Genomic DNA, 70,612 nt, shown 5'->3' on the forward strand with positions numbered 1-70,612 from the left:
TCTTTTCTGAGGAATGGAACTCCGTTTGCCTCTCGAGTTGTTCATGGGGTTTCAGGCCCCTTGTCAAACTGTGTGTGAAATCTGCAGGTTTTTCCAGACGGTGCACGGGGTTGGCAGTACCCCTTCGTGTTGTGCCTTCACCCACAGGGTTGCCTTCGAAGAGGGGTCCGGTCCTCGGGTCCTTCTCAAGAACGGACCGGGGAATCGGGGGCGTTGGGCATGTGGCACCACCCACGTGGCTCGTCTCGCATTTCCTCGTGAGGCTGGCCTCATCCTGAGGTGCGCCGGGACGGCCGGGAACCCCTTCCAGACCACGCAGGGGAATCAACTCTCCTGTTGCGATCAGGAGGGGAGAAGGGGCTCAGAGGAAGCGGTGCCGGGACCCTCGGTGTTCCCCTCGAGGGAACCCGGCATGTCGGGGAACTTTTGGGGGTCGCATGAAGGCTGGCAGGATCCTTTCCGCCCTTCAGGGCGGAAGAGGGGACTTCCCTTGAGACGCCGTCGCGGGCAAGGGTCTCATCTTGCCAAGAGTTGGGAACCACGTGGTTTTTCTCGAGTTGTGGCGGGATTCTCGAGTTACAATGGGGATCTCAGCCTTCCTCTTGGGTTGGCCCTGGGAAGCCCAATCTTCCCCTCGAGTTGCAAGGGAAATCTGGGGGTTGCGCTCGAGTCACTGCAGGGCCGAAGAGACCTCACCTAGGCGTGTGTCCAGGACCTACTATTCCTCTCCAGGGAAAGCAGGCATCTCGGGGTTGCATTCCAGGCTCCCTCGGGGAGTCAGACCTCATCTCGAGGGGAAGCCAAGGACTCCGCTCTCCTCTCGAGTCGCGACAAGGATCTGTTGGAGCCCCCTGAGCGGCCTCAACGGAGTCCAGCCTGCTCTACAGTTTGGAGAGAGGACTCGTGATTGGTCTCCAGGCCATGCAGGAATATAAGGCCCTCATCTCGCGATGACCGGCGTGTCTCATGTGTTTCCTCGAGCTGCCGCGGCAGTGTGGGTTTCCTCACGAGGTACGATGAGGATCTCAGGGAGCCTCTCGTGCAGTGCCAGGTTAGTCAGGTCTCCATGCGCGTGAAGAGGGGGCGCGTGTCATGGCTCTCGAGTCATGGTAGGGGAATCGCGACTCAACACATTTTGAAGCACTCTCGAAGTCTTTCTCGAGTCATGGCAGAAAACCCAGGGTTCCCTCGACTTGTGCCTGTGACCTCAGGGAGCTTCTCATTGTGCCTCTGAGAACTCAGGGATACTGTGGAGTTGGTAGAGGCCTCTCGGGACTCCACTGGGTGTGGTGCAATGGAAGAGGGCCTCATCTCGAGTGGACGCAGGAACCTCAGGCTTCCTCTCCGTTTCTGACTCGGATCCCATGGTCCCTGCAGAGTAGGGACAAGAGAGTCACACCTAGTCTTCTGTTGAGGAATGGACCTTCGTTTGCCTTTCGAGTTGTTTACAGGGTGACAGGCCACTTGTCGAAATGTCTGTGGGACCTGCGGGTTTTTCTGGACGATGCACGCGGGTGTCAGTGCCCCTTCGTGTTGTGCCTTCATCCACAGGTTTTCCTTCAAAGAGGTGTGCTGGCATCGGGTTCTTTTCAAGAGTGGACCGTGAAATTGGGGTCTTTCGGCATGTGGCACCACCCACGAGGCTACGTCTCGAACTTCCTCATGAGACCGGCCTCATCCTGAGGTGCGCCCGGAAGGTCGGGAACCCCTTGTGGACAGAGAAGGGGAGTCGACCCTCCTGTCGCAATCAGGAGAGGAGAAGGGGTCAGATGAAGTGGTGCCGGGAACCTCGGTGTTCCCCTTGAGTGAGTCTGGTATGTCGCGGAACTTTTGGGGTCGCATCAAGGGTGCCAAGTACCGTTTCGCACTTCAGGATGGAACGTGGGACTTCTCTTGAGATGCTGTAGCGGACAAAGGGCCTCATCTTGCGATGACGAGGGAAGCACGTGGATTTTCTCCAGTTTCGGTGGGATTCTCGAGTTACGACGGGGAATTCAGGCTTCCTCTTGTGTTGGCCCAGGAAGTCTAATCTTCCATTCGAGTTGCCAGGGAGAGCTGTGGATTGGGCTCCATTCACTGAAGGGCAAACTAGACCTCATCTAGGCTTGTATCCAGGACTTAATGTTCCTCTCCATAGGCGACAGGGATTTGGGGTTGCATTCCATACTCACCCGGGGAGTCAGGCCTCATCTCGAGGGGAAGCAAAGGACTCCACTCTCTTCTCGAGCCGCGACAGGTATCTCTTGGAGCCCACTGAGTGGTCTTTGCTCTGTAGGAGAGCTCTAGTGTACATAAGCCTGTACATAAGTGAACACAGACATTCTGTGTGCATGTTGCTGCGTACCCAAAATAGGGCCACAAGGAGCCTCATGCTCTCCATGCAGCGCGGAAGCTGTGCAGCCACGCAGCAGCTGAAGAATCCAACCAATTGCTCTTTTCTTACCTCTGACAGAGCTCGCATTGCCGTAGCCCTTGGCAGTTTGGAAACACTGGACCCTAACCCCTCTCAAAGTAGGCCTGGGTTCTAGTTCGAATAGAAAGTCAATAGCGGAGCTGAGGACAGGAACGTGGCAGTCATTTATCACACGCTCCTGCAGCCTGCTACTACAGGGACACTAACGCTAGAAGCTAGGAATGTCTTTGCAAGGTGCGCAAAGGACAAGGGAGAACCTCGACCCTGACTCTAGTATTTCAGTCCCCTGAGCAGATCTGAGGTTCTCCCGCTGTAGAAGCTAACCCATTCCTTTCAAATACAGGCTTCCTAACACAGGGCCAGTTGGCTGCTTGCTCTTCCACGAAGCAGGCTTCCTTAACTTGCAAACTGCGAATTCCGCTTAACAGCCTGGAGGAAAATCGCTTCTTGGAAGATTTTTTTCAGAGGCTGTATCCTCGGAGCTGGGGCCAAGCTAGGGGACCCATACTGACAAGGGAAGGCAAAACCACATCCAATGTCTTTGCTCTGGAGGACAGCTTTGGTGAGCCTAAGTCTTTCAGGAATATTTCTGGCTCCAACAGAGTCAAATTCTGTGTGTGAAGCTGCACAGCCAAAATAGGGGAACAGAGAGCCTGATTCTCTCTGTGTAGCTTTGAAGCTGTCATTCAAACAACAGCTTGAGAATCCATACAATGCTCTCCCTGACTGCTAAGAGAATTCTCATTGCTGTCGTCCTTGACAGTTTGTAGAAATCCGCACCCTAACCCTTCTCCAAGTAGGCCTGGGTCCTAGCTCGGAACAACAGGCAACGGCGGAGCTGAGGCCAGTAAGGCACAAGTGAGGTCTCACACACTCTTGCAGCCTGATCGTCCAGGAGCAGTAAGGCCTCTTTTTCCCTGCAGGAGGCTCGCTTGCCTTGCCTCCTGTGAACTGCATTTCCCAGCCTGGGCGCAAAGCTGTTCCTGGAGATTTTTTCTCAGGGGCTGTTTCCCTGGAGCTGGGTCGGACCTCGGGGGCCCAACTCACAGGGGAAGACAAAACCACATGGACAGGTCTATGCTCTGTAGCAGAGCTCTAGTGAACCTCATCTCTCAGGAACATTCTTGGCTTCTACAGAGACACCTCTGTGCATGAAGCTACACACCCAACATAGTGGCAAAGGGAGTCTGATTCTCTCCGTGGGTGCTGATGCTTTGTGGCAAAGCACCTGCTAAGAATCCATCCGCATAGGCTTCCCTCACCTTGACAGAGGTCTCATTGCTGTAGTCCTTGGCAGTTTGGAAAGAAGCAGACGCTTACCCTTCACCAAGTAGGCCCTTGTCCTTGTTTGAATGGAAAGGCAGTAGTTGAGCTGAGGCCAGTAAGGCGCCAGTCAAGTCTGACATATTCCCGATGCCTGCTCCTTCATGGAAAATAACGTTAGAATCTGGGAATGTCTTTGCAAGGCTGGCAAAGGGCAGTCAGGAACCTCGACCCTGCCTCTGGAATTTCTATCTTCTCAGCACATCCGGAGGTCTCGGTCAGGAGAAACTAACCCATTCCTTGCAAATATAGGCTTCCAAACACAGGCCGGTTGGCTGTCTCTTCTTGCCGAAGGAAGCTTGCTTATCCCACCTCCTGCGAACTCCGCTTCCCAGCCTGGGGGATAAGAGGTTCTTGGAGATCTTTTCTCAGAGGCTGTTTCCACGGAGCAGGGGCCGATCCCGGAGACCCACATGCACAGGGGAAGGGAAAACCGCATGGATAAGTCTTTGCTCTCTAGGAGTGCTCTAGTGAACCTCAGTCTATGCGGAATGTTCTTGGCTCCAACGGGGACATCTCTGTGTGGGAAGCTGCATAGCCAACATAGAGACACAGAGACCTGATTCTCTCTGTGCAGCTTTGACGCTGTCGTTCAAACAACAAATTGAGAATCCACACAATGCTCTCCCTTACCACTGAGAGAGTTATCATTGCTGTAGCCCTTCGCAGTTTCTGGAAATCGGCACACAAACACTTCTCCAAGTAGGCCTGGGTTCAAGTTCAGATGAACATGCAATAGCGGAGCTGAGGCCAGTAAGGCACCAGTCAGGTGTCACACACTCTGGCAGCCTGCTCCTCCAGGAACAGTAAGGCCTCTATTTCCCTTCAGGAGGCTCGCTTGCCTTACTTCCTGTGAACAGCGTTTCCCAGCCTGGGCGGAAAGCAGTTCCTGGAGATCTTTTCTCAGGGGCTGTTTCCCCGGAGTTGGGGCGGACCTCGGGGACCCAACTCACAGGGGAAGGCAAAACCAAATGGACAGGTCTATGCTCTGTAGGAGATCTCTAGTGAACTGCCGGGGTCCAGCCCCAGCTGATCCAGGGTATTCGAAGCAGAGATGGCATAGGCGAGGGTCAGGGAACAACTGCTTAATTAAACGTTAATTAAGGATATAAAGAGTAATAAAATGAGGATAGCTCAGTAGGAAAATTCAGTGGAGAAAAGAGGCTGAGTAGCTTGGTTTACGCGGGGGACCAATAAAACTTCAAGACAAGAAGCTTGCACCACTTACGTAGGCCGCAGGCGTCCTTCCCTTCTCCCGAAGGAGAGGAGACACTGAGGCCTCCCCGGTCGGATCTTAGAAGCCCAGGCAAAATTAGTAAGCTTGGTGGGTTCCGCGCTCCAGATGGAGACTCAACCAGAGTGAGAGAGAGAGAGAGACATGGGGAGACCAGTATTTCGAGAAACTGATCCCAATTCTTTATTTTCCATGGTCTACTTTTATACACTGAGATGTTATGCAAAAGTCACGTGGGGTTAGCAGTCCTGACTTTTATCAAAGTCAGGTGCTTCATACAAAAGTATACAGAGGTCTTAGGGGTGTTACATCATCTTCTGGCCGGGGGGCCTGCTGACAATTTACGACCCTCTCCTTGTGACAGCTGTCAGTCAACCAGGACACTTATTTCTCCAGGGGTGATAATTCTTAAAACAGACGCCACCCAAATAAAGTTACATTCCTATAGGGTGAGGGTGTAGTGGGTTTTAGTTAAGGAAAGAATGTACTTAGCCTAAGGTCTAACGTGATTTATATCAAAGGTTAATACTTATTTCTTCTATATATTCATTAATGTGTATAAGGGCAGGGGATGTGGAGACTTAGCAGTAAACATCAGCTCAACAAATGAAAAGCCCTTCACCAATATGATTTCTAATCAGCCCATTATACTTATACTAATACTTTTCTAACTTTTCTAAGGAACCTGTTTTTAGAAGGTTTAAACCATCTCGTGCCTCTCATGGTTGGGAGGCTGTGAGCAATCACATGTGGCCGGACAAGCCTGTCAGGCAGGCTAGAGAACCTTCAGAGGAGTTTGTAGGTTAAAACACTCTTGTCACACCCAGGGGTTTTTATCAACTGGAGCTCTAGGTTAACTCCTTCTCCGAAAGAGGTGGTGGGGGACAGCCCTCCGTAAAGTCAGAGGTGTAGGTGAGAGCACAAAGTAGTAAGGTAGGCAGGCTCTGGTTATGGGGGTAGATGCTCGAGGATTTCCAGGGGGACTCCTGAGGCTCGATCCCGCCTTTGCGTATGTCGAGCCTCCTTCCTCATGACCTTTGCCATGGGCGGAGTGCCTCACTCTGGCCCCCAACAGTGAACCTCCTCTCTCAGGAACATTCTTGGCTCCTATCAAGACACCTCTGTGTGTGTAGCTACACACGCAACGTAGGGGCAAAGGGAGCCAGATTCTTTCCGTGGGGTGCTGATGCTTTGTGGCAAAGCACCTGCTTGAGAATCCATCAGCTTACGCTTCCCTCGCCTTGACTTAGGTCTCATTGCTGTAGCCCTTGGCAGTTTGGAAAGAAGAGGACCCTTACCTTTCATAAAGTGGGCCCTTGTCCTAGTTTGAAAGGAAAGGCAAGAGCTGAGCTGAGGCCAATAAGGCGCCAGTCAAGTCTGACATATTCCCGAAGCCTGCTCCTTCATGGAAAATAACGCTGTAATCTAGGAATGTCTCTGCAAGGCTGGCAAAGGGCAGTCAGGAGCCTGCACCCTGCCTCTGGAATTACCGATTTCTGAGCAGATCTGGAGGTCTCCTTTAGGAGAATCTAACTCATTCCTTCCATATTGAGACTTCCAAAAACAGGCCGGTCGGCTGCCTCTTCGTGCCCGAAGGAGGCTTGATTTTCCTGCCTCCTATGAACCCAGCTTCCCAGGCCCTGGGAAAAGCGGATCTTGAAGATCTTTTCTCAGGGGTTGTTTCCACGGAGCTGGGGCCGAGCCTGGAGCCCCAAACGCACAGGGGAAGAAAAACCACATGGACAAGTCTTTGCTCTCTAGGAGAGCTCTAGTGAACCTCACTCTGTCAGGAACGTTCTTGTTTCCTATGGAGACACCCCTGTCTGTGAAGCTGTGTACCGAACATGGAGACACAGAGTCTGATTCTCTCTGTGCAGCTTTGAAGCTGTCGTTCAAACAACAGCTTGAAAATCCATACAATGCTCTTCCTTACCCGTGACACAGTTCTCATTGCTATACCCCTTGGCAGTATTTAGAAATCCGCACCCAAACGCTTCTCCAAATAGGCCTGGGTCCTAGTTCGGAGGAACAGGCAATGGTGGAACTGAGGCCAGTAAGGCAACAGTCAGGTTTCACACACTCTGGCAGCCTGCTCCTCCAGGGACAGTAAGGCCTCTTTTTCTCTGCAGGAGATTCGCTTGCCTTACTTCCTGTGAACAGCGTTTCCCAGCCTCAGCGAAGCGGTTCCTGGAGATCTTTTCTCAGGGACAGTTTCCCTGGAGGTGTGGCGGACTTCGGGGACCCAACTCACAGGGGAAGGAAAAACCACATGGACAGGTCTATGCTCTGTAGGAGAGGTTTAGTGAACCTAATCTCTCAGGAACATTCTTGGCTCCTATAGAGACAACTCTGTGTGTGAAGCTACACTCCCAACATTGGGGAACAGGGATCTTGGTTCTCTCCGTGGGGTGCTGATGCTTTGTAGTAAAGCACCTGCTTGAGAATCCATCCTCTTAGGCTTCCCTCGCCTTGACAGAGGTCTCATTGCTGTAGCCCTTGGCAGTTTCAAAGAAGACCCTTACCCTTCATAAAGTAGGCCCTTGTCCTAGTTTGAATGGAAAGGCAATAGCTGAGCTGAGGCCAATAAGGAGCCAGTCCCCTCTGACACATTCCCGAAGCCTGCTCCTTCATGGAATATAACTCTAGAATGTTGGAATGTCTTTGCAAGGCTGGCAAAGGGCAGTCAGGAACCAGCACCCTGCCTCTGGAATTACCGACTTCTGAGCAGATCTGGAGGTCTCCTTTAGGAGAAGGTAACCCATTCCTTCCAAATAGAGGCTTCAAAACACAGGCAGGTTGGCTGCCTTTCGTGCCCGAAGGAGGCTTGCTTTTCTCTCCTCCTATGAACCCCAGTTCCCAGCCTCTGGGAAAAGCGTATCTTGAAGATATTTTCTCAGGGGTGGTTTCCACGGAGCTGGGGCCGAGCCCGGGGCCCAAAGGCACAGGGGAAGGCAAGACCACATGGACAGGTCTATGCTCTGTAGCAGACCTCTAGTGAACCTCATCTCTCAGGAGCATTCTTGGCTCCTACAGAGACACCTCTGTGTGTGAAGCTGCGTACCTAACATAGGGGCAGAGAGAGCCTGATTCTCTCTGTTCATTTTGACGCTGTCATTCAGAAAACAGCTTGAGAATCCATAAAATTCTCTCCCTTACCACCGAGAGAATTCTCACTGCTGTAGCCCTTTGCACTTTGTAGAAATCTGCACCCAAACGCTTTTCCAAGTAGGCCTGGGTGCTAGCTCGGATGAACAGGCAATGGTGGAGCTGAGGCCAGTAAGGCAACAGTCAGGTTTCACACATTCTGGCAGCCTGCTCCTCCAGGGACTGTAAGGCCTCTTTTTCTCTGCAGGAGATTCGCTTGCCTTACTTCATGTGAACAGCATTTCCCAGCCTCGGCGAAGCGGTTCCTGGAGATCTTTTCTCAGGGACAGTTTCCGCGGAGGTGTGGCGGACCTCGAGGACCCAACTCACAGGGGAAGGCAAAACCACATGGACAGGTCTATGCTCTGTAGGAGAGGTTTAGTGAACCTAATCTCTCAGGAACATTCTTGGCTCCTATAGAGACAACTCTGTGTGTGAAGCTACACTCCCAACATTGGTGCACAGGGAGCTTGATTCTCTCCGTGGGGTGCTGATGCTTTGTGGCAAAGCAGCTGCTTGAGAATCCATCCTCTTAGGCTTCCCTCACCTTGACAGAGGTCTCATTGCTGTAGCCCTTGGCAGTTTGCAAAGAAGAAGATCCTTACCCTTCATAAAGTAGGCCCTTGTCCTAGTTTGAATGGAAAGGCAATAGCTGAGCTGAGGTCAATAAGGAGCCAGTCCCGTCTGACACATTCCCGAAGCCTGCTCCTTCATGGAAAATAACTCTAGAATCTAGGAATATCTTTGCAAGGCTAGCAAAGGGCAGTCAGGAACCAGTACCCTGCCTCTGGAATTACCGACTTCTGAGCAGATCTGGAGGTCTCCTTTAGGAGAAGGTAACCCATTCCTTCCAAATAGAGGCTTCAAAACACAGGCAGGTGGGCTGCCTTTTCGTTCCCTATGGAGGCGTGCTTTTCTCTCCTCCTACGAACCCCGGTTCCCAGACCCTGGGAAAAGTGGATCTTGAAGATCTTTTCTCAGGGGTTGTTTCCACGGAGCTGGGGCCGAGCCTGGAGACCCAAAGGCACAGGGGAAGGCAAGACCACATGGACAAGCCTTTGCTCTTTAGTATAGCTCTAATGAACCTCACTCTGTCAGGATCTTTCTTGATTCCTACGGAGACACACCTGTGTGTGAAGCTGCGGCCACAGAGAGCCTGATTACCCCTGTGCAGCGCTGAGTCTGGGCGGCTAAAAAACAGCTTGGGAATGCAGCCTGGGGTGCTTCCCTTCCCTCGGACAGAGCTCTCCTTGCGGTAAGCCTTGGTAGTTTGCATACAATGGGGCCCTAAGCCCTCTGCAAGTTGGCCTGGCTCCTAGGTCCAAAGGGCAGGCCAGAGCGGAGCTGAGGCTGTCAGGCTCCAGACACATCTCCCATACTCCTACATCCTGCTCCTACCCGGGCGTGAACGCTAGAAGCTGGGAAGGTACCTGGACCGTGCAGGGGCGGGGCGAACGCGGGCGGCGTGGGGCGGGGGTCGGCTTCTGGCGGGGGTGGGGGCGGGCTTCCCAGTTGTGCTCTCGGAGGTGGACACTGAGGCTGAAAACGCGCCGGGAGCGCACCCGGGACTGGGTAAACCCGGGCTGCGCGGGTCGAGATTCTGATGGCTTTGGGTGGGGGTCGGTCCCAGTTGTGCTCCCGGGGGTCGCCACTGCGGCTGGGAACGCGCCGGGAGCGCGGCAGGGGCGGGGCTAACCCTGGGGGCAAGGGGCGGGGGTCGGCTCATGGGGGGGATGGGGAGGGGTTCCCAGTTGCACTCTCGGGGGTTGCAACTGCGGCTGGGAACGCCCATTTCGTCCGCTCCTGGGTCCCCAAGGATCGCCATCCCGTGGGTGCAGTGGAGGGCTGCGGACCACAGGTAAGGGCACTGGGACTGCGTGGAGCAGGGAACCAAGTATTCCGCCGTCTGTTGGCACATTCTCGGAGCTCCCCAACCTGGCGGTCGCAGAAAGGCCTTGCCTTTGGGGTCAAGGCCTTTACCGCTCCACCCCTCTGCTGAAAAATCTCAGAGTCTGCGCGGTTCTTCCAAGCAGCCTAGTGTCCGCTGGAAGTCCAAGGGACAGAACACTGAACTCTGGCTGGCTGGCCCAGCCCTGCTTCTGGCACTTTGTAAGCCAGCGGGCCCTTGAGCACCTGCTGGGATGGGAAAGGGAAGGGTCCACGGATTGCACCCTAGAAACTTAGTAGGGTGCATGGATTTCAAACCCTGGTGGCCGCCCAGGCAGCAAAGATGGGGGGAGGGCACCTTGCTGCCCTTTAATGGCAGACAGAATCTGTGGCTGTCCTGCTGCGTGGGCCTTTTCATGGGGACCTTGTGCAATAAAAGTTTACCGGTGACCTTAGGGAACTTCCCAGTGTGCTTCTGACAGATGAGGGATGCTGTGGAGTTGGCGGGGCCTCTCAGGACTCCGCTGGATTTGGCGCAATGGAAGAGGGCTTCATCTCCAGGGAAGGCAGGAACCTCAGGCTTCCTCTCCGTTTCGGACTCCGACCGCAGGGTCCCTGCAGAGTTGGGACAGGAGAGTCAGGAATCGTCTTGTCTGAGGAAGGGAACTCCGCTTGCCTCTCGAGGTGCTCAGGGGGTATCAGGCCCCTTGTTGAGCTGTGTGTGGAACCTGCGGGTGTTTCCGGAAATGCACGACGGTGACAGTCCCCCTTCGTGTTGTACCTTCACGTACTGGGTTGCCTTCAAAGAGGTGTCCGGGCCTCGGGTTCTTTTCAAGAGCAGACAGGGAAATCGGGGTCTTTCGGCATGTGGGACCACCCACGGGGCTAGTCTCAAATTTCCTAGTGAGGCTGGCTTCATCCTGAGGTGTGCTGGGAAGGCCGGGGACCCTTCCAGACAACGCAGGGGGATCGACTCTCCTGTCGCCATCAGGAGGGGAGAAGGGGCTCAGATGAAGTGGGGAGGGAACCCTCGCTGTTACCCTCGAGGGAAACCGGCGTGTGGGGGACTTTTGGGGGTTGCATGAAAGGAGTCAGGTACCGTTTCGCACTTCAGGACAGAACCTGGGACTTCCCTTGAGACGCTGTAGCGGGCAAGGGCCTCATCTTGCGAAGACGTTGGGACCATGTGGATTTTCTCGAGTTGCGGCGGGATTCTAGAGTTACGACGGGTATTTCAGGCTTCCTCTTGTGTTGGCCCCGGGAAGCCTAATCTTCCATTCGAGTTGCGAGGGAAAGCTGAGGGTTGCACTCGAGTCACTGCAGGGCCAAAGAGACCTCATCTAGGCCTGTGTCCGGGACTTAACGTTCCTCTTAAGGGAAGACAGGGAACTCAGGGTGGCGTTCCAGACTCCCCCGGGGAGTCAGGCCTCGCCTCGAGGGCAAGCCAAGGATGCTGCTCTCCTCTCAAGTCGCGACGCAGATCTCTTGGAGCCCACTGAGTGGCCTCAAGGGAGTCAGGCCTTCTCTTCAGTTTGGAGAGAGGACTCGGGATTGTGCTCTGGGTCAGGCAGGAAAAGAAGGCCCTCACCTCGCGAGGATGGGGGCTTCTCAGGGGTTTCATCGAGCTGCGGCGCCCGTGGGGGTTTTCTCACGAGGCAAGACGAGGATCTCAGGGAGCCTCTCGTGCGGTGCCAGGGAAGTCAGGTCTCTGTGCGCGTGGTGAGGGGGAGCGCGTCATGGCTCTCCAGTCATGGGAGAGGACTAGGGCCTCCAGACGCGTTGAAGAAGGACACTCGAGGTCTTTCTGGGGTTGCGGTGGGAAAGCCTCGTTTCCCTCGACTTCTGCCGGGGACCTGAGGGAACTTCCCATGGTGCCTCTGATAGGTGAGGGATGCTGTGGAGTTGGCGTGGCCTCTCGGGACTCCACTGGGCTTGGCGCAATGGAAGAGGTCCTCATCTCGAGGAGAGACAGGAAACTTAGGCTTCCTCTCCTTTTCGGACTCCAACCACAGGGTCCCTGCAGAGTTGGGACAGGAGAGTCAGGCCTCGTCTTGTCTGAGGAAGGGAACCCCGCTTGCCTCTCGAGTTGTTCATGGGGTTTCAGGCCCCTTGTCAAACTGTGTGTGGAATCTGCAAGTTTTTCCAGACGATGCACGGGGGTGTCAGTGACCCTTCGTTTTTTGTCTTCATCCACAGGGTTGCCTTCGAAGAGGTTTCCGGGCATCGGGTTCTTATGAAGAGCGGACCGGGATATCGGGGTCGTTCAGCATTTGGCACCACCCACGTGGGTTGTCTCGAATTTCCTCATGAAACCGGCCTCATCCTGAAGTGTGCGTCGAAGGTCATGAAACTCTTCCAGACAAAGCAGAGGAATCGACCCTCCTGTGGCGATCAGGAGGGGAGAAGTGGCTCAGATGAAGTGTTGCTGGGAACCTCGGTGTTTCCCTCAAGTGAGACAGGTATGTCGGGTAACTTTTGGGGTCGCATAAAGCGTTCCAAGTACCGTTTCGCTCTTCAAAATGGAACGTTGGACTTCTCTTGGGGTGCTCCAGCGGGCATGGGCCTCATCTTGGAATGACTGCGGAACCACTTGGTTTTTCTCGAGTTGCGGTGGGATATTTGAGTTACCACAGGGAATTCATGCTTCCTCTTGTGTTGGCCCACAAAAGTCTTATCTTCCATTCGAGATTCGAGGAAGAGCTGGAGGTGCGCTCTAGTCACTGAAGGCAAAAGAGACCCCACCAAGGCTTGTGTGCAAGACCTAATGTTCATGTCAAGGCTCGACAGAAATCTCGGGGTTGCATTCCAGACTCACCTTGGAGTCAGGCCTCGTCTCGAGGGGAAGCAAAGGACTCTGCTCTCCTCTCGAGTCGGACGGGTATGTCTTGGAGCCCACTGAGTGGCTTAAAGGGAGTCAAACCTCCTCTGGTGTTTGGAGGGAGGACACGGGATTGCTCTCAAGGGAATGCATGAAATGAAGGCCCTCATCTCCCAATGACTGGGGCGTTTCGTAGGTTTTCTCGAGCTGTGGCGCTAGTGTGGGGTTTCTCACGAAGTAAGACTGGGAGCTCAGTGAGCCTCTCACGTGGTGCCAGGGCAGTCAGGTCTCTATGCACGTGGTGAGAGGGAGCCTGTCATTGTTCTCGAGTCATGGTAGGGGAATTGGGCCTGAAGACGTGTTAAGGAAGGACTCTTGAGGTCTTTCCTGGGTTGCAGCAGGAAACCCTGGGTTCCATCGACTTGTGCCAGTGACCTCAGGAAGCTTCTCAGCGTGCCTCTGAGAAGTCAGGGTCACTGTGGAATTGGGAGGGGCCTCTCGGAACTCCACTGGGTTTGGTGCAATGGAAGAGGGCCTCATGACAAGTTGAGGCAGGAACCTCAGGGTTCCTCTCCTGGCTTCGAATGCGCCGGATCTGACTCGGATCGCAGAGTCCCTGCAGAGTTGGGACAGGAGAGTCAGGCCTCGTCTTGTGTGGAGGAATGGAACTCCGCTTGACTCTCGCGTTGTTCATGGGGTGACAGGCCACTTGTCGATTTGTATGTGGAACTTGCGGGTTTTTCTGGACGATGCACCGGGGTGTCACTGCCCCTTCGGGTTGTGCCTTGATCCACAGGATTGCCTTCGAGTTGGGTTCTGCCATCGGGTTCTTATCAAGAGCGGACCAGGGAATTGGGGTCTTTTGGCATGCCGCACCACCCACGAGGCTATGTCTCAAATTTCCTCCTGAGACTGGCCTCATCTTGACGTGCGCCAGGAAGGTTGGGAATGCCTTCCAGACAAAGCAGGGGAATCGAACCTCCTGTCGCGATCAAGAGGGGAGAAGAGTCTCAGATGAAGTGGTGCCGGGAACCTCGGTGTTCTCCTCAAGTGAGACTGGTATGTCGGGGAACTTTTGGGGTCGCATCAAGCGTTCCAAGTAACTTTTCGCTCTTCAATAAGGAACGTGGGACTTCTCTTGAGACGCTGTAGCGGGCAAGGGCCTCATCTTTCGATGACGGGGGAACCACGTGGTTTTTCTTGAGTTGGGGCGGGATTCTCGAGTTACAACCGGGAATTCAGGCTTCCTCTTCAACTGGCCCAGGGAAGTCCAGTTTTCATTCGAATTGCGAGTTAGAACTGGGGATTGCTCTCGAGACACTGCAGGGCCAAATAGACCTCATCTAGGCTTGTGTCCAGGACCTAATGTTCCTCTGCTGGGGCGACAGCGATCTCGGCATTGCATTCTCGACTCACCCGGGGAATCAGGCCTCATCTCGAGCGGAAGCCAAGGACACCGCTCTCCTGTCAAGTCGCGACGGGTATATCTTGGAGCTCACTGTGTGGCCTAAAATGAGTCAAGCCTCCTGTGGAGTTTGGAGAGAGGACTCAGGATTGCTCTCCAGGCCATACAGCAAAAGAAGGCCCTCATCTCGTGAGGACTGGGGCGTCTCATGGGTATTCTTGAGTTGCGGCTCCAGTGTGGTGTTGCTCATGAGGTATAATGGGGAGCTCAGGGAGCCTCTCCTGTGGCGCCAGGGAAGTCAGGTTTCTATGCGCGTGGCTAGGGGGAGCGCCTCATTGCTCTCGAGTCATGATAGGGGAATCGCACCTCAAGACGTGTTGAAGAAGGACTCTCGAGGTCTTTTACGGGTTGGGGCAGGAAACCCTTGCTTCCCTCGGCTTGTGCCGGTGATCTCAGGAAGGTATAAGGGTGCCTCTGAGAAATCAGGGATACTGTGCAGTTGGGAGGGGCCTCTCGGGACTCCACTGGTTTCGGTGCAATGGAAGAGGGCCTCATCTCGAGTGGAGGCAGGAAACTCATGTTTCCTCTCCTGACTTCCCGTGGGCCAGATCTGACTTGGATCGCAGTTTCGCTGCAGAGTTCGAACAGGAGAGTCAGGCCTCGTCTTGTGTGGAGGAATGGAACTCTGCTTGCCTCTCCAGTTGTTCACGGAGTGACAGGCCACTTGTTGAGCTGTGTGTGGAACCTGCGGGTTTTTCCGGACGATGCACAGGGGTGTCAGTGCCCCTTCGTGTTGTGCCTTCATCCACAGGGTTGCCTTCAAAGAGGTGTCCGGGCATCGGGTTCTTTTCAAGAGCGTACCAGAAAATTGGGGTCTTACAGCATGTGGTACCACCCACGAGGCTAGGTCTCGAATTTCCTCGGGAGACCGGCCTCATCCTGAGGTTCGCCGGGAAGGTAGGGAACCCTTGCAGACAAAGCAGGGGAATCGACACACCGGTCGCGATCAGAAGGGGAGAAGGGGCTCAGATGAAGTGGTGCCGGGAACCTCGGTGGTCCCCTCGAGTGAGACCGGTATGTCACGGCACTTTTGAGGTCGCATCAAGGGTGCCAAGTACAGTTTCGCACTTCAAGACGGAACGTGGGAATTCTCTGGAGATGCTCTAGCGGGCAAGGGCCTCATATTGCGATGATGAGGGAAACACGTGGTTTTTTCGAGTTGAGGCGGGATTCTCGAGTTACAACGGGGAATTCAGGCTTCCTCTTGTGTTGGCCCAGGAAGTCCAATCTTCCATTCAACTTGTCAGAGAGAGCTGTGGGTTGCTCTCGAGTCACTTCAGGGCAAAGAGTCCTCATCTAGGCTTGGGTCCAGGACGTAGTGTTCCTCTCCAGGGGCAACAGGGATATCGGGGTCGCATTCCAGTCTCACCCGGTGGGTCACGCCTCGACTCGAGTGGAAGCAAAGGACTCCACTATCCTCTCGAGTCGGTACGCGTAACTCTTGGAGCCCAATGAGTGGCCTAAAGGGAGTCAAGCGTCCTGTGTAGCTTGGACAGAAGGTTCACACTTGATCTGCATACCATTCAGTTAAAGATGGCCCTCCTCTCGTGATGACGGGAGCGTCTCATGGGTTTTCTCGAGCTGCGGCGCCAGTGTGGGGTTTCTCACGAGATATGATGGGGAGCTCAGGGAGCCTCTCGTGCGGCGCCAGAGAAGTCAGGCCTCCATGCGTGTGGCCAGGCAGATCGCGTCATTGCTCTGGAGTCATGGGAGGGACTAGGGCCTCAAGACGCATTTACGAAGGACTCTCGAGGTCTTTCTTGGGTTGGGGCGGGAAACACTCGTTTCCCTCGACCTCTACCGGGGACCTTAGGGAACTTCCCAGGTGCCTCTGAGAGGTGAGGGATACTGAGGAGTTAGAGGGGCCTCTCGGGACTCCACTAGGTTTCACGAAATGAAATAGGGCCTCATCTCGATTGGAGGCAGGAACCTCAGGCTTCCTCTCCATTTCTGACTCCGACCACAGGGTCCCTGCAGGGTTGGGACAGGAGAGTCAGGCCTCATCTTGTCTGAGTAATGGAACTCTGCTTGCCTCTCGAGTCGTTCAGTGGGTCTCAGGCCCCTTGTCGAGCTGTGTGTGGAACCTGCGGGTGTTTCCAGAAGATGCACGGGGGTGTCATTGCCCCTTCATTTGGTGCCTTCCCCCACAGGGTTGCTTCAAAGAGGTGTCCGGCATCAGGTTCATTTCAAGAGCGGACCGGGAAATCGGGGTCGTTCGACATGTGGCACCACCCACGTGGCTCATCTCGAATTTCCTCGTGAGACCAGCATCATCCTGAGGTGCGCCGGGAAGGCCGGGAACACCTTCCACACAAAGAAGGGGAATCGACTCTCCTGTCGCGATCAGGAGGGGAGATGGGGCTCAGATGAAGTGGGGCCGGGACTCTAGGTGTTCCACTCGAGGGAACCCGGCGTTTCAGGGAACTTTAGGGGTCGCATCAAAGGAGCCATGTACCGTTTCCCACTTCAGGACGGAACATGGGACTTCCCTGGAGACGCTGTAGCGGGCAAGGGCCTCATCCTGTGAAGACGTTGGAACCACGTCGTTTTTCTCGAGTTGCGTCTGGATTCTCGAAAACGACGGGGATTTCAGGCTTCCTCTTGGCTTGGCCCTGGGAAGCCCAATCTTCCCCTGGAGTTGCGAGGGAAAGCTGGGGGTTCTGCTCGAGTCATTACAGGGCCAAAGAGACCTCATCGAGGAGTGTGTCCAGGACCTATTATTCCTCTCAAAGGAAGACAGAGATCTCGGGTTTCCATTCCAGACTCACCCGGGGAGTCAGGCCTCGCCTCGAGGGGAAGCAGAGGACTCCACTTTCCTCTCAAGTCGCGACACGGATCTCTTGGAGCCCAATGAGTGGACTCAAGGGTGTCGAGCCTCCTCTTCAGTTTGGAGAGAGGACTCGGGATTGCTCTCCAGGTCAGGCAGGAAAAGAAGGCCCTCATCTCGCGATGACGGGGGCATCTTATGGGTTTCCTCAGGCTGCGGCGCCCGTGGGGGTTTTCTCACGAGGCACGACGAGGACCTCAGGGAGCCTCTCGTGCGGCGCCAGGGAACTCATGTCTCCATGCGCATGGCGAGGGGGAGCTGGTCATCACTCTCGAGTCATGGGAAGTGACGAGGGCCTCAAGACGCGTTGAAGAAGGACTCTCGAGGTCTTTCTCGGGTGGCGGCGGGAAACCCTCGTTTCCCTCGACTTCTGCAGGGGACTATAGGGAACTTACCAGGGTGCCTCTGAGAGGTGAGGAATGCTGTGGAATTGGCAGGGCCTCTCGGGACTCTGCTGGGTTCGGCGCAATGGAAGAGGGCCTCATCTTGAGGGGAGGCAGGAACCTCAGGCTTCCTCTCCGATTCTGACTCCGACTGCACGGTCCCTGCAGTGTTGGGACAGGAGAGTCATGCCTCGTCTTGTCTGACGAATGGAATTCTGGTTGCCTCTCGAGTTGTTCCGGGAGTCTCAGGCCCCTTGTCGAGCTGTGTGTAGACCCTGCGGGTTTTTCCGGATGATGCACGGGGCTGTCAGTGCCCCTTCGTGTTGTGCCTTCACTCACATGGTTGCCTTCGAAGAGGTGTCCGGGCATCGTGTTCTTATCAAGAGCGGACCGGAAAATCGGTGTCGTTCAGCACGTGGCACCTCACACATGGCTAGTCTCGAATTTCCTCCTGAGACCGGACTCATCCTGAGGTGCGCCAGGAAGGCCGGGAACCCCTTCCAGACCACGCAGGGGAATCGCCTCTCCTGTCGCGATCAGGAGGGGAGAAGGGGCTCAGATGAAGTGGTGCCGGGACCCTTGGTGTTCCCCTCGAGGGAACCCAGCGTGTCGGGAACTTTTGCGGTCGCATCAAGGGTGTCAAGTACCGTTTCGCACTTAAGGACAGAACATGGGACTTCCCTGGAGATGCCGGGAATTTCGGTGTTCCCCTGGAGTGAGACCGGTATGTTGGGGAACTTTGGGGTCGCATCAAGGGTGCCAAGTAGCATTTCGAACTTTAAGATGGAACGTGGGAATTCTCTTGAGACTCTAGCTGTCAAGGGCCTCATATTGCGATGAAGGGGGAATCACATGGTTTTTAAGACTTGAGGCTGAATTCTCGAATTACGATGGGAAATTCAGACTTCCTCATGTGTTGACCGTGGGAAGCCCAATCTTCCATTCAAATTGTGAGGGAGAGATGGAGGTTGCTCTAGATCACTGTAGGGCAAAATAGACCTCATCTAGGCTTGTGTCTAGGACATAATGTTCCACTCCAGGGGCGACAGGGATCTCGGGGTTGCATTCCAAACTCACCCGGGGAGTCAGGCCTCGTCTCGAGGGAAGCAAAGGACTCCGCTCTCCTCTCGAGTCGCACCGGGTATTTCTTGGACCCAACTGAGTGGCCTAAAGGGAGTCAATCCTCCTGTGAAGTTTGGAGAGAGGACCAGGGATTGCTCTCCAGGTCAGGCAGGAAAAGAAGGCCCCCATCTCTCCTTGACGGGGGCATCTTGTGGTTTTTCTCGAACTGCGGCGCCACTGTGGGTTTTCTCACGAGGTACGATGGGGTACTCAGGGAGCCTCTTGTGTGGTACTAGGGAAGTCAGTTTTCCTGCTTGTGGCGAGGGGAGCGCGTCCTTGTTCTGGAGTCATTGTAGGGGAATTGGACATCAAGAGACGTTGAAAAAGGACTCTCCAAGTCTTTCTCGGGTTACTTCAGGAAATTCTAGGTTCCCTCGACTTGTGCCAGTGACCTCAGGTAGCTTCACAGGGAGCCTCTGAGAATTCAGGGATACTGTGGTGTTGGGAGGGGCCTCTCGGGACACCACTGAGTTTGGTTCAATGGAAGAGGGCCTCTTCTCTAGTTGAGGCAGGAAACTCAGGGTTCCTCTCCATTTCTGACTCCGATCGCAGGGTCCCTGGAGAGTTGGGCCAGGAGGGTAAGGCCTCGTCTTGTGTGAAGGAATGCAACTTCACTTGCCTCTCGAGTTGTTCACGGGGTGACAGTCCACATTTGGAGCTGTGAGTGGAATCTGCGGGTTTTTCCAGACGATGCATGGGGATGTCATTGTCCCTTCGTGTTGTGCCTTCATCCACAGGGTTGCCTTCGAAGAGATGTCCGGGCGTCAGGTTCTTATCTAGAGTGGACCGGGAATTCGGGATCTTTCAACATGTGGCACCAACCATGAGGCTACTTTTCGAATTTCCTCATGAGACCGGCCTCATCCGGAGGTTTGCAGGGAATGTCGGGAACCCCTTGCAGACAAAGCATGGGAGTCGACCCTCCTGTCGCGATCAGGAGGGGTGAAGGGACTCACAGGAAGTGGTGCCATGAACTTTGGTGTTTCCCTCGAGTGAGACCGGTATGTCAGGGAACTTTGGGGGTCGCATCAAGGGTGCCAAGTACCCTTTTGTACTTCAGGATGGAACGTGGGACTTCTCTTGATACGCTGTAGCGGTCAAGGGCCTCATCTTGCGATGACGGGGGAGCCACGTGGTTTTCCTCGAGTTGCGGCGGGATTCTTGAGTTACGACGGGGATTTCAGGCTTCCTCTTGTGTTGGGCCAGGGAAGTCCAATCATCCATTCGAGTTGCGAGGGAGAGCTGGGGGTTGCGCTCGAGTCACTGCAAGGCAAAGGAGACCTCATCTAGGCTTGTGTCCAGGACCTAATGTTCCTCTCCAAGGGCCACAGGGATCTCAGGTTTGCATTCCAGACTCACCCAGGGAGTCAGGCCTCGTGTCGAAGGGAAGCAAAGGACTCTGCTCTCCTTTCGAGTTGCGACGGGCACCTCTTGGAGCCCACTTTGTGGCCTAAAGGGAGTCAAGCCTCCTGTGAAGTTTGGAGAGAGGACTTGGGACTGCTCTCCAGGCCATGCAGGAAAAGATGGCCCTCATCTCGCGATGACGGAGGGATCTTGTGGGTTTTCTCGAGCTGCGGCGCCAGTGTGAGGTTTCACACGAGGTACGACAGGGAGCTCAGGGAGCCTCTCATGTGGCGCCAGGGAAGTCAGGTCTCCATGTGCGTGGCGAGGGGGAGCGCGTTATTGCTCTCGAGCCATGGTAGGGGAATCTGACCTCAAGACGCGTTGAAGAAGGACTCTCGAGGTCTTTCTTCGGTTGTGGCAGGAAACCCTTATTTCCCTCGACGTTTGCCGGTGGCCTCAAGGAGCTTCTCAGAATGCCTATGAGAAGTCAGGGATACTGTGGAGATGGGAGGGGCCTCTCGGGACTCCACTGGGTTTGTTTTAATGGAAGAGGGCCTCATCTCGGGTTGAGGCAGGAACCTCAGGTTTCCTCTCCATTTCTGACTCAGATCGAAGCGTGCCTGTAGAGTTGGGATTGGATACTCAGGCCTCGTCTTGTCTGAGGAAGGGAACTCCGCTTGCCTCTCTCGTTGTTTAAGGGGTGACAGGCCAGTTGTGGAGCTGTATGTGGATCCTGCGGGGTTTTCCGGACGATGAACAGGGTTGCCAGTGCCCCCTCGTGTAGTGCCTTCATCCACAGGGTTGCCTTAGAAGAGGTGTCCGGGCATCGGGTTCTTATCAAGAGCAAGACCGAGAAATCGGGGTCTTTCGGCACGTGGCACCAACACGAGGCTACGTCTCGAATTTCTTCGTGAGACTGGCCTCATCCTGAGGTGCGCCATGAAGGTCGGGAACCCCTTCTAGACAAAGCAGGGGAATCGACCTTCCTGCCGTGATCAGGAGGGGAGAAGGGGCTCAAATGAAGTGGTGCCAGGAACTTCGGTGTTCCCTTGGAGTGAGACCGGTATATTGGGGAACTTTTGGGGTCGCATCAAGGGTGCCAAGTAGCATTTCGAACTTTATGACGAAACATGGGACTTCTCTTGAGACTCTGTAGCTGGCAAAGGCCTCATATTGTGATGAATGGGGAACCACGTGGTTTTTAAGAGTTGCGGCGGGATTCTCGAGTTACAACGGGAAATTCAGACTTCCTCTTGTGTTGGCCCAGTGAAGACCAATCTTCCATTCAAATTGAGAGGGAGAGATGGGTGTTGCTCTCGAGTCACTGTAGGGCAAAATAGACCTCATCTAGGCTTTTGTCCAGGACATAATGTTCCTCTCCAGGGGCAACAGGGATCTCGGGGTTCCATTCCAGACTCACCCAAGGTAAGGCCTCATCTCGAGGGGAAACAAAGTACTCTGCTCTCCTCTCAAGTCGCGACAGGTATCTCTTGGAGCCCATTGAGTGGCCTAAAGGGAGTAAAGCCTCCTGTGAAGTTTGGAGAAAAGACCAGGGATTGCTCTCCAGGTCAGGCAGGAAAAGATGTCCCCAATCTCGCGATGACGGTGGCGTCTCGTGGGTTTTCCCGAGCTGTGGCGCCAGTGTGGGGTTTCTCACGAGGTATGACGGGGAGCTCAGGGAGCCTCTCATGTGGCGCCAGGGAAGTCAGGTGTCCATGCGCATGGCGAGCGGGAGCGTGTCATTGCTCTCGAGTCATGGTAGGGGAATCCGGCCTCAAGACGCTTTGAAGACGGACTCTTGAGGTCTTTCTCGGGTTGCGGCAGGATACCCTGTGTTCCCTCGACTTGTGCCGGTGACCTCAGGGAGTTGCTCAGGGTGCCTCTGAGAAGACACTGATACTGTGGAGTTGGGAGGGGCCTCTCGGGACTCCACTGCGTTTGGTGCAATGGAAGATTGCCGGGAGCCAGCGAGAGACATTCCACTCGTGACAAATGTCATGAGGAAAGAGTCTCGGCATACGCAAAGGCGGGATCGAGCCTCCGGGAGTTCCCCCGTATATTCTTCAGCATCTACCCCCAAAAACCAAAGTCTGCCTTCTTTATTGCTTTGTTCTCTCACCTCTGACATTACTGGGGATGTCCCCCACCACCATCTCACTCTCTCTGTCAAAGAGCTAACTTACAGCTCCAACTAATAATGTTCCTGGGCAATTAGTAGTGTTTAAATCCAAACCCCTCAGATGGTTTTCTAACTCGCCTGACAAGTTTACCCGGTCTCCTACAGCTATGCATACGATTGTGTACAGTCTCCCAGCCTCGAGACGCACGGGAAGTTTAAGATATTCAAATAGCTTAGAGCCTCTCAGAGAGTTAGAAACTGTCAGAATAAAACTAGTAAAAGATTTCATTGATGAACCAATGCTTTTTGCCAAGTTTCCACATCCCCTGAATTGTATCCTTGAATGTGTGCTAATTAATATAGTTGGTATGTAGAAAAAATAAGTAGTGGCCTTGATGTTGGTAACTTTAGACCCTTAAGGTAATAAATTCTTTTCTTTGTTGTAAACCCATTACACATCCTCCCTATAGGAATGCAATTTTATCTTCGAAAGATGGCGCCAAACCTTAAACAATTACTCTTAGAGAAAATAACTCTTATGGTTGATAAGTCTTTGTCAAGAGTCATAAAATGTTAATAGGTCTTCTGGCCAGAAGATGATGTAAATCATCTAAACCATTTTTATGCGATAAATCTGCAGAAAAGAAACCCTGGTTTTTGATAAGGATTAAAGACTGCTGACTTTGCATCCCCTATTATCCTCTATGTGTAACTTAGGGTATTAAAACCTGTGTTGAAAATAAAGCTACGGGCCTTGCTCGCCAACGCTTGGTCTCCCCATGTCATTATTCCCCTCAATTTTCAGATGAGTGTCCATCTGGAGCGCGGATATCCTCTGCGACCATTTATTTGCCTGGGCTTCGAAGACCCACTCGATAAGGTGTCTAAGGTGGGGCACCTTCCTCTATTCTAGAGGGCACTTGCAGCCTCCGTGGTCAGAGCTAACCTGGTGTCACGGGTTATATTGATTTTCCGCGTAAACCAAGCTACTCAGCTGCTTTTCTCCACTGAATTTTCCTACTGAGCTATCCTCATTCTATTACTCTTTATATCTTTGATGAATAAAAAAATATATAAATAGGTCGCCTACTCCATCTTCCCGTCGAATACCCTGGATCAGCTGGGGCTGGACCTCTGCAGGTGGCGCCCGAGACAGGCATTTCGAAGGTAAATCCCCAACCCCATTCCCCCAGTGTTCAGTTTTGGGGACAGATAGGATCCCACTTAGGGGGCTGCAGATCCCGCTGTAGAATAGACAGGGCGAGAGGAGTGGGAAGTGTTGAAGAGTTAGAGAGAAAAAACGGTTTCTAAAAAGGCTGACAAAAAAGGCCTAATCTTTAGATAGCTAAAAGCAAAATCTTTTACTATCCTTAAGTTTCTGACATGGGCAACACTGAATCAAATGAAAGACAGCTCTTTATAGGAGTAATTTTACAGTTATTAAGTAAAAGAAGAATCAAGGTTAAAAAATCTTCCATTCAATCATTTTTTACATTTGTACAAGACCACTGCCCTTGGTTTCTACAACAAGGCACTGTTAACCTCGATATCTTGAAAAAACTAGGAAAACAGCTAAGAGCTTATTGTGCTCAGCAAGGTTTGGAAAAAATCCCTACTTACACCTTTCCTCTGTGTAATATGACTAGAGATGTTTTAGATCCAGCTCATGAATTTGAAAAGGTACCTGTTAAAGAGGAAAGTAAAGTTGGAAAAGTACCTGTTAAACAAAAAAGCAAATCTGAAAAGGTACCTGTTATAAAGAAAAGTGAAAATGAAGAGGCTATACCTAGCTATCGACAGCTAAATGAATGGCTAGCCGCTATGACTGCCAATGAGCATGTAAAAGATAGGGATGAAAAGAAAGATCAGCTCTCCCCTCAATTTGAAAAAGGTTTAGAGGAAACAGCATTTCGATGCCATTCTGATGAGGATTTTTTTTTTAAGCTAAAGATGCTCCTAAAAGTTTAAGAAAACATCCCTAATCAGACCATCCGCTCCTAGGAGGTTGAGGGAAACATCCCCGATCAGACAGTTCGTAAGATTTAGTTACCAAACAGTTAAAGGATCTCTGGAACAGAAGAGGAAAACTTCGGGACGCTCCCATCCCCCTATGCCTCCTCCTCCATGTCGGGGTAAAGGGCCACCGCTAGGAGTTTCCCGGAGAAGGATTTTCTCTAGTCCCAAGGATGAACTTGATCCTCACCTTGAGGCTTCTTTTCTAGTCCCCTCTGCAGTTTAGCCAGGGTAAAGAGGTTACAAAATAAATAAAAATATTCTCTAAAATTAAAAAAAAAATTAAAAATGGATTTCTCTGCATCTAAGAATAGACAAATATTTATTGACTGTGGAATATGATTAGAAATGTCCTGGACCTCCGTCACGAGGCTGTTAAATAGACTATGGGGGAGGCTATAGAGGTGGATGGTGGTGAGTCTCCATTTACTGCACAGATCATATTTTCTGCCATTGAGAAAAAAAAAAAAGGAGGGAGAAAGTGGTCTACCTCCCGAGGAAGGAGAGGGCTTACAGGACGCTGCAGCCGAGAGCCCTGGCGAGCTCCTTCCCCCTCTGCGCAAACCTTTAAAAAACTTATCCACCACTTTCTGATTTAAGGCGACTGCCACCGCCTTTGATTGTGCCTCCCAGGACCCAGGAGTTCCCCACTTTGCCCCCAAAGCCTCCCAAAGTGTTGCCTAAGACTGAGGAAGATAAAAAGTTTTTTAAACAAAGGAGCTTTTAGTACACAATATGCGGAGCGTGCTCCTTGGAGAAAACTCCCTCAGGGGGGTCTCACCCAGGCTAGGAGAAAAGCGAAAAGGCAAGGAGATTTAATAACAATATTAACCCCTGATGTGAAGCTTACTCCAATTCCAACCGGAGTGGCTGGCCCCCTATCTGAGGACATTGTAAGATTTGTCCTGGGGCGTAGCTTGCTTTCTTTAAAAAAAAAAAATTAAATAAAAAAAAAAAAAGAAAGAAAAGAAATTTCGCTGGTGCATGGTGTAGTAGATTCTGATGATATTGAGAAATTAAAGTCTTGATCTCACTGCCTATCAAAACTGTACAAATTAATAAAGGTCAAAGAGTAACACAGCTTTTACTTTTACCTTACTATCAGACAAGGAAAAACTTGACTTCTCAAGCTAAGAGCCACAAAACATTTGGATCTAGTGATCTAGCCTTTTGGGTGCAGGAAATTACAGTTCCAAGGCCTTTAAAAGATCTTTTAATTCAAGAGAATAAAACGCCAGGGCTATTAGACACAGGAACAGACGTCTCTTAACATTGCTGGGAAAGACTGGCCCAGCTCCTGGCTAACACATAATACTGAAAATGAGTTGGTGGGATTAGAGAAAGTGGTATGTGGGGTGGAGATGCTGTACAGGTGGTACATTTAACAATACTTTATATATTGTTATAAATACATAATATAAATGTATTTGCCTAATTACAGTTTGCCTAATTAGGTATGGGTATAAATAAAATATAATAAAGGTATACCTAATTCTATTTATAGATCTATACTTAATTAATTTGTATATAAATTAATATGTATACTATACACACACACACATATATATATACTGTATAATTAAATATATATGGCAGTAATATAATGTGGGTGTGGCTGATATTAATTGGTATGGATTGATGTACTGTGATAATATATGTTCTATATACTGTATAATTATAAATGTGTGACATGTATTATTACAGTATATTGGTTTGTGTTGGTTGGTATTAGCTGTGTATGTGTTGTATTGTTGTAATATATATTAATTAATATATTAATTATAAAGATTAATTCAAGTATATTGATTTATATATATTATATGTCAATAACTTTATACTTGTTGCCATATATAAATACATATATAAATGCATTTTGCATTTAGGTATATCTGTATACCTGTATACCAAAATGAGATAAGGAGGTTATACATTTATTACTTAAATTTATACAGAGACCTAAACTAAACATTAGACCTAAATTAACATATCCATAAGGAAACAGCTAGACAAATAGTGAAGTTATGTTCCAATTGTAATTAATCACTTAAACGTAAACACACAGGGGCAGACTACAATGATGAGACACTAGATGCCTGAATTACAGGCTACGACTCGGCCCCTGGTCAAGTAAAAAGGCCTCCTTATGGGAGAGTGAAAAAGGCCAGATGTGTTGCTAACTTGTGGGAGAGGGTATGCTTGTATATTTCTACAGAATGCAGATTCTCCGGTTTGGATCTCAGACAAATTCGTCATGTCACATTCCCCAAAGACCAGGTTCGCGGCGCGCGCACTCGCTCGCTCCCCCTCCCCCAGCCAGCTCTCGCCTCCGTGCCACCAGCAGCGCCTCGCACCCACCTCTCTGCACCCCGTGACCTAGAGCAAAGAAGTCTGTGCAGCGAGTGAGGGCCAGAGAGGAAAGCGCACCCGCGGAGTGCCGTCCAGACCAGCGTGGCCCCACCGGTGAGAGGGGACCGCCCTGAGCCCAAGCGGTGGCGGCTAGCCCTAAACCACGAACCCTGCCCCTCCGCCCACCATAGGCGCCTTGGCCCACAGCCTGCCGCTCGCGTTCTGCCTCCTGATGCTGGGGACACTGCTCCCTCGGCCTGACGCCTACAGCTGCTCCCTGGTTCATCTTGTTTAAACCCTCAATATAATGTTTGCTCCTTTGTAATGCTACAACATCCACCTTATCTTATGATGTAACCACTTATTGAATTATGGTCTTGCTGTATTACAACAACTACAGGATTTAATGCAAACATGACGGTTTGTGGGCTTACTTATCTTGGGAACAGCAGCTTTGATAAGTGCAATCACTTCTGTTACTGTGGCAGCAATATCATTGACTCAACAAGTACATACTGCTCAATATGTTGATTCTATGTCCAAAAATGTTTCTTTAACATTGGCAACACAGGAAGCTATAGAGAGAAAATTAGAAATGAGGGTAGACGCCCTAGAGGAAGCAGTAATACATATTGGGACTGAATTGCAGGCTTTAAAGGTGAAAATGGCATTGTCTTGTCATGCTGACTATCGGTGGATATGTGGAACACCCCTGAAAGTAAATGAGACAGATTTTGAATGGGAAAAGATTAAAAACCATATTTCAGGTATCTGGAACAGCTCTGACATTGGTTGAGACGTAGGGAAACTTCACTATCAAATAGCAACCATGGAGCACTCCCGATTAGATTTTACTGCTGCTGGAACAGCAAATGATTTCTTCCATACTTTCCCTAACTACATCTCAGGAAAGAATATTCTGTCTAATGTCTTTAGCTATGCTGCGGTGGCTGCTTTAATTCTGCTTCTCATAATCATTCTTCCTTGTATTGTCAGGATTCTTCGGCAGAGTATTCAGAGGCTCGCGACTGAGCTACATCTGGCTGTTTTAAGAAATAAAAAACGGGGAGATGCCGGGAGCCGGCGAGAGACATTCCACTCGTGACAAAGGTCATGAGGAAGGAGGCTGGGCATACACAAAAGCGGGATCGAGCCTCGGGAGTCCTCCCGGATATTCTTGAGCATCTACCCCCCAAAACCAGAGTCTGCCTACTTTATTGCTTTGTGCTCTCACCTCTGACTTTACTGGGGTCTGTCCCCCACCACCATCTCACTCTCTCTGTCAAAGAGCTAACTTACAGCTCCAATTAATAAAGTTCCTGGGCAATTAGGAGTGTTTAAATCCAAACACGTCAGATGGCTCTCTAACTCGCCTGACAAGTTTACCCGGACTCCTACAGCAATGCATACAATTGTTTACAGTCTCCGAGCCTCGAGAGGCACGGGAAGCTTAAGATATTCAAATAGCTTAGAGCCTCTCAGAGAGTTAGAAACTGTCAGAATAAAACTAGTAAAAGATTTCATTGATGAACCAATGCTTGTTGCCAAGTTTCCACATCCCCTGAATTGTATCCTTGAATGTGTATTAATTAATATAGTTGGTATGTAGAAGAAATAAGTAGTGGCCTTGGTGTTACTAACTTTAGACCCTTAAGGTAATAAATTATTTCCTTTGTTGTAAGCCCATTACACATCTGCCCTATAGGAATGCAATTTTATCTTCGAAAGATGGGGCCAAACCTTAAAATAATTACTCTTAGAGAAAATAAGTCTTACGGTTGATAAGTCTTTGTCAAGAGTCATAAAATGTTAATAGGGCTTCTGGCTAGAAGATGATGTAAATCACCTAAACCATTTGTATACGATACATTTGCAGGACAGAAACTCTGGTTTTTGATAAGGATCAAAGGCTGCTGTCTTTGCATCCCCATTATCCTCTATGTGTAACTTAGGGTATAAAAACCCCTGTTGAAAATAAAGCTACGGGCCTTGATTGCCAACGCTTAGTCTCCTAATGTCATTCTTCCCCTCAATTTTCAGATGAGTGTCCATCTGGAGCGCGGATATCCTCTGCGACCATTTATTTGCCTGGGCTTCGAAGACCACTTGAGAAGGTGTCTAAGGTGGGGCACTTTTCGCTATTCGAGAGGGAGCCTGCGGCCTCCGTGGTCAGAGCTAACCTGGTGTCACGGGTTATACTGATTTTCCGCATAAACCAAGCTACTCAGCTTCTTTTCTCCACTAAATTTTCCTACTGAGCTATCCTCATTCTATTACTCTTTATATCTTCAATAGGTCGCCTACTCTGTCTCCCCTTCGAAAACCCTGGACCAGCCGAGGCTGGACCTTGTCAGAAGAGGGCCTCATCTCGATTTGAAGCAGGAACCTCAGGGTTGCTCTCCATTTCTGACTCTGAACACAGAGTCCCTACAGAGTTAGGACAGGAGAGTCAGGCCTCGTCTTGTGTGGAGGAATGGAACTCCACTGGACTCTCGAGTTGTTCACCGGATAACAGGCCACTTGTCGAGCTGTGTGTGGAACCTGCGGTTTTATCCGGACGATGCATGGGGGTGTCAGTTCCCCTTCGTTTTTTCCCTTCATACACAGGGTTGCCTTCGAAGAGGTATCCAGCCTTCAGATTCTTATCAAGAGCAGACCAGGAAATCAGGGTCTTTCAGCATGTGGCACCACCCACAAGCCTACGTCTCGAATTTCTTCTTGAGACGGACCTCAACCTGAGGTGCACCAGGAAGGTCGGTAACCCTTTCAGACAAAGCAAGTGAATCGACCCTCTTGTCCCGATCAGGAGGGGAGAAGGGGCTCAGATGAAGTGGTGCCAGGAACCTCGATGTTCCCCTCGAGTAAAACTGGGATGTCGGGGAACTTTTGGAGTCACATCAAAGGTGCTAAGTACCGTTTCAAACTTCAAGACGGAACGTGAGACTTCTCTTGAGACGCTGTAGCTGGCAAGGGCCTCATCTTGTGGTGACGGGTTAACCACGTCGTTTTTCTCGAGTTGTGGTGGGATTCTCGAGTTAGGTCAGGAAATTCAGGCTTCCTCTTGTGTTGGCCCAGGGAAGTCCAGTCTTCCATTCGAGTTGCGAGGGAGAGCTAGGGATTGCGCTTGAGTTACTGCAGGGCAAAAGAGACCTTATCTAGGCTTGTGTCCAGGACGTAATGTTCGTCTCCAGGGGGGACAGGGATCTCGGGGTTGCTTTCCTGATGCACCCGGGGAGTCAGTCCTTGTCTCGAGGGGAAGCGAAGGACTCCGCTCTCCTCTCGAGTTGCGACGGGTATCTCTTGGAGCCCACTGAGTGGCCTAAAGGGAGTCAAGCCTCCTGTGGAGTTTGGAGAGAGGACTCGTGATTGCTCTCCAGGCCATGCAGGAAAAGAAGGCCATCATCTCGCGATGAAGGGGGCGTCTCGTGGGTTTTCTCGAGCTGCAGCGCCAGTGTGGGGTTTCTCATGAGGTACTACGGGGAGCTCAGGGAGCCTCTCATGTGGCGCTTGGGAAGTCAGGTCTCCATGCGCATTGCGAGGGGGAGCGCGTCATTGCTCTAGAGTCATGGAAGGTGTATCGGGCCTCAAGAACCGTTAAAGAAGGACTTTCAAGGTGTTTCTTGGGTCACGGCAGTAAACCCTGGGTTCCCTCGACTAGTGCCAGTGGCCTCAGGGAGCTTCTCAGTGTGCCTCTGAAAAGTCAAGGATACCCTGGTGTTGGGAGGGCCCTCTCGGGACTCCACTGGGTTTGGTGCAATAGAAGAGGGCCTCATCTAGAGTGGAGGCAGGAACCTCAGGGTTCGTCTCCATTTCTGACTCTGATCGCAGGGTCCCTGCAGAGTTGGGACAGGAGAGTCAGGCCTCGTCTTGTAAGGAGGAATGGACCTCCGCTTGCCTCTCGAGTTATTCACGGGGTGACAGGCAACTTGTCGAACTGTGTTTGGAATCTGCGGGTTTTTCCGGACGATGCACGAGGGTGTCAGTGCCCCTTCGTGTTGTGCCTTTTTCCACAGGGTTGCCTTTCAAGAGGTGTCCGGGCATCGGGTTCTTATCAAGAGTGGACCGGGGAATCGGGGTCTTTCAGCATGTGTTACCACCCATGAAGCTACGTCTCAAATATTCTCGTTAGACCGGCCTCATCCTGAGGTGCGCCGGGAAGGTTGGGAACCCCTTCGAGACAAAGCACGGGAGTCGACCCTCCAGTCGCAATCAGGAGGGGAGAAGTGGCTCAGATGAAGTCGTACCGGGAACCTCGGTGTTCCCCTCGAGAGAGACCAGGGTGTCGGGGAACTTTTGGAATCGCATCAAGGGTGCCAAGTTTTCACACTTGAAGTGTGAAAACACTTCAAGAAGAAACCTGGGACTTCTCTTTAGACGCTGTAGCGGGCAAGGGCCTCATCTTGCTTTGATAGGGTAACCATGTGGTTTTTTCTCGAGTTTCGGCGGGATTCTCGAGTTACGATGGGGAATTCAGGCTTCCTCTTGTGTTGGCCCAGGGAAGTCCAATCTTCCATTGGAGTTGCGAGAGAGAGCTAGGGATTGCTCTTGAGTCACTTCAGGGCAAAAGAGACCTCATCTAAGCTTGTGTCCAGGACCTAATGTTCCTCTCCAGGGGCGACAGAGATCTCGGGGTTGCATTTTAGACGCACCCGAGGAGTCAGACCTCATCTCGAGAGGAAGGAAAGGACTCTGCTCTGCTCTCGAGTCCCGACGGGTATTTCTTGGAGACCACTGAGTGGCCTAAAGGAAGTCAAGCCTCCTGTGGATTTTTTTTTTAATTTTATTTTATTTTTAAACTTTACATAATTGTATTAGTTTTTCCAAATATCAAAATGAATCTGCCTCAGGTATACATGTGCTCCCCATCCTGAACCCTCCTCCCTCCTCCCCCCCATAGCATCCCTCTGGGTCGTCCCAGTGCACTAGCCCCAAGCATCCAGTGTCATGCATCAAACCTGGACTGGCAACTCTTTTCATACATGATATTTTACATGTTTCAATGCCATTCTCCCAAATCTTCCCACCTTCTCCCTCTCCCACAGAGTCCATAAGACTCTTCTATACATCAGTGTCTCTTTTGCTGTCTCGTACTCAGGGTTATTGTTACCGTCTTTCAAAGTTCCATATATATGCGTTAGTATACTGTATTGGTGTTTTTCTTTCTGGCTTACTTCACTCTGTATAATAGGCTCCAGTTTCATCCACCTCATTAGAACTGATTCATTCTATTCTTTTTAATGGCGGAGTAATACTCCATTGTGTATATGTACCACAGCTTTCTTATCCATTCATCTGCTGATGGACATCTAGGTTGCTTCCATGTCCTGGCTATTAGAAACAGTGCTGCGATGAACATTGGGGTTCACGTGTCTCTTTCCCTTCTGGTTTCCTCAGTGTGTATGCCCAGCAGTGGGATTGCTGGATCATAAGGCAGTTCTATTTCCAGTTGTTTAAGGAATCTCCACACTGTTCTCTATAGTGGCTGTACTAGTTTGCATTCCCACCAACAGTGTAAGAGGGTTCCCTTTTCTCCATACCCTCTCCAGCATTTATTATTTGTAGACTTTTGCATTGCAGCCATTCTGACTGGCGTGAAATGGTACCTCATAGTGGTTTTGATTTGCATTTCTATGATAATGAGTGATTTTGAGCATCTTTTCATGTGTTTGTTAGCCATCTGTATGTCTTCTTTGGAGAAATGTCTATTTAGTTCTTTGGCCCATTTTTTGATTGGGTCATCTATTTTTCTGGAGTTGAGCTGTAGGTGTTGCTTGTATATTTTTGAGATTAGTTGTTTGTCAGTTGCTTCATTTCCTATTATTTTCTCCCATTCCGAAGGCTGTCTTTTCACCTTGCTAATAGTTTGCTTTGATGTGCAGAAGCTTTTAAGGTTAATTAGGTCCCATTTGTTTATTTTTGTTTTTATTTCCAATATTCTGGGAGGTGGGTCATAGAGGATCCTGCTGTGATGTATTTCAGAGAGTGTTTTGCCTATGTTCTCCTCTAGGAGTTTTATAGTTTCTGGTCTTACGTTTAGATCTTGAATCCATTTTGAGTTTATTTTTGTGTATTGTGTTAGAAAGTGTTCTAGTTTCATTCTTTTACAAGTGGTTGACCAGATTTCCCAGCACCACTTGTTAAAGAGATTGTCTTTAATCCATTGTATATTTTTGCCTCCTTTGTCAAAGATAAGGTGTCCATATGTGTGTGGATTTATCTCTGGGCTTTCTATTTTGTTCCACTAATCTATATTTCTGTCTTTGTGCCAGTACCATACTGTCTTGATAATTGTGGCTTTGTAGCGGAGCCTGAAATCAGGTAGGTTGATTCCTCCAGTTCCATTCTTCTTTCTCAAGATCGCTTTGGCTATTCGAGGTTTTTTGTATTTCCATACAAATTATGAAATTATTTGTTCTAGCTCTGTGAAGAATACTGTTGGTAGCTTGATAGGGATTGCATTGAATCTATAAATTGCCTTGGGTTGTATACTCATTTTCACTATATTGATTCTTTCAATCCATGAACATGGCATATTTCTCCACCTATTAGTGTCCTCTTTGATTTCTTTCACCAGTGGTTTATAGTTTTCTATATATAGGTCTTTAGTTTCTTTAGGTAGGTATATTCCTAAGTATTTTATTCTTTCCGTTGCAATGGTGAATGAAATTGTTTCCTTAATTTCTCTTTCTGTTTTCTCATTATTAGTGTATAGGAATTCAAGGGATTTCTGTGTGTTGATTTTATATCCTGCAACTTTACTATAGTCATTGACTAGTTCTAGTGATTTTCTGGTGGAGTCTTTAGGGTTTTCTATGTAGAGGATCATGTCATCTGCAAACAGTGAGAGTTTTACTTCTTCTTTTCCAATTTGGATTCCTTTTGTTTCTTTTTCTGCTCTGATTGCTGTGGCCAAAACTTCCAAAGCTATGTTGAATAGTAATGGTGAAAGTGGACACCCTTGTCTAGTTCCTGACTTTAGAGGAAATGCTTTCAATTTTTCACCATTGAGGATAATGTTTGCTGTGGGTTTGTCATATATAGCTTTTATTATGTTGAGGTATGTTCCTTCTATTCCTGCTTTCTGGAGAGTTTTTATCATAAATGGATGTTGAATTTTGTCAAAGGCTTTCTCTGCATCTATTGAGAAAATCATATGGTTTTTATTTTTCAATTTGTTAAGGTGGTGTATTACATTGATTGATTTGCGGATATTGAAGAATCCTTGCATCCCTGGGATAAAGCCCACTTGGTCATGGTGTATGATCTTTTTAATGTGTTGTTGGATTCTGATTGCTAGAATTTTGTTAAGGATTTTTGCATCTATGTCATCAGTGATATTGGCCTGTAGTTTTCTTTTTTTGTGGGATCTTTGTCATATTTTGGTATTAGGCTGATGGTGGCCTCATAGAATGAGTTTGGAACTTTACCTTCCTCTGCAATTTTCTGGAAGAGTTTGAGCAGGATAGGTGTTAGCTCTTCTCTAAATTTTTCGTAGAATTCAGCTGTGAAGCCGTCTGGACCTGGGCTTTTGTTGGCTGGAAGATTTTTGGTTACAGTTTCCATTTCCGTGCTTGTGATGGGTCTGTTAAGATTTTCTATTTCTTCCCTGGTCCAGTTTTGGAAAGTTGTACTTTTCTAAGAATTTGTCCATTTCTTCCACGTTGTCCATTTTATTGGCATATAATTGTTGATAGTAGTCTCTTATGATCCTTTGTATTTCTGTGTTTTCTGTTGTGATCTCTCCATTTTCATTTCTAATTTTATTGATTTGATTTTTCTCCCTTTGTTTCTTGATGAGTCTGGCTAATGGTTTGTCAATTTTATTTATCGTTTCAAAGAACCAGCTTTTGGTTTTGTTGATTTTTGCTATGGTCTCTTTTGTTTCTTTTGCATTTATTTCTGCTCTAATTTCTAAGATTTCTTTCCTTCTACTAACCCTGGGGTTCTTCATTTCTTCCTTTTCTAGTTGCTTTAGGTGTAGAGTTAGTTTATTTATTTGACTTTTTTCTTGTTTCTTGAGGTGTGCCTGTATTGCTATGAACTTTCCCCTTAGGACTGCTTTTACTGTGTCCCACAAGTTTTGGGTTGTTGTGTTTTCATTTTCATCCGTTTCTATGCAAATTTTGATTTCTTTTTTGATTTCTTCTGTGATTTGTTGGTTATTCAGCAGCGTGTTGTTCAGCCTCCATATGTTGGAATTTTTAATAGTTTTTCTCCTGTAATTGAGATCTAATCTTACTGCATTGTGGTCAGAAAAGATGCTTGCAATGATTTCTATTTTTTTTTTTTTTTTTTTTTTTTTTTTTAGCTTACCATTTTATTTTTTTTTTTTTTTATTTTTTTTTTTAATTTTATTTTATTTTTAAACTTTACATAACTGTATTAGATTTGCCAAATATCAAAATGAATCCGCCACAGGTATACATGTGTTCCCCATCCTGAACCCTCCTCCCTCCTCCCTCCCCATTCCATCCCTCTGGGTCGTCCCAGTGCACCAGCCCCAAGCATCCAGTATCGTGCATCGAACCTGGACTGGCAACTCATTTCATACATGATGTTACACATGTTTCAATGCCATTCTCCCAAATCTTCCCACCCTCTCCCTCTCCCACAGAGTCCATAAGACTGTTCTATGATTTCTATTTTTTTGAATTTACCAATGCTAGCTTTATGGCCCAGGATGCGATCTATCCTGGAGAAGGTTCCATGTGCACTTTAGAAAAAGTTGAAATTCATTGTTTTGGGATGAAATGTCCTATAGATATCAATTAGGTCTAACTGGTCTATTGTATCATTTAAAGTTTGTGTTTCCTTGTTAAATTTCTGTTTAGTTGATCTATCCATAGGTGTGAGTGGGGTATTAAAATCTCCAACTATTATTGTGTTAGTGTTAATTTCTCCTTTCATACTTGTTAGCATTTGTCTTACATACTGTGGTGCTCCCACGTTGGGTGCATATATATTTATAATTGTTATATCTTCTTCTTGGATTGATCCTTTGATCATTATGTAGTGACCTTCTTTGTCTCTTTTCACAGCCTTTGTTTTAAAGTCTATTTTATCTGATATGAGTATCGCTACTCCTGCTTTCTTTTGGTCCCTATTTGCATGGAAAATCTTTTTCCAGCCCTTCACTTTCAGTCTGTATGTATCCCCTGTTTTGAGGTGGGTCTCTTGTAGACAACATATGTAGGGGTCTTGTTTTTGTATCCATTCAGCCAGTCTTTGTCTTTTGGTTGGAGCATTCAACCCCTTTACGTTTAAGGTAATTACTGATAAGTATGATCCCATTGCCATTTACTTTATTGTTTGGGGTTCGAATTTATACACCGTTTTTGTGTTTCCTGTTTAGTATTTGTTGGAGAGCTGGTTTGGTGGTGCAGAATTCTCTCAGCTTTTGCTTGTCTGAAAAGCTTTTGATTTCTCATTCATACTTGAATGAGATCCTTGCTGGGTACAATAATCTGGGCTGTAGGTTATTTTCTTTCATCATTTTAAGTATGTCTTGCCATTCCCTCCTTGCTTGAAGAGTTTCTATTGAAAGATCAGCTGTTATCCTTATGGCAATTCCCTTGTGTGTTATTTGTTGTTTTTCCCTTGCTGCTTTTCATATTTGTTCTTTGTGTTTGATTTTTGTTAATGTGATTAATATGTGTCTTGGGGGGTTTCGCCTTGGCTTTATCCTGTTTGGGACTGTCTGGGTTTCTTGGACTTGAGTGAGTATTTCCTTCCCCATTTTAGGGAAGTTTTCAACTATTATCTCCTCAAGTATTTTCTCACGGTCTTTCTTTTTGTCTTCTTCTTCTGGGACCCCTATGATTCGAATGTTGTAGCATTTAATATTGTCCTGGAGGTCTCTGAGATTGTGCTCATTTCTTTTAATTCGTTTTTCATGTATCCTCTCTGATTCATTTATTTCTACCATTCTATCTTCGAATTCACTAATCCTATCTTCTGCCTCTGTTATTCTACTATTTGTTGCCTCCAGAGTGTTTTTAATTTCATTTATTGCATTATTCATTATATATTGACTCTTTTTTTATTTCTTCTAGGTCCTTGTTAAACCTTTCTTGCATCTTCTCAATCCTTGTCTCCAGGCTATTTATCTGTGATTCCATTTTAATTTCAAGATTTTAGATCCATTTCACTCTCCTTACTCGGAATTCTTTATCAGGTAGATTCCCTATCTCTTCCTCTTTTGTTTGGTTTGGTGGGCATTTATCCTGTTCCTTTATCTGCTGGGTATTCCTCTGTCTCATCTTGTTTAAATTGCTGAGTTTGGGGTGTCCTTTCTGTATTCTGGCAGTTTGTGGAGTTCTTTACTGTGGCATTTCCTCGCTGTGTGTGGGTTTGTACAGGTGTCTTGTCAAGGTTTCCTGGTTAGGGAAGCTTGTGTCCGTGTTCTGGTGGGTGGAGCTGTATTTCTTCTCTCTGGAGTGCAATGAAGTGTCCAGTAATGAGTTATGAGATGTTTGTGGTTTTGGGGTGACTTTGGGCAGCCTGTATCTTGAAGCTCAGGGCTGCGTTCCTTTGTTGCTGGAGAATTTGCTTGGTATGTCTTGCCCTGGAACTTGTTGGCCCTTGTGTGGTGCTTGATTTCAGTGTCGGTATGGAGGCATTTGATGAGCTCCTGTCAATTAATGTTCCTTGGAGTCAGGAGTTCCCTGGAGGCAGGGTTTGGACTTAAGCCTCCTGCTTCCAGTTATCTGTCTTACTTTTACAGTAGTTTCAAAACTTCTCCTTCTATACAGCACCATTGATAAAACATCTACGTTAAAGAAGAAAAGTTTCTCTACTGTGAGGGCCACTCAGAAAGGTCCACAGCGTTACATGGAGAAGAGAAGAGGGAGGAGGGAGTTAGAGGTGACCCAAATGAGATCAGGTGGAATCAATAGTGGAGAGAGTGGGCTGGCCAGTAGTCACTTCCTTATGTGCACTCCACAACTGGACCACTCAGAGATGTTCACAGAGTTATACAGAGATGAGAAGAAGGAGGAAGGAGACAGAGGTGGCCAGAAGGATAAAAGGGGGGAATGAAAAGGAGGGAGACAGATCCAGCCAGTAATCAGTTCCCTAAGTGTTCTCCACCGTCTGGAATACACAGAAATTCACAGAGTTGGGTAGAGTAGAGAGGGGTTAGGGAGGAGACACAGGCGACCTGGTGGAGAAAAAGGAGAGTCCAAAGGGAGAGAGAGCAGTCAAGCCAGTAATCTCGCTCCCTAGTGAAAAATGGGTACTGAAGATTGGGTTCTTAAAGGTACAAAATTGGTAACAAATACATAAAAGCAAAAATTAAAAATCTAGAGTAGAGTTTGGAATTTCAAAAATACGATGTTAAAGAAAAGAAGAAGGAAAAGAAAGAGAGAAAAAACGAACAAAGAAAAACAAACATGGTCGCAAAAATTATCAAGAAAATACAGGTACAAAATTGATAACTAATACCAAAAAGCAAAAATTAAAAATCTAGAGTAGAGTTTGGAATTTCAAAAATACAATGTTAAAAAAAAGGAAGAAGAAAACTAAAGAGAAAACAAAGAAACAAAAACAAGCAATGTCGCAAAAATTATAAAGAAACTACAGGTACAAAATTGATATCAAATACCAAAAAGCATAAATTAAAAATCTAGAGTACAGTTTGGAATTTCAAAAATACAATGTTAAAGAAAAGAAGAAAAAAAAAAACAAAACAAAAAAACAAGGTCAAAAAATTATTTTATATATATATATACATATATATATATATATATATATATATATATACATATATGAAGTTTGCTGAAGAAGAAAAAAATAGGGTCTTTTTTTTTTGCAAAATAATAGGTTATAAAAGTGAAAATTAAATGAACAATAGAGAACTTAAAATTAAAAAAAATTAAAAAAAAGTAAGAATGATCATAAAAATATATCTAGGACTTTCTCTGGTTTTGTTGTGATTATCGTGGGTTCGGTTCATTTTTGGCTAGTTCCTTGGTCCGACTTATATTTCTCAAAATCTATAGGCGCCTTCCTATGTAGTCCTAGTAACCACAGGGTTTTAATCTATTGCCTGTAGCTTCCAAGGTGTTTCCCTCTGTTATAGCTTCTTTTGTTTGCTGGTCTCTTCAGTGTCCGGTTTACGCCCTGACACAAAGGGGACGGTGGAGGACACTTTTTTTTTTTAGGCTCACTTGTTCAGTTGCGCTGTGGGGAGGAAGGGAGGGAGTGATGCTGCAAACAAATAACACTGGCGTGCGCTCGCAGTGCCTCAGCCACACTGGGTCTGCCCCCGCTCACGGCACGTGTAGCCTCCCTGCCCACATTGCTCGGGCTCTAGGTTGTTCCACCGGGAACAATCCGAGGCTGGCCCTGGGCTGCATGCACCTCCCAGGTCCAAGCCGCTCAGGTTCAGGCACTCGGGTAGTCCTCAGAGGCACAGACTCGGTTGGGCCTGCGTTTTGTGCTCTTCCCAGGTCCGAGCAGCTCAGGTGATGAGGTGTTTGGCGAGCGCCAATGTTGTGACTTATCGCCTCCCCGCCACTCGGTTATCTGGGTGTAAAACAGGCGCACCTTCTCAGGCAGATGTTGACCGTCCAGATCCCCAAGAAGTTTTAGTTAGCAAAGAAGCCTGCTTACAGTTTTATAGATAATGTCTCTCTGGGGCTGCGATTGCCCCCTTCCGGCTCTGGCTGCCTGTCACCGGAGGGGGAAGGTCTGCAGCCGGCTATCTCTGTTCAGTCCTTTGTTCCGTGCGCGGGCCTGGCGGTGTCTTAGGTTAGGGCTGGCTTTTTGCGTGGTAGATATCCCAGAGTCTGGTTTGCTAGCCCAAGTTATTTCGTTCAGATAGCGCTCAGGGTATTCAGGCCAGATTCTGACTCTAAGCGATGCAGCCCGCGCCGCGCCTCCCTGCCCAGCCCCTGCTTGCTAATGGTGTGAGCAGGCGTCTGCACTGCTTCGCGGCTGGGGGAGTTACCGTAGGGCTTGCAATCTGCGAGTTTTAATTGTTTATTTATTTTTATCCCCCTTATGTTGCCCTTTGTGCTTCCAAAGCTTGGCAAAGATTTGGCAGTGAAAAGCTTTCCTGATGTTTGGAAACTTTTCTCTTTTTAAGACTATCTTCCCGGGACGGAAATCCCTCCCTCCCTCTTTTGTCTCTTTTTTTGTCTTTTATACTTTTTCCTACCTACTTTCCAAGAGTTGGGTTCTTTTCTGGGTGCCTGATGTCCTCTGGTAGCATTCATAAGTTGTATTGTGGAATTTACTCGACGTTTAAATGCTCTTTTGATGAAATTGTTTGGGGGGGAAAGAGTTCTCCCCGTCCTACTCCTCAGCAATCTTGGCTCCTCTCTTGTGGAGTTTGGAGAGAGCACGCGGGATTGCTCTCCAGGCGATGCAGGAAAAGAAGGCCCTCATCTCGCGATGTCGGGGGAGTCTCGTGGTTTTTCTGGAGCTGCGGTGCCAGTGTGGGGTTTCTCACAAGGTACGACCGGGAGCTCAGGGAGCCTCTCGTGTGGTGTCAGGGAAGTCAAGTCTCCATACGAGTGGCGAGGGGGCGCACGTCATTGCTCTCGAGTCATGGTAGTGGAATCAGGGCTCAACGCAATGAAAAAGGACGCTCGAGGTCTTTCTCGGGCTGCGGCAGGAAACCCTGGGTTCCCTCGACTTGTGCCTGTGACCTCAGGTAGCTTCTCAGGGTGCCTCTGAGAAGTCAGGGATACTATGGAGCTGGGAGAGGCCTCTCGGGACTCCACTGGGTTTGTTGCAATGGAAGAGGGCCTAATCTCGAGATCAGGAAGGAACCTCAGGGTTCCTCTCCATTTCTGACTCAGATTGCAGGGTCCCTGCAGAGTTGGGACAGGAGAGTCAGGCCTCGTCTTGTGTGGAGGAATGGAACTCCGCTTGCCTCTCGAGTTGTTCAAGGAGTGACAGGCCACTTGTCGAGCTGTGTGTGGAACCTGCGGTTTTTTCCAGACAATGCACGGGGGTGTCAGTGCCCCTTCGTGATGTGCTTTCATCCACAGGGTTGCCTTCGAAGTGGTGTGCGGGCATCGGGTTCTTATCAAGAGCGGACCAGGAAATCGGGATCTTTTGGAATGCGGCACCACACACGAGGCTACGTCTCGAATTTCCTCGTGAGACGGGCCTCATGCTGAGGTGCCCCTGGAAGGTCGGGAAAGCCTTCCAGACAAAGCAGGTTAATCGACCCTACTGTCGCGATCAGGAGGGGAGAAGGGGCTCAGATGAAGTGGTGCCGGGAACCTCGGTGTTCCCCTTGAGTGAGACCGGTATGTCAGGGAACTTTTGGGGTCTCACGAAGCTTGCCAAATACTGTTTCAAACTTCAAGATGAAACGTGGGACTTCTCTTGAGACGCTGTGGCGGGCAAGGGCCTCATCTTGTGATGAAGGGGAAACCACGTGGTTTTTTTCGAGTTGCGATGGGATTGTTGACTTACGACGGGGAATTCAGGCTTCCTCTTCTGTTGGCCCAGGGAAGTCCATTCTTCCATTCGAGTTGCCAGGGAGAGCTGGGTGGGAATTGCTCTCGAGTCACGGCAGGTCAAAATAGACCTCATCTAGGCTTGTGTCCAGGACCTAATGTTCCTCTCCAGGGGCGATAGGGATCACGGGGACGCATTCCAGACTCACCCAGTGAGTCAGGCCTCGGCTCGAGGGGAAGCAAAGGATTCTGATATCCTCCTGGGTCGCGATAGGTATCTCTTGGAGCCCACTGAGTGGCCTCCAGGGAGTCAAGCCTCCTGTGGAGTTGGAGAGAGGACTCGGGATTGCTCTCCAGGCCATACAGGAAAGAAGGCCCTCAGCTCGCAATGACGGGGGCGTCTTGTGGGTTTTCTCGAGTTGGAGCGCAAGTATGAGTTTTCTCACGAGGTACGACGGGGAGCTCAGGGAGCCTCTCGTGTGGCGCCAGGAAAGTCAGGTGTCTATGTGTGTGATGAGGAGGAGCCCATAAATGCTCTCGAGTCATGGTAGGGAAATCGGGACTCAAGACGCGTTGAAGAAGGAGTCTCGAGGTCTTTCTCAGGTTGCGGCAGGAAACCCTGGGTTCCCTCGACTTGTACCGGTGACCTCAGGGAGCTTCTCAGGGTGCCTCTGAGAAGTCAGGCATACTGTGGACTTGGGAGGCGCTCTCAGAACTCCACTGGGTTTGGTGCAATGGCAAAGGTTCTCATCTCGAGTTGAGGCAGGAACCTAAGGGTTCCTCTCCATTTCAAACTCCGACCACAGGGTCCCTGAAGAGTTGGGACAGGAGAGTCAGGCCTCGTCTTGTGTGGAGGAATGGAACTCCATTTGCCTCTCGAGTTGTTCACAGGATAACAGACCATTTGTCGAGCTGTGAGTGGAACCTTCGGTTTTTTCCGTAAGATGCATGAGGGGGTCAGTGCCCCTTCGTGTTGTGCCTTCATCCACAGGGTTGCCTTCAAAGAGGTGTCCGGACATCGGGTTCTTATCAATAGCGGAGCAGGAAATCGGGGTCTTTCAGAACGTGGCACCATCCATGAGGCTACGTCTCGAATTTCTTCGTTAGACTGGTGTCATCCTGAGGTGCGCCATGAAGATCGGGAACCCCTTCCAGACAAAGCAGGGGAATCGACCATCTTGTCGCGATCAGGAGGAGTGAAAGGGCTCAGTTGAAGTCGTGCCGGGAACCTCGGTGTTCCCCTCGAGTGGGACCGGTGTGTCGGGAAACTTTTGGGGTCACTTCAAGGGTGCCAAGTACCGTTTTGCACTTCAATACGGACTTGGGGCTTCTCTTGACACGCTGTAGAGGGCAAGGGCCTCATCTCGCGATGACAGGGGCGTCTTGTTGGTTTTCTCGAGCTGCGGTGCCAGTGTGCGGTTTCTGACGAGGTGCGACGGGAAGCTCAGGGAGCCTTTTGTGTGGCACCAGGGAATTCAGGTCTCCATGCACATGGCAAGGGGGAGCGCGTCATTGCTCTCGAGATATGATACGGGAATCGGGCCTCAAGACACGTTAAAGCAGGACTCTCAAGGTCTTTCTCGGGTTGCGGCAGGAAACCCTGGGTTCCGTCGACTTCTGCCGGTGACCTTAGGGAGCTTCTCAGGGTGCCTCTGAGAAGTCAGGCATACTGTGGATTTGGGACGGGCCTCTCGGGACTCCACTGGTTTTGTGGCAATGGAAAAGGGCCTCATCTTGAGTGGAGGCAGGAACCTCAGGCTTCCTCTCCATTTCTGACTCGGTGCGCAAGGTCCCTAGAGTTGTGACAGGAGAGTCAGGCATCGTCTTGTGTGGAGGAATGGAACTCCGCTTGCTTCTCGAGTTGTTCATGAGGTGACAGACCACTTGTGGAGCTGTGTGAGGAACCTGCGGGTTTTTCCGGAAGATGCACGGGGTGTCAGTGCCCCTACGTGTTGTGCCTTCATCCACAGGCTTGCCTTCGAAGAGGTGTCCAGGAGTCTGGTTTTGATCAAAAGTGGACCATGGAATCGGGGTCTTTCGGCATGTAGTATGGCCCTCGAGGCTACCTCTCGAATTTCCTCGTGAGACCGGCCTCATCCTGAGGTGTGCCGGGAAGGTCGGGAATCCCTTCGAGACAAAGCAATGGAATCGACCCTCCTATCGCGATCAGGAGAGGAGAAAGGCCTCAGATGAAGTGGTGCCGGAAACTTCAGTGTCCCCTCTAGTGAGATGGGTATATAGGGGAACTTTTGGGGTCGCATCAAGGGTGCCAAGTACTGTTTTGCACTTCAAGACGGAATGTGAGACTTCTCTTGAGACGCTGTAGGGGGCAAGGGCCTCATCTTGCAATACGGGGAACCACGTGATTTTTCTCGAGTTGCGGCGGGTTTCTCAAATTACAACTGGAAATTCAGGCTTCCTCTTGTGTTGGCTCAGAAAGGCCAATCTTCCATTCGAGTTGCAAGGGAAAGCTAGGGGTTGTGCTTGAGTCACTGCAGGGCCAAAGAGACCTCATCTAGGCTTTTGTCCAGGACCTAAGGTTCCTCTCCAGGGGCGACAGGGATCCAGGGTTGCATTCCAGACTCACCCTCGTAGTCAGGCCTCATCTCGAGGGGAAGCAAAGGACACCGCTCTCCTCCTGAGTATCGATGGGTATCTCTTGGAGCCCACTGAGTGACCTAAAGGGAGTCAAGCCTCCTTTGGAGTTTGGAGAGAGGATTCGGGATTGCTCTTCAGGTCATGCAGGAAAGAAGGCCCTCATTTCACCATGACAGGGGCGTCTCGTGGGTTTTCTCGAGCTGCGGCGCCAGTGTGGGGTTTCTCACGAGGTACGATGGGGAGCTCAGGGAGCCTCTCATGTGGTGCCGGGGAAGTCAGATCTTCATGCGCGTGGCGAGGGGGAGCGCATCATTTTTCTCCAGTCATGGTAGGGGAATCGGGCCTCAAGACGCGTGAAGAAGGACTCTCGAGGTTTTTCTCAGGTTACGGCAGGAAACCCTGGGTTCTGTCGACTTATGCCCGTGACCTCAGGGAGCTTTTCAGGGTGCCTCTGAGAAGTCAGGGATACTGTGCAGTTGGGAGGGGCCACTCCGAACTCCACTGGGTTTGGTGCAGTAGAAGAGGGCCTTATCTCGAGTTGAGGCAGGAACCTCATGGTTCCTCTCCATTTCTGAATCAGATCTCAGTGTCCATGCAGAGTTGGGACAGGAGAGTCAGGCCTCGTCTTGTGTGGAGGAATTTAACTCCTCTTGCCTCTCGAGTTGTTCACGGGGTGACAGGCCACTTGTCGATCTGTATGTGGAACTTGCGGGCTTTTCCAACGATGCAGGAGGGTGTCAGACCCCTTCGTTTTGTGCCTTCGTCCACAGGATTGCCTTCGAAGAGGTGTCCTAGCATTGGGTTCTTATCAAGAGCAGACAGGGAAATCGGGGTCTTTCGGCGTGTGGCACCAACCACAAGGCTACGTCTCGAATTTCCTCGTGAGACTGGCCTCATCCTGAGGTGCGCCGGGAAGGTCCGGAACCCCTTCCAGACAAAGCAGGGTAATCGACCCTCCCGTCGCGATCAGGAGGGGATAAGGGGCTCAGAACAAGCGGTGCACCGAACCTTGGTGTTCCCCTCGAGTGAGACCAGGGTGTCGGGGAACTTTTGTGCTAACATAAAGGTTGCCAATTATCGTTTTAAACTTCAAGATGGAACGTAGGGCTTCTACTGAGACGCTGTAGCTGGCAAGGGCCTCATCTTGCGATGACGGGGGAAACACGTGGTTTTCCTCGAGTTGCAGCGGGATTTTCGAATTACGATGGGGAATTCAGGTTTCCTCTTGTGTTGTCCCAGGGGAGTCCATTCTTCCATTCGAGGTGCGAGGGAGAGCAGGAGATTGCTCTCGAGTCACTTCAGGGCAAATGAGACCTCATCTATGCTTGTGTCTAGGACCTAATATTCCTCTCCAGGGGCGACAGGGATCTCGGGGTTGCATTCCAGACTCACCTGAGGAGTCAGGCCTGGTATATAGGGGAAGCAAAGAATTCCGCTCTCCTCTCGAGTCCCAACGGGTATCTCTTGGAGCCCACAGAGTGGCCTAAAGGGAGTCAGGCTTCCTCTGGAGTTTGAAGAGAGGCCTCGAGATTGCTCTCCAGGCCATGCAGGAAAAGAAGGCCTTCATCTCGCGATGACGGAGGCGTCTCGTGGGTTTTCTGGAGCTGGGGAGCCAGTGTGGGATTTCTCACGAGGTATGACGGGGAGCTCAGGGAGCCTCTCGTGTGGCGCCAGGGAAGTCAAGTCTCCATGCGAGTGGCGAGGGGGAATGCGTCATTGCTCTCGAGTCATGGTAGGGGAATCGGGATTCAAGATGCGTTGAAGGAGGATTTTCAAGGTCTTTCTCGGGTTGCGTCAGGAAACCCTGTGTTCCCTCGACTTGTGCCAGTGACCTCAGGGAGCTTCTAAGGGTGCCTCTGAGAAGTCGCGATACTGTGGATTTGGGAGGGGCCTCTCGGGCCTCCACTGTTTTTGGTGTAATGGAAGAGGGCCTCATCTCGAGTGGAGTCAGGAACCTCAGGGTTCCTCTCCATTTCGGACTCCGATCGCAGGGTCCCTTCAGAGTTGGGACCGGAGAGTCAGGCCTCGTCTTGAGTGGAGGAATGGAACTCTGCTTGCCTCTCAAGTTGTTCATGGGATGACAGGCCTCTTGTCGAGCTGTGTGTGGAACCTGCGCCTTTTACCGAATGATGCATGGGAGTGTCAGTGAGCCTTCGTTTTGTGCCTTCGTCCACAGGGTTGCCTTCGAAGAGGTGTCCGGGCATCGGGTTCTTCTCAAGAGTGGGCCGGGAAATCGGGGTATTTCGGCATGTGACACCACCCACGACGCTATGTCTCGAATTTCCTCGTGAGACCGGCCTCATCCTGAGGTGCGCCGGGAATGTGGGGAACCCCTTCCAAACAAAGCAGGGGAATAGACCCTCCTGTCTCGAACAGGAGGGGAGAAGGTGCTCAGATGAAGTGGTGCGGGAACCTCGGTGTTCCTGTCGAGTGAGACTGGCGTGTCCGGGAACATTTGGTGTCGCATCAAGGGTGCAAAGTACCGTTTCGCACTTCATGACGGAACGTGGTTCTTTTCTTGAGACGCCATAGCAGCAAGGGCCTCATCTTGGGATGACGTTGGAAACACGTGGTTTTTCTCGAGTTGCGGTGGGATTCTCGAGTTACGAAGGGGATTTCTGGCTTCCTCTTGTGTTGGCCCAGGGAAGCCCAATCTTCCATTCGAGTTGCGAGGGAGAGCTGGGGGTTGCGCTCGAGTCACTGCAGGGCAAAAGAAACCTCATCCAGGCTTGTGTCTAGGACCTAATGTTCCTCTCAAGGGATGACTGGGATCTTGGGGTTGCATTCTAGACTCACCCAGGAGTCAGGCGTCCTCTCGAGGGGAAACAAAGGACTTCTCTCTCTTCTCGAGTCGCGACGGGTATTTCTTGGAGCCCACTGAGTGGACTAAAGGGAGTCAAGCCTCCTCTGGAGTTTGGAGAGAGGACTCGGGATTGCACTCCAGGACATGCAGGAAAAGAAGGCCCTCATCTCACGATGACGGGGGGGGGGGGGTCTCGGTGGTTTTACCTAGCTGCAGCGCCTGTGTTGGTTTCTCAGGAGGTACGACGGGGAGCTCAGGGAGCCTCTTGTGTGGCGCCAGGGAAGTTAGGTCTCGATGCGTGTGGCGAGGGGGAGCGCGTCATTGCTCTCGAGTCATGGTAGGGGAATCAGGCCTCTAGACGCGTTGAAGGACTCTCAAGATCTCTCTCGGGTCTTGGCAAGAATACCTGGGTTCCCTCGACTTGTGCCGGTGACCTCAGGGAGATTCTCCGGGTGCCTCTGAGAAGTCAGGGATACTGTGGAGTTGGGAAAGACCTCTCGGGACTCCACTGGGTTTGGTGAAATGGAAGGGGGCCTCATCTCGAGGGGAGGCAGGAACCTCAGGGTTCCTCTCCATTTCTGATTCCGATCGCAGCCCCCTGCATAGTTGGGAGAGGTGAGTCAGGCCTTGTCTTGTGTGCAGGAATGGACCTCCGCTTGCCTCTCGAGTTGTTCACTGGGTGACAGGCACTTGTTGAGGTGTATGAGTAACCTGCGGTCTTTTCCGGACGATGCACGGGGGTGTCAGTGCCCCTTCGTGTTGTGCCTTCATCCACACTATCTTCGAATAGGTGTCTGGGCATCGCGTTCTTTTCAAGAGCGGATCGGGAAATCGCGGTCTTCCAGCATGTGGCACCACCATCGAGGCTACGTCTCGAATTTCCTCGTGAGACAGCCTCATCTGAGGTGCGTGGAGAAGGTCGGGAACCCCTTGCAGACAAAGCAGAGGAATTGACCCTCCTTTCGCGATCAGGAGGGGAGAAGGGGCTCAGATGAAGTGGTGCCAGGAACCTCGGTGTTCCCCTCTAGTGCGACCCGTATGTCGGGGAACTTTTGGGGTAGCATTAAGGGTGCCAAATATCATTTCGCACTTGAAGACAGAACGTGGGACTACTCTTGAGACGCTGGAGCGGGCAAGGGCCTCATCTTGCAATGACGGGGGAACCACGTGGTTTTTCTCAAGTTGAGGCGGAATTCTCGAATTACTACTGGGAATTCAGGCTTCCTCTTGTGTTGGCCCAGGGAGGTCCAATCTTCCATTCGGGTTGCGAGGGAAAGCTGGGGAGTGCTCTCGAGTTACTGCAGGGCAAAAGCGACCTCATCTAGCCTTGTGTTCAGGACCCAATGATCCTCTCCAAGGGCGACAGGGATCTCGGGTTTGCATTACAGACTCACCCGGGGAGTTAGGCCTCATCTCGAGGGGAAGCAAAGGACTCGGCTATCCTCTCGAGTTGTGACGCGTATCTCTTGGAGCCCACTGAGTGGTCTAAAGGGAGTCAACCCTCCTCTTCAGTTTGGAGAGAGGACTCGGGATTGCTCTCCAGGCCATGCAGGAAAAGAAGGCCCACATCTCGAGATGACGGGGGCGTCTCGTGGGTTTTCTCGAGCTGCGGCGCCAGTGTGGGGTTTCTCACGAGGTACGACGGGGAGTTCAGGTAGCCTCTCGTGTGGCAACAGGGAAGTCAGGTCTCCATGGGCGGGGCAAGGGGGAGCGCGTCATTGCTCTCAAGTCAGGGTAGGGGAATCGGGCCTCATGACGGGTTGAAAAAGAACTCTCGATGTCTTTCTAGGGTTGCGGCAGGAAACCCTGGGTTCCCTTGACTTGTGCCGGTGACCTCAGGGAGCGTCTCAGGGTGCCTCTGAGAAGTGAGGGATACTGTGGATTTGGGAGAGGCCTCTCGGGACTCCTCTGGGTTTGGTGCAATGGAAGTGGGCCTCATCTCGAGTTGAGGCAGGAACCTCAGGGTTCTGCTCCTGACTTCCTGGAGGCCGGATCTGACTCAGATCGCAGGGTCCCTGTTGAGTTTGCTCAGGAGTGTCAGGTCTCGTGTTCTGCGGAGGAATGGAACTCCGCTTACATCTCAAGTTGTTCAAGGATAACACCACTTTTCGTGATGTGTGTGGAACCTGCGGGTTTTTCGGAGATGCACGGGGGTGTCAGTGCTCCTTCCTGTTGTGCCTTCATCCACAGGGTTGCCTTCGAAGAGGTGTCCAGGCATCGTGTTCTCCTCAAGTGCGGACGGGGAAATTGGGGTCTTTCAGCATGTTGCACCACCCACTAGGCTACATCTCGAATTTTCTCGTGAGACCGGCCTCATCCTGAGGCGCGCCGGAAAGTCCGGGAACCCTTTCCAAACAAAGCAGGGGAATCGACCCTACTTTCGGGATCAGGAGGAGAGAAAGGGCTCAGATGAAGTAGTGCCGGGAACCTCGGTGCTCTCCTTGAGTGAAAGTCGGGTAACTTTTCTGGTTGCATCAAGGGTGCCAAGTACCATTTCGCACTTCAAGACGGAACCTGGGACTTCTCTTGAGATGCTGTAGTGGGCAAGGGCCTCATCTAGCGCTGACGGGGGACCCACGTGTTTTTTCTCGAGTTGCGGCAGGATTCTTGAGTTACGATGGGGAATACAGGTTTCCTCTTGTGTTGGCCCAGGGAAGTCCAATCTTCCATTCGAGTTGCAAGTGAGAGCTGGAGATTGCTCTCGAGTCACTGCAGGGCAAAATAGAGCTCATCTAGGTTTGTGTCCAGGACCGAGTTTTTCTCTCCAGGGGCGACAGGGATCTCGGGGTTGCATTCCAGACTCACCCGGGGAGTCAGGCCTCGTCTCGAAGGGAATGAATGGACTCCGCTCTCCTCTCGAGTCGCGACGGGTATCCCTTGGAGCCCAAGAGTGGCCTAAATGGAGTTAAGCCTCCTGTGGAGTTTGGAGAGAGGACTCGGGATTGCTCTCTAGGCCATGCAGGAAAAGAAGGCCCTCATCTCGCGATGACGGGGGCGTCTCGTGGGTTTTCTCAAGGTGCAGTGCTTGGTTGGGGTTTCTCACGAGATAGGACGGGGAGCTCAGGGAGACTCCTGTGGTGCCACGGAAGTCAGGTCTCCATGGACGTGGCGTGGGGGAGCGCCTCATTGCTCTCGAGTCATGGTAGGGGAATCGAGCCTCAAGACGCTTCGAAGAAGAACTCTCGAGGTCTTTCTCGGGGTGTGGCAGGAAACCCTGGGTTCCCTCGACTTGTGCCCATGACCTCAGGGAGCTTAGCGGGGTTCCTCTGAGAAGTCAGGGATACTGTGGAGTTGAGAGGGGCTTCTCGGGACATCACAGGGACTGGTGCAATTGAAGAGGACCTAATCTCGGATTGAGGCAGTAACGTCAGGGTTCCTCTCCATTTCTGACTCGGATAGCAGGGTCCCTGCAGAGTTGGGACAGGAGAGTCAGACCTCGTCTTGTGTGGAGTAATGGAACTCCGCTTGCCTCTCGAGTTGTTCACGGGATGACAGGCCACCTGTCGAGTTGTATGTGGAACCTGCGGTTTTGGGGGACGATGCACAGGGGTGTCAGTGCCCCTTCGTGTTGTGCCTTCATCCACAGGGTTACCTTCGAAGAGGTGACCGGGCATCGGGATCTTATCAATAGCGGACCAGGAAATCGGGGTCTTTCGGCATGTGGCACAACCCACGAGGCTACGTCTCGACTTCCCTCGTGAGACTGGCCTCATCCTGAGGTTCGCCGGGAAGTCTGGGAACCCCTTCCAGACAAATCAGGGGAATCGACCCTCCTGTCGCCATCAGGAGGGGAGAAGAGGCTCAGCTGAAGCAGTGCTGGGAACCTCCATGTTCTCCTCGAGTGAGACCGGGGTGTCAGGGAAATTTGGGGGTCGCATCAAGGGTGCCAACTACCGTTTCACACTTCAAGACGGAACATGGGACTTCCCTGGAGACGCTATAGCTGACAGGGGCCTCATATTTCGATGACGGAGGAGCCACGTTGTTTTTCTCCAGTTGCCGCGGGATTCTCGAATTACAATGGGGAATACAGGCTTCCTCTTGTGTTGGCCCAGGGAAGTCCAATCATCCATTCGAGTTGCGAGGGAGAGCTGGGGATTGCACTTGAGTCAATGCAGGACAAAAAAGACCTCATTTAGGCTTGTGTCCAGGACCGAGTTTTCCTCTACAGGGGCGACACGGATCTCGGGATCCCATTCCAGACTCACCCAAGTAGTCAGGCCTCGGCTCGAGGGGAAGCAACGGACTCTGCTCTCCTCTAGAGTAGCGACGTGTATCTCTTGGAGGCTACTGAGTGGCCTAAAGGGAGTCAGGCCTCCAGTGGCGTTTGGAGAGTGGACTCGGGATTGCTCTCTAGGTCATGTAGGAAAAGAAGGCCCTCATCTTACGATGATGGGGGCGTCTCGTGAGTTTTCTCGAGCGGCGGTGCCAGTGTGGGGTTTTCATGAGGTAGGACGGGGAGCGCAGGGAGCCTCTCGTGTGGCACCAGGGAAGTTAGGTTTCAATGGGCGTGGCGAGGGGAATGCGTCATTGCTCTCCAGTTATGGTAGGGTATCGGGCCTCAAGACGCGGTAAAGAAGGACTCTCAAGGTCTTTCTCAGAATGCAGCAGGAAACCCTGGGTTCACTCGACTTGTGCCAGTGACCGCAGAGAGCTTCTGAGGGTGCCTCTGAGAATCAGGGATACTGTGGAGTTTTAGGGGCCTCTAGGGACTCCACTGGGTATGGCGCAATGGAAGAGGGCCTCATTTCGAGTTGATGCAGGAACGTCAGGTTTCATCTACATTTCTGACTCTGATCGCACGGTCCCTGCAGAGTTGGGAAAGGAGAGGCAGGCCTTCTCTTGTGTGGAGGAACGGAACTCCGCATGCCTCTCTAGTTCTTCAAGGGATGACAGGACACTTGTCGATCTGTGTTTGGAATCTGCGTGTTTTTCCGTACTATGCATGGGGATGTCAGTACCCCTTCGTGTTGTGCATTCATCCACAGGTTTGCTTTCGAAGAGGTGTCCTGGCATCGGGTTCTTATTAAGAGCGGACCGGGAAATCGGGGTCTTTCCGCATGTGGCACCACCCACCAGGCTACGTCTCGAATTTCCTAGTGAGACCGGCCTCATCCTGAGGTGCGCCGGGAAGGTCGGAACCCCTTGCAGACAAAGCAGGGGAATCGACCCTCCTGTCTCGATCAGGAGGGGAGAAGGGGCACAGATGAGGTGATGCCGGGAACCTCGGTGTTCCCCTCCAGTGAGACCAGTGTGTTGGGGAACTTTTGGGGTCGCATCAAAGGTGCCAAGTACCGTATCGCACTTCAAGATGGAACGTAAGGCTTCTTTTGAGACGCTGTAGCGGCAATGGCCGCATCTTGCGATGAAGAGGGAACGACGTGGTTTTTCTCGAGTTGTGGCGGGATTCTTGAGTTACAACGGGAAATTCAGGCTTCCTCTTCTGTTGGCCCAGGGAAGTCCAGTCTTCCATTCGAGTTGCGAGGGAGAGTTGGGGATTGCTCTCGAGTCACTGCAGGAAAAAAGAGACCTCATCTAGGCTTGTGTCCAGGACCTAATGTTTCTCTCCAGGGGCGACAGGGATCTCCGGTTCGCATATCAGACTCACCCGAGGAGTCAGGCCTCGCCTCGAGGGGAAGGAAAAGACTCCGCTCTCCTCTCGAGTCGCGACGGGTATGTCTTGGAGTCCACTGAGTGACCAAAAGGGAGTCAAGCCTACTGTGGAGTTTGGAGAGAGGACTCGGGATTGCTCTCCAGGCCATGCTAGAAAAGAAGGCCGTCATGTCGCGAAAATGTGGGCGTCTCGTGGGTTTTCTCTATCTGTGGCGCCAGTGTTTGGTTTCTCACGAGGTATGACGGGGAGCTCAGGGAGCCTCTCGTGTGGCGCCAGGGAAGTCAGGGCTTCATGAGTGTAGCAGAGGGAGCGCGTCATTGCCCTCGAGTCATGGTAGGAGAATCAGGCCTCAAAATGCGTTGAAGAAGGACTCTTGAGTTCTTTCTATGGTGGCGGCAGTAAACCCTGGGTTCACTCGAATTGTGCTGGTGACCTCAGGGAGCTTCTCAGGGTGCCTCTGAGAAGTCAGGGATACTGTGGAGCTGGGACGCATCTCTCGGGACTCCACTGGGTTTCGTGCAATGGAAGAGGTCCTAATCTCGAGTGGAGGCAGGAACCTCAGCGTTCCTCTCGTGACTTCACTGGAGCTGGTCTGATTCGGATCGCAAAGTCCCTGCAGAGTTGGGACAGGAGAGTCAGGCCTCGTCTTGTGTAGAGGAATGAAACCCCACTTGCCTCTCGAGTTCTTCAGGGGTGACAAGCCACTTGTTGAGCTGTATGTGGAACCTGCGGGTTTTTCCGGACGATGCATGAGGGTGTCAGTGCCCCTTTGTGTTGTGCCTTCATCCACAGGTTTGCCTTCGAAGAGGTGTCCAGGCATCGGGTTCTTATCAAGAGCGTACCGGGAAATCATAGTCTTTTGGCATGTGGTACCACCCGCGAGCTACGTCTCGAATTTCCTCGTGAGACTGGCCTCATCCTGAAGTGCCCCGTGAAGGTCGGGAACCCCTTACAAACAAAGCAGGGGAAGTGACCCTCCTATCACGAACAGGAGGGGAGAAGGGGCTCAGATAAACTGGTGCCGGGAACCTCGGTGTTCACCTCGAGTGAGACTGATATTTCGGGGAACTTTTGGGGTCACATCAAGGGTGTCAAGTATCGTTTTGCACTTCAAGACGGAACGTGGGACTTTTCTTGAGAAGCTGTAGCGGGCAAGGGCCTCATCTTGTGATGACGAGGGAACCAAGTGCTTTTTCTCAAGTTGCGGCGGGATTCTCGAGTTACGAAGGTGAATTCAGGCTTCCTCTTGTGTTGGCCCAGGGAAGTCCAATCTTCCATTCGAGTTGTCAGGGAGAGCGGGGGATTGCTCTCGAGTTACAGAAGGGCAAAAGAGACCTCATCTAGGCTTGTTTCCAGGACCTAATGTTCCTCTCCAGAGGAGACAGGGATCTCGGGGTTGCATTCCAGACCCACCTGGTGAGTCAGGCCTTGTCTCGAGGGGAAGCAAAGGACTCCATTCTCCTCTCGAGTCGCGACGGGTATCTCTTGGAGCCCACTAAGTGGCCTAAAGGGAGTCAAGCCTCCTGTGGAGTTTGGAAAGAGGATTCGGGATTCCTCTCCAGGCCATGCAGGAAAAGAAGGCCCTCATCTCGCGATGACAGGGGCGTATGGTGAGTTTTCTCAAGCTGCGGAGTCAGTGTGGGGTTTCTCACGAGGTACGACAGGGAGCTCAGGGAGCCTCTCTTATGGCGCCAGGGAAGTCAGGTCTCCATGTGAGTGGCGAGGGGGTGCGTGTCATTTCTATAGAGCCATGGAAGCAGATTCGGGCTTCAAGACACGTTGAAGTAGGACTCTCGAGGTCTTTTTCCCATTGTGGCAGGAAACCCTGGGTTCCCTCGACATGTGCCGGTGACCTCATGGAGCTTCTCCGGGTGCCTCTGAGAAGTCAGGGGTACTGTGGAGTTTGGAGGGGCCTCTCTGGACTCCACTGGGTTTGGTGCAATGGATGAGAGTCTCATCTCGAGTGGAGGCAGGAACCTCATGTTTCCTCTCCTGGGTTTCCTGTCGCTGGTACTGACTCGGATCGCAGTTTCCCTGCAGAGTTGGTACAGAAAATCAGGTCTCGTCTTGTGTGGAGGAATGGAACTCCACTTGCCTGTCGAGTTGTTCACGGGGTGACAGACCACTTGTTGAACTGTGTTTGTAACCTGCGGGTTTTTCTGGACGATGCACGGGGGTGTCAGTGCCCCTTCGTGTTGTGCTTTCATCCACAGGTTTTCCTTCGTAAAGGTGTCAGGGCATCACGTTCTTATCAAGAGCAGACCGGGAAATCGGGGTCTTTCGGCTTGTGGCACCACCCACGAGGCTATGTCTCGAATTTCCTCGTGAGACCTGTCTCATCCTTAGGCGCGCTGGAAAGGTCGGGAACCCCTTCCAGACATAGCAGGGGAATCGACACTCCTGTCGCGATCACGAGGGGAGAAGGAGCTCAAATGAAGTGGTTCCGGGAACCTCGGTGTTCCTTTCGAGTGAGACCGGTATGTCGGGGAATTTTGAGATTGCATCAAGGGTGCCAAGTACCGTTTCGCACTTCAAGACAGAAAGTGGGACTTCTCTTGAGTCGCTGTAGCGGGCAAGGGCCTCATCTAGCATTGATGGGGGAACCACGTGGATTTTCTCAAGTTTCGGCGGGATTCTAGAGTTATGATGTCGAATTCAGGCTTCCAATTGTATTGGCCCAGGGAAGTCCAATCTTCAATTCGATTTGCAAGGGAGAGCTGGCGATTGCTCTCTAGTAACTGCAGTGCAAAATAGACCTCATCTAGGCTTGTGTCCAGGACCGAGTTTTCCTCTCCAGGTGTGACAGGAACTCGGGGTTGCATTCCAGACACACACGGGGAGTCAGGCCTCATCTCGAGGGGAAGCAAAGGACTCTTTTCTCCCTTCAGGTCCTGACAGGTATCTCTTGGAGCCAACTGAGGGCCTAAAGAGAGTCAAGACTCCTGTGGAGTCTGGAGAGAGGACTCGGTTTTGCTCTCCATGCCAGGCAGGAAACAAGTCCCTCATCTCGTGATGACGGGGGCGTATCGTGGGTTTTCTCGAGCTGCGGTGCCTGAATGGGGTTTCTGAAGAGGTACGACAGGGAGCTCAGGGAGACTCTCTTCAGGAGTCAGGGAAGTCAGGTCTCCATGCGCATGGCGATGGGGAGCGGGTCTTTGCTCTCGAGTCATGGTAGGGGAATCGGGCCTCAATCTGCGCCGAAACACTCTCAAGGTCTTTCTCGGGTCGCAGCAGGAAACCCTGTGTTCCCTCGACTTGTGCCGGTGACCTCAGGTAGATTCTCAAGGTGCCTCTGAGAATTCAGGGATACTGTGGAGTTGGGAGGGGCCTCTCGCGACTCATCTGGGTTTGGTGCAATGGAAGAGGGCCTCACCTCGAGGGGAGGCAGGAACCTCAGGCTTCCTCTCCGTTTCGGACTCCGACCGCAGGGTCCCTGCAGAGTTGGGACAGGAGAGTCAGGCCTCGTCTTGTCTGAGGAAGGGAACCCCGCTGGCCTCTCGAGTTGCTCAGGGGGTCTCAGGCCCCTCGTCGAGCTGTGTGTGGAACCCGCGGGTCTTTGCGGACGATGCACGGGGGTGGCAGTGCCCCTTCGTGTTGTGCCTTCACCCACAGGGTTGCCTTCGAAGAGGGGTCCGGGCCTCGGGTCCTTCTCAAGGGCGGACCGGGGAATCGGGGGCGTTCGGCATGTGGCCCCACCCACGTGGCTCGTCTCGAACTTCCTCGTGAGACCGGCCTCATCCTGAGGTGCGCCGGGAAGGCCGGGAACCCCTTCCAGACCACGCAGGGGAATCGCCTCTCCTGTCGCGATCAGGAGGGGAGAAGGGGCTCAGAGGAAGCGGTTCCGGGACCCTCGGTGTTCCCCTCGGGGGACCCCGGCGTGTCGGGGGACTTTTGGGGGTCGCAGGAAGGCTGTCAGGGACCTTTTCGCCCTTCAGGGCGGAACAGGGGACTTCCGTTGAGACGCCGTCGCGGGCAAGGGCCTCATCTTCCCAAGAGGTGGAAACCACGTGGTTTTTCTCGAGTTGCGGCGGCACTCTCGAGTTACGACGGGGATCTCAGCCTTCCCCTTGGGTTGGCCCTGGGAAGCCCAATCTTCCCCTCGGGTGGCGAGGGAAAGCTGGGGGTTGCGCTCGAGTCACTGCAGGGCCGAAGAGACCTCACCTAGGCGTGTGTCTGGGACCTAATATTCCTCTCCAGGGAAGGCAGGGATCTCGGGGTTGCATTCCAGGCTCGCCCGGGGAGTCAGGCCTCGTCTCGAGGGGAAGCCAAGGACTCCGGTCTCCTCTCGAGTCGCGACGCGGGTCTCTTGCAGCCCCCTGAGCGGCCTCAAGGGAGTCCAGCCTCCTCTTCCGTTTGGAGAGAGGACCCGGGATTGCTCTCCAGGACATGCAGGAAAAGAAGGCCCTCAGCTCGCGAGGACGGGGGCGTCTCAGGGGTTTCCTCGAGCTGCGGCGCCCGTGGGGGTTTTCTCCCGAGGCACGACGAGGATCTCAGGGAGCCTCTCGTGCGGCGCCAGGGAAGTCAGGTCTCTATGCGCATGGCGAGGGGGAGCGCGTCCTGGCTCTCGAGTCACGCGAGGGGACTAGGGCCTCGAGACGCGTTGAAGAAGGACTCTCGAGGTCTTTCTCGGGGGGCGGCGGGAAACCCTCGTTTCCCTCGCCTTCTGCCGGGGACCTTAGGGAACTTCCCAGGGTGCCTCTGAGAGGCGAGGGATCCTGTGGAGGTGGCGGGGCCCCTCGGGACTCTGCTGGGTCTGGCGCAACGGAAGAGGGCCTCACCTCGAGGGGAGGCAGGAACCTCAGGCTTCCTCTCCGTTTCGGACTCCGACCGCAGGGTCCCTGCAGAGTTAGGACAGGAGAGTCAGGCCTCGTCTTGTCTGAGGAAGGGAACCCCGCTGGCCTCTCGAGTTGCTCAGGGGGTCTCAGGCCCCTCGTCGAGCTGTGTGTGGAACCCGCGGGTCTTTGCGGACGATGCACGGGGGTGGCAGTGCCCCTTCGTGTTGTGCCTTCACCCACAGGGTTGCCTTCGAAGAGGGGTCCGGGCCTCGGGTCCTTCTCAAGAGCGGACCGGGTAATCGGGGGCGTTCGGCATGTGGCCCCACCCACGTGGCTCGTCTCGAATTTCCTCGTGAGACCGGCCTCATCCTGAGGTGCGCCGGGAAGGCCGGGAACCCCTTCCAGATCACGCAGGGGAAACGCCTCTCCTGTCGCGATCAGGAGGGGAGAAGGGGCTCAGAGGAAGCGGTGCCGGGACACTCGGGATTCCCCTTGGGGGACCCCGGCGTGTCGGGGGACTTTTGGGGGTCGCAGGAAGGCTGTCAGGGACCGTTTCGCCCTTCAGGGCGGACCAGCGGACTTCCCTTGAGACGCCGTGGCGGGCAAGGGCATCATCTTGCCAAGAGGTGGGAACCACGTGGTTTTTCTCGAGTTGCGGCGGCATTCTCGAGGTACGACGGGGATCTCAGCCTTCCCCTTGGCTTGGCCCTGGGAAGCCCAATCTTCCCCTCGGGTTGCGAGGGAAAGCTGGGGGTTGCGCTCGAGTCACTGCAGGGCCGAAGAGACCTCACCTAGGCGTGTGTCCGGGACCTAATATTCCTCTCCAGGGAAGGCCGGGATCTCGGGGTTGCATTCCAGGCTCCCCCGGGGAGTCAGGCCTCGTCTCGAGGGGAAGCCAAGGACTCCGCTCTCCTCTCGAGTCGCCACGCGGGTCTCTTGGAGCCCCCTGAGCGGCCACAAGTGAGTCCAGCCTCCTCTTCCGTTTGGAGAGAGGACCCGGGATTGCTCTCCAGGCCATGCAGGAAAAGAAGGCCCTCACCTCGCGAGGACGGGGGCGTCTCAGGGGTTTCCTCGAGCTGCGGCGCCCGTGGGGGTTTTCTCCCGAGGCACGACGAGGACCTCAGGGAGCCTCTCGTGCGGCGCCAGGGAAGTCAGTTCTCCATGCGCGTGGCGAGGGGGAGCGCGTCCTGGCTCTCGAGTCACGGGAGGGGACTAGGGCCTCGAGACGCGTTGAAGAAGGACTCTCGAGGTCTTCCTCGGGGGGCGGCGGGAAACCCTCGTTTCCCTCGCCTTCTGCCGGGGACCTTAGGGAATTTCCCAGGGTGCCTCTGAGAGGCGAGGGATCCTGTGGAGGTGGCGGGGCCCCTCAGGACTCCGCTGGGTCTGGCGCAACGGAAGAGGGCCTCACCTCGAGGGGAGGCAGGAACCTCAGGCTTCCTCTCCGTTTCGGACTCCGACCGCAGGGTCCCTGCAGAGTTGGGACCGGAGAGTCAGGCCTCGTCTTGTCTGAGGAAGGGAACCCCGCTGGCCTCTCGAGTTGCTCAGGGGGTCTCAGGCACCTCGTCGAGCTGTGTGTGGAACCCGCGGGTCTTTGCGGACGATGCACGGGGGTGGCAGTGCCCCTTCGTGTTGTGCCTTCACCCACAGGGTTGCCTTCGAAGAGGGGTCCGGGCCTCGGGTCCTTCTCAAGGGCGGACCGGGGAACCGGGGGCGTTCGACATGTGGCCCCACCCACGTGGCTCGTATTGAATTTCCTCGTGAGACCGGCCTCATCATGAGGTGCGCCGGGAAGGCCGGGAACCCCTTCCAGACCACGCAGGGGAATCGCCTCTCCTGTCGCGATCAGGATGGGAGAAGGGGCTCAGAGCAAGCGGTTCCGGGACCCTCGGTGTTCCCCTCGGGGGACCCCGGCGTGTCGGGGGACTTTTGGGGGTCGCAGGAAGGCTGTCAGGGACCGTTTCGCCCTTCAGGGCGGAACAGGGGACTTCCCTTGAGACGCCGTCGCGGGCAAGGGCCTCATCTTGCCAAGAGGTGGGAACCTCGTGGTATTTCTCGAGTTACGGCGGGATTCTCGAGTTACGACGGGGATCTCAGCCTTCCCCTTGGGTTGGCCCTGGGAAGCCCAATCTTCCCCTCGGGTTGCGAGGGAAAGCTGGGGGTTGCACTCGAGTCACTGCAGGTCCGAAGAGACCTCACCTAGGCGTGTGTCCGGGACCCAATATTCCTCTCCAGGGAAGGCAGGGATCTCGGGGTTGCACTCCAGGCTCCCCCGGGGAGTCAGGCCTCGTCTCGAGGGGAAGCCAAGGACTCCGCTCTCCTCTCGAGTCGCGACGCGGGTCTCTTGGAGCCCCCTGAGTGGCCTCAAGGGAGTCCAGCCTCCTCTTCCGTTTGGAGAGAGGACCCGGGATTCCTCTCCAGGCCATGCAGGAAAAGAAGGCCCTCACCTCGCGAGGACGGGGGCGTCTCAGGGGTTTCCTCGAGCTGCGGCGCCCGTGGGGGTTTTCTCCCGAGGCACGACGAGGATCTCAGGGAGCCTCTCGTGCGGCGCCAGGGAAGTCAGGTCTCCATGCGCGTGGCGAGGGGGAGCGCGTCCTGGCTCTCGAGTCACGGGAGGGGACTAGGGCCTCGAGACGCGTTGAAGAAGGACTCTCGAGGTCTTTCTCGAGGGGCGGCGGGAAACCCTCGTTTCCCTCGCCTTCTGCCGGGGACCTTAGGGAACTTCCCAGGGTGCCTCTGAGAGGCGAGGGATCCTGTGGAGGTGGCGGGGCACCTCGGGACTCCGCTGGGTCTGGCGCAACGGAAGAGGGCCTCACCTCGAGGGGAGGCAGGAACCTCAGGCTTCCTCTCCGTTTCGGACTCCGACCGCAGGGTCCCTGCAGAGTTGGGACAGGAGAGTCAGGCCTCGTCTTGTCTGAGGAAGGGAACCCCGCTGGCCTCTCGAGTTGCTCAGGGGGTCTCAGGCCCCTCGTCGAGCTGTGTGTGGAACCCGCGGGTCTTTGTGGACGATGCACGGGGGTGGCAGTGCCCCTTCGTGTTGTGCCTTCACCCACAGGGTTGCCTTCGAAGAGGGGTCCGGGCCTCGGGTCCTTCTCAAGGGCGGACTGGGGAATCGGGGGCGTTCGGCATGTGGCCCCACCCACGTGGCTCGTCTCGAATTTCCTCGTGAGACCGGCCTCATCCTGAGGTGCGCCGGGAAGGCCGGGAACCCCTTCCAGACCACGCAGGGGAATCGCCTCTCCTGTCGCGATCAGGAGGGGAGAAGGGGCTCAGAGGAAGCGGTGCCGGGACACTCGGGATTCCCCTCGGGGGACCCCGGCGTGTCGGGGGACTTTTGGGGGTCGCATGAAGGCTGGCAGGATCCTTTCCGCCCTTCAGGGCGGAAGAGGGGACTTCCCTTGAGACGCCGTCGCGGGCAAGGGTCTCATCTTGCCAAGAGTTGGGAACCACGTGGTTTTTCTCGAGTTGCGGCGGGATTCTCGAGTTACAATGGGGATCTCAGCCTTCCTCTTGGGTTGGCCCTGGGAAGCCCAATCTTCCCCTCGAGTTGCAAGGGAAATCTGGGGGTTGCGCTCGAGTCACTGCAGGGCCGAAGAGACCTCACCTAGGCGTGTGTCCAGGACCTACTATTCCTCTCCAGGGAAAGCAGGCATCTCGGGGTTGCATTCCAGGCTCCCCCGGGGAGTCAGACCTCGTCTCGAGGGGAAGCCAAGGACTCCGCTCTCCTCTCGAGTCGCGACAAGGATCTGTTGGAGCCCCCTGAGCGGCCTCAACGGAGTCCAGCCTGCTCTACAGTTTGGAGAGAGGACTCGTGATTGGTCTCCAGGCCATGCAGGAATATAAGGCCCTCATCTCGCGATGACCGGCGTGTCTCATGTGTTTCCTCGAGCTGCCGCGGCAGTGTGGGTTTCCTCACGAGGTACGATGAGGATCTCAGGGAGCCTCTCGTGCAGTGCCAGGTTAGTCAGGTCTCCATGCGCGTGAACAGGGGGCGCGTGTCATGGCTCTCGAGTCATGGTAGGGGAATCGCGACTCAACACATTTTGAAGCACTCTCGAGGTCTTTCTCGAGTCATGGCAGAAAACCCAGGGTTCCCTCGACTTGTGCCTGTGACCTCAGGGAGCTTCTCTTTGTGCCTCTGAGAACTCAGGGATACTGTGGAGTTGGTAGGGGCCTCTCGGGACTCCACTGGGTGTGGTGCAATGGAAGAGGGCCTCATCTCGAGTGGACGCAGGAACCTCAGGCTTCCTCTCCGTTTCTGACTCGGATCCCATGGTCCCTGCAGAGTAGGGACAAGAGAGTCACACCTAGTCTTCTGTTGAGGAATGGACCTTCGTTTGCCTTTCGAGTTGTTTACAGGGTGACAGGCCACTTGTCGAATGTCTGTGGGACCTGCGGGTTTTTCTGGACGATGCACGCGGGTGTCAGTGCCCCTTCGTGTTGTGCCTTCATCCACAGGTTTTCCTTCAAAGAGGTGTGCTGGCATCGGGTTCTTTTCAAGAGTGGACCGTGAAATTGGGGTCTTTCGGCATGTGGCACCACCCACGAGGCTACGTCTCGAGCTTCCTCATGAGACCGGCCTCATCCTGAGGTGCGCCCCGAAGGTCGGGAACCCCTTGCAGACAGAGAAGGGGAGTCGACCCTCCTGTCGCAATCAGGAGAGGAGAAGGGGCTCAGATGAAGTGGTGCCGGGAACCTCGGTGTTCCCCTTGAGTGAGTCTGGTATGTCGCGGAACTTTTGGGGTCGCATCAAGGGTGCCAAGTACCGTTTCGCACTTCAGGATGGAACGTGGGACTTCTCTTGAGATGCTGTAGCGGACAAAGGGCCTCATCTTGCGATGACGAGGGAAGCACGTGGATTTTCTCCAGTTTCGGTGGGATTCTCGAGTTACGACGGGGAATTCAGGCTTCCTCTTGTGTTGGCCCAGGAAGTCTAATCTTCCATTCGAGTTGCCAGGGAGAGCTGTGGATTGGGCTCCATTCACTGAAGGGCAAACTAGACCTCATCTAGGCTTGTATCCAGGACTTAATGTTCCTCTCCATAGGCGACAGGGATTTGGGGTTGCATTCCATACTCACCCGGGGAGTCAGGCCTCATCTCGAGGGGAAGCAAAGGACTCCACTCTCTTCTCGAGCCGCGACAGGTATCTCTTGGAGCCCACTGAGTGGTCTTTGCTCTGTAGGAGAGCTCTAGTGTACATAAGCCTGTACATAAGTGAACACAGACATTCTGTGTGCATGTTGCTGCGTACCCAAAATAGGGCCACAAGGAGCCTCATGCTCTCCATGCAGCGCGGAAGCTGTGCAGCCATGCAGCAGCTGAAGAATCCAACCAATTGCTCTTTTCTTACCTCTGACAGAGCTCGCATTGCCGTAGCCCTTGGCAGTTTGGAAACACTGGACCCTAACCCCTCTCAAAGTAGGCCTGGGTTCTAGTTCGAATAGAAAGTCAATAGCGGAGCTGAGGACAGGAACGCGGCAGTCATTTATCACACGCTCCTGCAGCCTGCTACTACAGGGACACTAACGCTAGAAGCTAGGAATGTCTTTGCAAGGTGCGCAAAGGACAAGGGAGAACCTCGACCCTGACTCTAGTATTTCAGCCCCCTGAGCAGATCTGAGGTTCTCCCGCTGTAGAAGCTAACCCATTCCTTTCAAATACAGGCTTCCTAACACAGGGCCAGTTGGCTGCTTGCTCTTCCACGAAGCAGGCTTCCTTAACTTGCAAACTGCGAATTCCGCTTAACAGCCTGGAGGAAAAATCGCTTCTTGGAAGATTTTTTTCAGAGGCTGTATCCCCGGAGCTGGGGCCAAGCTAGGGGACCCATACTGGCAAGGGAAGGCAAAACCACATCCAATGTCTTTGCTCTGGAGGACAGCTTTGGTGAGCCTAAGTCTTTCAGGAATATTTCTGGCTCCAACAGAGTCAAATTCTGTGTGTGAAGCTGCACAGCCAAAATAGGGAACAGAGACCCTGATTCTCTCTGTGTAGCTTTGAAGCTGTCATTCAAACAACAGCTTGAGAATCCATACAATGCTCTCCCTTACTGCTAAGAGAATTCTCATTGCTGTCGTCCTTGACAGTTTGTAGAAATCCGCACCCTAACCCTTCTCCAAGTAGGCCTGGGTCCTAGCTCGGAACAACAGGCAACGGCGGAGCTGAGGCCAGTAAGGCACAAGTGAGGTCTCACACACTCTTGCAGCCTGATCGTCCAGGAGCAGTAAGGCCTCTTTTTCGCTGCAGGAGGCTCGCTTGCCTTGCCTCCTGTGAACTGCATTTCCCAGCCTGGGCGCAAAGCTGTTCCTGGAGATTTTTTCTCAGGGGCTGTTTCCCTGGAGCTGGGTCGGACCTCGGGGGCCCAACTCACAGGGGAAGACAAAACCACATGGACAGGTCTATGCTCTGTAGGAGAGCTCTAGTGAACCTCATCTCTCAGGAACATTCTTGGCTTCTACAGAGACACCTCTGTGCATGAAGCTACACACCCAACATAGTGGCAAAGGGAGTCTGATTCTCTCCGTGGGTGCTGATGCTTTGTGGCAAAGCACCTGCTAAGAATCCATCCGCATAGGCTTCCCTCACCTTGACAGAGGTCTCATTGCTGTAGTCCTTGGCAGTTTGGAAAGAAGCAGACCCTTACCCTTCACCAAGTAGGCCCTTGTCCTTGTTTGAATGGAAAGGCAGTAGCTGAGCTGAGGCCAGTAAGGCGCCAGTCAAGTCTGACATATTCCCGATGCCTGCTCCTTCATGGAAAATAACGTTAGAATCTGGGAATGTCTTTGCAAGGCTGGCAAAGGGCAGTCAGGAACCTCGACCCTGCCTCTGGAATTTCTATCTTCTCAGCACATCCGGAGGTCTCGGTCAGGAGAAACTAACCCATTCCTTGCAAATATAGGCTTCCAAACACAGGCCGGTTGGCTGTCTCTTCTTGCCGAAGGAAGCTTGCTTATCCCACCTCCTGCGAACTCCGCTTCCCAGCCTGGGGGATAAGAGGTTCTTGGAGATCTTTTCTCAGAGGCTGTTTCCACGGAGCAGGGGCCGATCCCGGAGACCCACACGCACAGGGGAAGGGAAAACCGCATGGATAAGTCTTTGCTCTCTAGTAGTGCTCTAGTGAACCTCAGTCTATGCGGAATGTTCTTGGCTCCAACGGGGACATCTCTGTGTGGGAAGCTGCATAGCCAACATAGAGACACAGAGACCTGATTCTCTCTGTGCAGCTTTGACGCTGTCGTTCAAACAACAAATTGAGAATCCACACAATGCTCTCCCTTACCACTGAGAGAGTTATCATTGCTGTAGCCCTTCGCAGTTTCTGGAAATCGGCACACAAACACTTCTCCAAGTAGGCCTGGGTTCAAGTTCAGATGAACATGCAATAGCGGAGCTGAGGCCAGTAAGGCACCAGTCAGGTGTCACACACTCTGGCAGCCTGCTCCTCCAGGGACAGTAAGGCCTCTATTTCCCTTCAGGAGGCTCGCTTGCCTTACTTCCTGTGAACAGCGTTTCCCAGCCTGGGCGGAAAGCAGTTCCTGGAGATCTTTTCTCAGGGGCTGTTTCCCCGGAGTTGGGGCGGACCTCGGGGACCCAACTCACAGGGGAAGGCAAAACCAAATGGACAGGTCTATGCTCTGTAAGAGATCTCTAGTGAACTGCCGGGGTCCAGCCCCAGCTGATCCAGGGTATTCGAAGCAGAGACGGCGTAGGCGAGGGTCAGGGAACAACTGCTTAATTAAACGTTAATTAAGGATATAAAGAGTAATAAAATGAGGATATCTCAGTAGGAAAATTCAGTGGAGAAAAGAGGCTGAGTAGCTTGGTTTACGCGGGGGACCAATAAAACTTCAAGACAAGAAGCTTGCACCACTTACGTAGGCCGCAGGCGTCCTTCCATTCTCCCGAAGGAGAGGAGACACTGAGGCCTCCCCGGTTGGATCTTAGAAGCCCAGGCAAAATTAGTAAGCTTGGTGGGTTCCGCGCTCCAGATGGAGACTCAACCAGAGTGAGAGAGAGAGAGAGACATGGGGAGACCAGTATTTCGAGAAACTGATCCCAATTCTTTATTTTCCATGGTCTACTTTTATACACTGAGATGTTATGCAAAAGTCACGTGGGGTCAGCAGTCCTGACTTTTATCAAAGTTAGGTGCTTCATACAAAAGTATACAGAGGTCTTAGGGGTGTTACATCATCCTCTGGCCAGGGGGCCTGCTGACAATTTACGACCCTCTCCTTGTGACAGCGGTCAGTCAACCAGGACACTTATTTCTCCAGGGGTGATAATTCTTAAAACAGACGCCACCCAAATAAAGTTACATTCCTATAGGGTGAGGGTGTAGTGGGTTTTAGTTAAGGAAAGAATTTACTTAGCCTAAGGTCTAACGTGATTTATATCAAAGGTTAATACTTATTTCTTCTATATATTCATTAATGTGTATAAGGGCAGGGGATGTGGAGACTTAGCAGTAAACATCAGCTCAACAAATGAAAAACCCTTCACCAATATGATTTCTAATCAGCCCATTATACTTATACTAATAATTTTCTAACTTTTCTAAGGAACCTGTTTTTAGAAGGTTTAAAGCATCTCGTGCCTCTCATGGTTGGGAGGCTGTGAGCAATCACATGTGGCCGGACAAGCCTGTCAGGCAGGCTAGAGAACCTTCAGAGGAGTTTGTAGGTTAAAACACTCTTGTCACACCCAGGGGTTTTTATCAACTGGAGCTCTAGGTAAACTCCTTCTCCGAAAGAGGTGGTGGGGGACAGCCCCCCGTAAAGTCAGAGGTGTAGGTGAGAGCACAAAATAGTAAGGTAGGCAGGCTCTGGTGATGGGGGTAGATGCTCGAGGATTTCCAGGGGGACTCCTGAGGCTCGATCCCGCCTTTGCGTATGTCGAGCCTCCTTCCTCATGACCTTTGCCATGGGCGGAGTGCCTCACTCTGGCCCCCAACAGTGAACCTCCTCTCTCAGGAACATTCTTGGCTCCTATCGAGACACCTCTGTGTGTAGCTACACACGCAACGTAGGGGCAAAGGGAGCCAGATTCTTTCCGTGGGGTGCTGATGCTTTGTGGCAAAGCACCTGCTTGAGAATCCATCAGCTTACGCTTCCCTCGCCTTGACAGAGGTCTCATTGCTGTAGCCCTTGGCAGTTTGGAAAGAAGAGGACCCTTACCTTTCATAAAGTGGGCCCTTGTCCTAGTTTGAAAGGAAAGGCAAGAGCTGAGCTGAGGCCAATAAGGCGCCAGTCAAGTCTGACATATTCCCGAAGCCTGCTCCTTCATGGAAAATAACGCTGGAATCTAGGAATGTCTCTGCAAGGCTGGCAAAGGGCAGTCAGGAGCCTGCACCATGCCTCTGGAATTACCGATTTCTGAGCAGATCTGGAGGTCTCCTTTAGGAGAATCTAACTCATTCCTTCCATATTGAGACTTCCAAAAACAGGCCGGTCGGCTGCCTCTTCGTGCCCGAAGGAGGCTTGCTTTTCCTGCCTCCTATGAACCCAGCTTCCCAGGCCCTGGGAAAAGCGGATCTTGAAGATCTTTTCTCAGGGGTTGTTTCCACGGAGCTGGGGCTAAGCCTGGAGACCCAAACTCACAGGGGAAGAAAAACCACATGGACAAGTCTTTGCTCTCTAGGAGAGCTCTAGTGAACTTCACTCTGTCACGAACATTCTTGATTCATATGGAGACACCCCTGTGTGCGAAGCTGCGTACCCAACATGGGGGCACAGAGAGCCTGATTCTCTCTGTGTAGCTTTAAAGATGTCGTTCAAAAAACACCTTGAAAATCCATACAATGCTCTTCCTTACCCGTGACAGAGTTCTCATTGCTGTAGCCCTTGGCAGTTTTTAGAAATCCGCACCCAAACCCTTCTCCAAGTAGTCCTGGGTCCTAGTTTGGAGGAACATGCAATGGCGGAGCTGAGGCCAGTAAGGCACCAGTCAGGTCTCACACACTCTGCAGCCTGATCGTCCAGGGACAGTAAGCCCTCTTTTTCCCTGCAGGAGGCTCACTTGACTTCCCTCCTGTGAGCTGCATTTCCCAGCCTGGGGGAAAAGAGGTCCCTGGAGATCTTTTCTCAGGGGCTCCTTCCCCGGAGCTGGGGAGGACCTCGAGGACCCAACTCACAGGGGAAGGCAAAAGCACATGGACAGGTCTATGCTCTGTAGGAGAGCTCTAGTGAACCTCATCTCTCAGGAACATTCTGGCCTCCTATAGAGACACCTCTGTATGTGAAGCTACACACCCAACATAGGGGCAAATGGAGCCTGATTCTCCCCGTGGGGTGCTGATGCTTTGTGGCAAAGCACCTGCTTGATGATCCATCCACTTAGGCTTCCCTCGCCTTGACAGAGGTCCCATTGCTGTAGCCCTTGGCAGTTTGGAAAGAAGAAGACCCTTACCCTTCATAAAGTAGGCCTTTGTCCTAGTTTGAATGGAAAGGTAATAGATGAGCTGAGGCCAATAAGGTGCCTGCCAAGTCTGACATACTCCCGTAGCCTTCACCTTCATGGAAAATAACTCTAGAATCTGGGAATGTCTTTGCAAGGCTGGCAAAGGGCAGTCAGGAACCAGCACCCTGCCTCTGGAATTACCGACTTCTGAGCAGATCTGGAGGTCTCCTTTAGGAGAAGCTAACCCATTCTTTCCAAATAGAGGCTTCCAAACAGGCCAGTTGGCTGCCTTTTCGCGCCCGAAGGAGGCCTGCTTTTCTCGCATCCTATGAAGCCCTGTTCCCAGCCTCTGGGAAAAGCGGATCTTGAAGATATTTTCTCAGGGGTTGTTTCCATGGAGCTGGGGCCGAGACCAGAGACCCAATCGCACAGGGGAAGGAAAACCACATGGACAAGTCTTTGCTCTCCAGGAGACCTCTAAGTGAAACTTACTGTGTCAGGAACGTTCTTGACTCCTATGGAGACACCCCTGTGTGTGAAGCTGTGTACCCAACAAGGGGGCACACAGGGCCTGATTCTCTCTTTGCAGCTTTGAAGCTGTCGTTCAAACAACAGCTTGAGAATCCATACAATGCTCTCCCTTACCTCTGAGAGACTTCTCATTGCTGTAACCCTTGGCAGTTTTTACAAATCCGCACCCAAACCCTTCTCCAAGTAGGCCTGGGTCCTGGTTTGGATGGCCATGCAATGGCGGAGCTGAGGTCAGTAAGGCACCAGTCAGGTGTCACACACTCTGGCAGCCTGCTCCTCCAGGGACAGTAAGGCCTATTTTTCCCTGCAGGAGGCTCGCTTGCCTTGCCTCCTGTGAACTGCGTTTCCCAGCCTGGGCAAAAAGCGGTTCCTGGAGATCTTTTCTCAGGGGCTCTATCCCCAGAGCTGGGGTGGACCTCGGGGACCCATCTCACAGGGGAAGGAAAAACCACATGGACAGGTCTATGCTCTGTAGGAGACGTTAGTGTGTCTCATCTCTTAGGAACATTCTTGGCTCGTACAGAGACACCTCTGTGTGTAAAGCTACACACCGAACATAGGGGCACAGGGAGCCTGATTCACTCCGTGTGGTGCTGATGCTTTGTGGCAAAGCACCTGTTTGAGAATCCATCCGCTTACGCTTCCCTCGCCTTGACAGAGGTCTCATTGCTGTGTCTCTTGGCAGTTGGGAAAGAAGTAGACCCTTACCCTTCACCAAGTAGGCCCTGATCCTAGTTTGAAAGGAAAGGCAATAGCTGAGCTTAGGCCAGTAAGGCACCCGTCAACTCTGACATATTCCCGATGCCTGCTCCTTCATGGAAAATATTGCTAGAATCTAGGAATGTCTTTGCAAGGCTGGCAAAGGGCAGTCAGGAACCTCGACCCTGCCTCTGGAATTTCTATCTTCTGAGCAGATCTGGAGGTCTCCTTCTGGAGAAGCTAACCCATTCCTTGCAAATAGAGGCTTCAAAACATAGGCTAGTTGGCTGCCTCTTCTTGCCTGAAGGAGGCTTGCTTTTCCTGCCTCCTATGATCCCTGGTTCCCAGCATGGGGGAAAAGCAGATCTTGGAGATCTTTGCTCAGGGGTTGTTTCCACGGAGCTGGGGTTGTGCCCAGAGACCCACACATACAGGGGAAGGCAAAACCACATGAACAAGTCTTTGCTCTCTAAGAGAGCTCTAGTGAACCTCAGTCTTTGACGAACGTTCTTGGCTCCTATGCGGACACCTCTGTGTGTGAAACTGCGTACCCAACATGGCGGCAAAGAGCCTGATTCTCTCTGTGCAGGTTTAATGCTGTCGTTGAGAAAACAGCTTGAGAATCCATACAATTCTCGCCCTTACCTCGGAGAGAGTTCTCATTGCAGTAGCCCTTGGCAGTTTGTAGAAATCTGCACCTAAACCCTTCTCCAAGTAGGCCTGAGTCCCAGTTCGGAGGAACAAGCAATGGCGGAGCTAAGACCATTATGGCACCAGTCAGTTTTCACACACTCTGGCAGCCTGCTCCTCCAGGGACAGTAAGGCTTCTTTTTCTCTGCAGGAGGCTCACTTGCCTTACTTCCTGTGAACAGCTTTTCCCAGCCTGGGCGAAAAGCGGTTCCTGGAGATCTTTTCTCAGAGGCTGTTTTCTCGGAGCTGGGGTGGACCTCGGGCACCCAACTCACAGGGGAAGGCGAAACCACATGTACAGGTGAGCACTCTGTAGGAGAGCTCTTGTGAGCCTCATCTCTCAGGAACATTCTTGGCTCCTGTAGAGACACCACTGTGTGTGAATCTACACACCCCACATAGGGGCAAAGGGAGCCTGATTCTCTCCGTGGGGTGCTGATGCTTGGTGGCAAAGAACCTTCCTGATAATCCATCCGCTTATGCTTCCCTCCCATTTACGGAGGTCTCATTGCTGTAGCCCTCGGCAGTTTGGAAAGAAGAAGACCCTTACCCTTCATAAAGTAGGCCCTTGTCCTACTTTCAATGGAAAGGCAATAGCTGAGCTGAGGCCAATAAGGCGCCAGTCAAGTCTGACATATTCCCAAAGCCTGCTTCTTCAGGAAGATAACTGTAGAATCTAGGAATGTCTTTGCAAGGCTGGCAAAGGGCAGTCAGGACCCTGCACACTGCCTCTGGAATTACCGACTTCTGAACAGATCTGGAGGTCTCCCTTAGGGGAAGCTAACCCATTCTTCCAAATAGAGGCTTCCAAACGCAGGCCGCTTGGCTGCCTCTTGCTCTCTGAATGAGGCCTGCTTTTCCCGCCTCCTATGAACCCCACATCCCAGCCTCTGGGAAAAGCGGATCTTGAAGATCTTTTCTCAGGGGTTGTTTCCACGGAGCTGGGGCCGAGCCTGGAGCCCCAAACGCACAGGGGAAGAAAAACCACATGGACAAGTCTTTGCTCTCTAGGAGAGCTCTAGTGAACCTCACTCTGTCAGGAACGTTCTTGTTTCCTATGGAGACACCCCTGTCTGTGAAGCTGTGTACCGAACATGGAGACACAGAGTCTGATTCTCTCTGTGCAGCTTTGAAGCTGTCGTTCAAACAACAGCTTGAAAATCCATACAATGCTCTTCCTTACCCGTGACACAGTTCTCATTGCTATACCCCTTGGCAGTATTTAGAAATCCATACCCAAACCCTTCTCCTAGTAGTCCTGGGTCCTAGTTCAGAGGAACATGCAATGGCGGAGCTGAGGCCAGTAAGGCACCAGTCAGGTCTCACACACTCTTGCAGCCTGATCGTCCAGGGACACTAAGGCCTGTTGTGCCTTGCAGGAGGCTCGCTTGTGTTACCTCCTGTGAACTGCGTTTGCCAGCCTGGGGGAATAGCGGTCCCTGGAGATCTTTTCTCAGGGGCTCCTTCCCCTGAGCTGGGGCGGACCTCAGGGACCCAACTCACAGGGCAAGGCAAAACCATATGGACAGGTCTATGCTCTGTAGCAGACTTCTAGTGAACCTCATCTCTCAGGAACATTCTTGGCTCCTATAGAGACACTTCTGTGTGTGAAGCTGCGTACCTAACATAGGGGCACAGAAAGCCTGATTTTCTCAGT

Source organism: Bubalus kerabau, unplaced genomic scaffold (genome assembly GCF_029407905.1).
Source record: "Bubalus kerabau isolate K-KA32 ecotype Philippines breed swamp buffalo unplaced genomic scaffold, PCC_UOA_SB_1v2 scaffold_27, whole genome shotgun sequence".
In the NCBI taxonomy this organism is placed as follows: domain Eukaryota; kingdom Metazoa; phylum Chordata; class Mammalia; order Artiodactyla; family Bovidae; genus Bubalus; species Bubalus kerabau.